The sequence below is a fragment of the Haemaphysalis longicornis genome, unplaced genomic scaffold (genome assembly GCF_048455015.1).
Source record: "Haemaphysalis longicornis isolate Haplotype H1 unplaced genomic scaffold, Haemaphysalis longicornis Haplotype H1 scaffold_1, whole genome shotgun sequence".
NCBI classification, from domain to species: domain Eukaryota; kingdom Metazoa; phylum Arthropoda; class Arachnida; order Ixodida; family Ixodidae; genus Haemaphysalis; species Haemaphysalis longicornis.
Window position 1 is genome coordinate 155,417,638 of NW_027526203.1, and position 71,153 is coordinate 155,488,790.

General features: G+C 48.0%; 1 protein-coding gene and 2 long non-coding RNA genes across 4 annotated transcripts in view; 2 read left to right on the top strand and 1 right to left on the bottom strand.

Annotated features, from left to right (window-relative positions):
- LOC144166698 (uncharacterized) overlaps positions 1-217 on the top strand; it is a 2,484-nt gene extending 2,267 nt beyond the window's left edge. Inside the window, exon 4 of the long non-coding RNA XR_013321731.1 lies at positions 1-217. This exon is cut by the window's left edge and continues 351 nt beyond it. This is a non-coding gene — a long non-coding RNA (uncharacterized LOC144166698).
- Positions 218-5,747: 5,530 nt separating this feature from the next.
- Positions 5,748-7,748, bottom strand: LOC144138268 (uncharacterized). The gene is made up of 2 exons (XR_013315860.1): positions 7,629-7,748; positions 5,748-6,413 (listed from the first exon to the last, which is right to left on the bottom strand). It is a non-coding gene; the product is annotated as an uncharacterized LOC144138268 (long non-coding RNA).
- A 4,137-nt stretch (positions 7,749-11,885) lies between these two features.
- Positions 11,886-51,897, top strand: LOC144138273 (protein Dr1-like). 2 transcript variants are annotated; one of them, XM_077670465.1, is made up of 6 exons: positions 11,886-12,032; positions 12,592-12,686; positions 19,137-19,223; positions 24,804-25,040; positions 31,151-31,314; positions 48,945-51,897. In XM_077670465.1, the coding sequence occupies exons 2-6, from the start codon at positions 12,599-12,601 to the stop codon at positions 49,062-49,064; spliced, it is 696 nt and encodes a 231-aa protein (XP_077526591.1). In that variant the 5' UTR covers positions 11,886-12,032; positions 12,592-12,598; the 3' UTR covers positions 49,065-51,897. The 2 variants fall into 2 exon arrangements, with proteins under 2 accessions (XP_077526591.1, XP_077526599.1); XM_077670473.1 differs by lacking the exon at positions 19,137-19,223.
- The last annotated feature ends 19,256 nt before the right edge of the window (positions 51,898-71,153 follow it).

Sequence of the window (71,153 nt, forward strand, 5' to 3'; positions counted from 1 at the left end):
GCGTGTGTGCGCTCTTGTTAACTAAACAAATCCTTAGGCGGTAACTACTTTTTCGCGCAAAAATAGCCTACTGCTGCAGCGTACTGCAGTAGAAATTGTTTACTTTTTCCACAGAGACGCAGCCAGCCCCTGGATGGAGCCTCTTCCTAAGTGTGCTATCCATAGCCTCTCCTGCACAGCAGCAGCAATGGAATGTAAATAAAAAAAATATATGTAACCTTGCAAAATGAAATAAAATTTTATTTGAACTTTCACTTTTCCTGGTTATTTTGAAAATTCTTTAAAATACATCGTATCCGGTATACGGGGATAACAGAAACAATGCTAACGTTTGCAAAACGTCACTGTAACGTTCCTGGTCCACATTCTGAAAAGGTTTCGCAATGTTAAAAGATCGTTTCAAGCGTGTTTTCTGCAACGTTAGGTAAATGTAAACCCAACATAATTAATATGTTGTCGAAATGCTTCCTCACAGTTGCAATAATGTTTGACGAAACGTTACTGTAACGTTTTTAGTTGTTCTTAAAATGTTTTCTAGCTTGTTTCTGCAACGTTAGGTAAACGTAACTCCAAAAGTATTTATTTGTTGTAGAAATGCTTTCTTACTGTTCGCATGACGTTTGGCGGAAATTGATGTAACGTTTTCCGTTGTTTTTAAACGTTTTTTGAACGTTATTAGATTGTTCGCTGCAACGTTAGGGAAATGTAACGCTAACATTAATAATATGCTGTAAAAATGTTTTGTACACGTTTAAATAATGTTTTCCAAAACATTATTGTAACGTTTTTGACAACATTAGTTAAACATTTCAAAAAAATGACATTAAGAACATTGCTCTAACGTTAACACTTAACAAAAAAATTACGTTCTTCTAATGTTTTGGTGCTACTTGGGTAATTCGCTCTAAGCGGGTCAAGCTCTTCTGGCGCTTCGAGTAATGCGGCCTAAAATGCATCCATTTGGGTTGGGACCAGAATAAATTTCGAATGAAGCGATATTTCGAATAAAGCGATTTCGTTATAACGAGTGACTACTGTATTTGTATTTATTGGACGTAGTTTTTCGATGATTATAATAATTACGCCTGCGTGACTAATAATAGAAGTTCGATTTCTTACACGTGGAGGAAATCGCCGCGGGCCCATGTGCAACACAAAGAAATGCCACTGCCAACACGATCATTGCGGGGGAATTTGCGGATGACGCGAGCTCACGCACGACACTGATAACTTAGTGAGGCTAGAAAGTATTGGCTATGATCTGGAATCTGCCTGCCTGACCTGTTAAAATTCTGTTCTCCAACGTAAACGAAGCCTGTTAGTGTATTTTTTTAGCTTTACAAAATGATACAGCAATAAATGAGTGTTTTTGTAAGTTTTTCCTCAACAAAAAAATATTTTGTTCGCGCTCAACCTTCACTCGAAGGTGCCATATTTGTGGTATATTTTCATTAACACCAAGAACGGCGATGAGATTTACCCGCTTACTAAAAAAATGAAATAAAAACGAATTTCATTCATGGAACAGCCGGCGGCCATCTTGAAAAAAATGACCGTCTTAGAACGGTGCAGCACCTGGCTTGTAACGCACGATATGCGGAATGGCGGTATTATTTTATTCGAGGCTGCATCCACTCTAAGATAATATTGTGTGATCATCCAACAAATGAGGGACTAAAATAAACGGATCTGCCGCCGAGTTTGGCTACGCCATCCGTCGGACCGGCACCACGCGTTTCTTTCGTTTTGAGAAACGTTCAAACGTTCACGGTTCCTTTAAGATTTCATGGGGGAATCTACACGCTCAGCGTGACACTTCTCCACATGCATTTCTGCAGTTTTTCGAGAGCTGTGTTTCTAAATGATCACACATCGATGTAGAGTTTTTGCGGTCTGCCTCTGAACCCAGCGAACCACGAAAGTCCATATAGGATATCCACAAATGGTCACAATATCCAGTCATTTCAGGACATTCATGTGATGTCCATACAATATGTTTCACCCAAGATCATCTGCTTGTGGACATCCATGCGATATCACTGCAAGTGTGTTATAACATCATTACGCGATATCACTATAGGACGTCCACAAATTTACATTTTTCCTTACACTGAGAATTCGCATTCATAGCGTGGTGTACATATAGGGGCCCCAGCCACACAAAGTGTGTCTTAGTTCAAATCTCCCCTCATCCCCGTCTTTCCAGCTCCAAAATATTTTCTGGCCTGTTTGTAACTCATATTTTAAATGAAGAGCGGGTAGTTATTTGATTTGGAATTTGAGCGAAATCTGTATTGCCTTTATGTTTGATTTGCGAATTGGATTCTATATTTTAGGCTGCTTGATTTATGTGGATGAAGAACAAGTGGGACTGTTGATTTTCTCATTCAGTTGTAGGTGAGCACTGGTACGGAGGCTGCAGTACGGAGCCAGTTACGGAGCCTGCTGAGTAGGCAGGATTCTTGTCACCCAAATTTGATGCTTGGGATGCGAGCGGGTGCATTGCATGATGCAACCCACGCGTATGGGTATTGCTTGTTTGGTTCTTGCGCGATGGAGTCGCGGGCCTCGTCCAGTCTTGTAACGTCGGGGGAGATGAGGGTGACGGCCGAGTAATTTTGCAGCGTTTTACTGCATCGTGAATAGCCTCCTGGCGTAAGCGGTCGAAGGCTTTGCGAATGTTCAAAAGGACGACAAAGGCCACGGTTTTTGGTAGCCTTCGCGTTTTCTAGTGCAGAGACAAGGTCGGCAATTGAATCCAATGGCACTGCGCTGGCGAGGAAAACCCGCCTGCGGCCCAGGGTTCAAGTTGCAGATTCGTGCATACTTGTAATTCGAGGCGTGCGAGCGCCATGGATTCGAGAATTTTGGAGCCAACGCTCGTGAATGAAATAGGACGAAAAGAGGAGAAAAGTTTGGGAGATTTGTTCTTTTTTAGGATGGGAGGGACAAGTTGGAGGCCAAATTGAGCAGGGAGGGTGCCGGAAGACAAGTGGAAGTTGCAAAGTCAAGAAGGCGCGAGTGCTGCCTCTCGGCTACGGGCGCACTTTTCCTTTTTGCATTTTGAATGACCCGCAGGAGCTCGGCCGTCATGAAAGGAGTTTCAAAAGCCGTGCTCAGGGCGAAGGAGGGAGCCGGCGCAGGGGCGTCAGATTCTTCGTTTTGGGCTGCGGCAGGGTTTGCGCGAGAAGAGAAAGCTCGGCCACGTTTTTTCCCCTTGCGATGAAGCGGGCGAGGAGGGAGGGGGGGGGGAGGGGGGGGAGGTTGTATGTCGGGGCAGGTCGGGGTCGCGGAGATGGCGCGAAGCAAGTGCCGTGCAAGGAGGAAAGAATGCTTTTCTTTCCTGCATGGGTGGGGCCCTCGTCCTGCAGTAGACAGGCTGACGATGGGGATTTCATTTATGTGCGTGCGTGTGCGTGTAAGTGCCGTATTATATGCAGCTAAAGTACAGTAATTAAAGAACACGAGGCGATGGTACATTGAACCAACATTTTCTAAACCAACCTAATCTAAAAACGTTGCAGTGAACTGTGGCTAAGACGTCCATTGGGCATAACCATTTGAACTTTTATAGGCGACGTAATTTCTCCAAAACATGGGTTAGTGTGGTGTTTCACATAATAAATAAATGGAAAGCTGCTATACATTCAACATTCCTCAATATTGCGGTAACCTAGATAAACATGTACACAGACAATGTTAATTTGAAGGTTTTTCGTGAGCATTGCTAAATATGTAAAAACTGTACGTACGCGTTGATCACTTTTAACCACACTCCCGAAATTAACGTATCCTGTAACTATATCGCAAACATTCAAGTGTGCTGTACGGGATCATTTGAATTTTTAGGCAGCTTATGTAACTCCACATGAAATCGTTTATCATCATAAATATGACATTTGCCAACATTCGGCAACATTGCTGCAACGCGAAAAAAACGTGTAAATGGCAGTTTCTCATGCGTTGTTTTTAAACGTTACATGAATGTATCCAACGTTGGCCCACATTTGGCAACATTGCTGCAACGCAAGAAAATGTGCATGTGGGCAACATTGCCTATGCGTTAAACGTTGCGTGAATGTTGTTGGATGCGTCCAACACTGATTTTACGTTGGCCCACATTTGGCAACATTGCTGGAACGTGAAAAAACGTGCATACGGGCAACGTTGCCCATCCGTTGTTTGTAAACGTTGCATGAATGTTTTTGAATGGGTCCAACGTTGGCCCACATTTGGCAACATTGCTGAAACGTGAAAAAATGTGCATACGGGCAACGTTGCGCATCCGTTGTTTGTAAACGTTGCGTGCATGTTGTTGTTGAAGGCAAAAGTTAAGGGCTAAGACTTCAGAATTCTGCAGTAGTTTTATTGAAATCCCCCACCGGCGGGGCAGGATAGGGCTGAGTACGAAAGCTGTGTTATAGACAAGCCTTTTACCGGCTGTACTGGTGAAGCCATATGAGGCGATCACCGGCATGCATGCTTGCTATTCAATGAAGTCGCTGTGATTCTACATTGGTCACTGTGTTCCCCATCCAGTGGCAGGTGTTGCTGTAGCAACTGTTTGCGTTAGTGGAACCCTGGCTCAGCGCCTGGAGACAGGCATATTGAGCACAGAGAAAAAGTTGGCGACTGCACTAAGCGAGTACTGTGTGAATTTATTGTGCCAACAGCAAAGTGCAGAATTCCGTTTCACTCATTTATAAAAAAGCCCTCACCACAGTCATACTTTGTAACACTAATAAAAAAAGCACAGCATTGCTTAATACATCAAAAGCAAGAGTGCAAGCTTACCTTGAGGAAGTTGTTTTGAACTTTTGAAAGCTGGTAAACAGCAAACATGCAAACTATGCAGCGAAAATGAGTGAAGGCATAAGCATGTCGCATCAATGTATTTATTGTCCCATCCAAGAGCCAGCATTGCTTAATACAACAAAAGCAAGAGTGCAAGCTTACCTTGAGGAAGTTGTTTTGAAATTTTGAAGGCTGGTGAACAGCAAACATGCAAACTATGCAGTGAAAATGAGTGAAGGCATAAGCATGTCGCAGCAATGTATTTATTGTCCCATCCAAGAGCCACTGTGAACATATTGGTACCAGGATTTAGTTTGTAGCTACCTACCAGCATTGCCATTTTCGCAACCAGCATACTGATGTACGCACGCTGCTTTATGCAGGAATCAACAAAATGGTTACTGTAAGTGGTGAACAAATGCGACGTTAGGTTACGGTAAAAAGATTGCATGAAAGGAACCCTAGAAAAGCTTAGCTAGAAAAAAAAAAAAACCCTAGAGCAGAAGTGTTTCGATCAGCATCTGCCAGCACAGTAGAAGCAGGGCAACAATATCTGATCAACGAACAAAACAAGGGTCTTAAAACAGCGTACACTCGGCATGACAATATACAGCCACAGTGAACAGCAGTGGGTGGATACAATCTGCAACTTGATAACAGCCAGAAGTAGGTGAGGCAGCCTTCTACCCCACTGATCAGAACCTTTTGAGCCATACTGACAGTGCAAGATGGGAAAGAGCAGCTTAACATTTTTCAATCCATTGTTTGGGCAGACATCAATGGTGCATAAACAAAAAACTGCAGCCACAACGTATAATGTAAGTTTTAACTGACATTCACGTGGTGAAAGCTGATCCCCTACGTCACACCTTCATGAATATGTTGCTGGAGGAGGTGGCGGCGTCACAAAAAAGTTTGTGAAAGGTGCACAATAGAACCTGGCTTCAATAGAGGTTTACATGGGCAGTGAGGACGTGCCAGCTCTCTCACAGTCATTGGCACCACACACAGTCCTCCTCAGCAGGGTCCCTCAAGTGAATACCACTTTGGAACACAGTGGGCTAAAATACCACGCAGAATACTTCCACTTCATTTTTTCAGTTCAATAAGCACGTACACAAGTCTTCAAATGGCTGCTCATGGTAGTTAAATGAAGTTGGTTTCATGCTGTGCCAAGGCTATCGCAAATGAAGCCACTGCTATAAGTCACATTTATGCATACAATGGATGGTTTTGAACAACTAATTTTTTTGCACCCGAGAAAAATAGTTCGAATCTTGAGTGCCTAACAAGCAAGATTCAAAGAACATCTTCCATGCACTACAAGGCACTTTCCTCACCACTTGTTTTTCTCTTTATTGTGCAGCTGAATGTACAGGATTGTTTTTACTATTTACATATCGTAGGCTGCAATCAACCTCTCCCGAAGCCCTTTTGCTTTTTCAACAGTGGCCCTTGCTAGAATTTTTGTGTTTTTGGCAGCTTGGCGGCATGCCTGCCTTGTCTTGTGCTGCTGATGATCCATCCAATGACCCTGACTTGGAAACTGGTTGCATGCCTGGTGCAGCTTCTTGTGTTGCCTGCTGGTCTGCTCCTTGCACTGCTGACACAGCTGGGACCTGTATCGAAATGGATGGCATCACTGAAGGTTTTGCAAGGCTTTTGTACAGATATTTAGAGCACAAGTATGTACTCTTAAAATCCAGCACACCAGCATGCTTATTTACAAAAAGGGTTCCAGCAACATAACATATTCAATGACTCTGGCTTTCTCATAAAAACACACAGTTACGATCAGCTGCGCGCTGCCGTGTTGACACTGAAGTCATTACTTAAACCAAAGAGAAGGCACATACAATAAACTCACAGGACGCCAACAATGTTTTCAGAGGTCGTGCTTTAACAAGACATGACTTTAGCAGTTGGATTATTCAAGACTGAACAACCACACAAAATGAGTAAATGTTTTGAACTTATTGTGGAACAGCTACGGAACAACGAATGCATGAAGGCAGCTTGTGTATTATGGAAATGGTACCCCAGAGGCACTATTTAGTTGCTATTTAGGCAAGCACCGTCTGATCAGCAACATTTACGCTGTTTGACACCTTCGCACGTAATTTCAAACTGTTCCTGCGCTTCGGCACGCTTGTATAGAGGCACTGGAAAAAATAGAGAGCCTTCAATTTCACACGCGTACCTGGTTATATCTGGGCGTGAGACCTCGGTTAGACAGGTGATGATTGGTACTTGTGGGCGTGTAATGTACACACACGGTGCTTAGATATATCAGTGCGCGTTATTGGTCATCTAATAGAAACATTCTACACGGGAATTTTCACAAAATTAGGAACTCCCGTAAAATGCAGCCCACTGCTCCAGAACGCCCTGCATGCCTGCCGCTCTTAGCAAGACAAGGCCGTCTTCTGGAAGGTTAACACGAATGAAGTACGAGAATTTTTTCGCTGTGTGGCCTGATAAGATACCCTGTTTCCTACGTTTGTCGCTCTCAACATATAAAATTAACATTTGCTCACAGAAACAGCTCTACAGTGCGTCAAGACATCAAGAATACACGAAAAGTACAACAAAGAAAGAACCCGATTAACCATCCGGTCAATAAAACATCGTCTGCGTGTTAGCGACGAACAGAGGTGATATGGTCGAGTTCCGTGGTCGAGTTGGCCGTTATGGCTTGTTTAAGGCACCAAAGCAAACGATCAGCTGTTACTCAGCGTCCTTTCACGATTTTGTCAGCATGCCGACCGCACGTCGGGTAAGGCGACAACAATTAGACTTATGAGTGGAAATGAACAACAACCGTGTATACTTACTTGGGGTTATATGACGCATCGCTCCGCTACTCGTAGACTTCCAGAACGAAATTTAACGCTGTGCAGCGGCCCTTCAGCAGACACATGCCACCGATGGCACCGCTGACCATGACCGCCGACTCGCAAGCAAAAAAAAAAAAAAACGAGAAAAAATACGCTTCGCCGCCGAATCCCCGGCTCCGCTAAACTCAGCCGCGTATGCCGTTCACAAATCACTTTCCCTCTTATAAAAGAGTACTTCTAAACCTTAATTAAAACTTAACGTATAGTACAAGTTGTTTATGCGACTAATAATTTATACTGTAATAAACAGTAGTTGTAGCTTTTCAATTTAAAAAAGATATTTCGAGTCAAGTCAAGATGTTGGCATAGTCAAGCCAAGTTCGAAAATCACATGTCTATCTGGCATGGCCGCCCTCATGGGGGTTGAAGCCAACGTTTTCAGATTAGGTCAGTTGGCAAAGAGCGCGGCCTTCCAAGCACCGCGGCGCGGGCCGGTGCTGTCGCCGACCAGGCGGTGGCGCTGCGGTAGCGTTGAGATCGGTCTCGGCGCGTCGTCTGCTACTCCTTGCTTGGAAAGGCGCCGGTGAACGACCACTGCACACCGTTAATGTTCTTGTTTGACATGTGAAATAAAAATTCGCTCTACTCTAACGCTTAAGTGACTGAGGGTTTACAATTTTATCGACTATATAACGAGAAACAAGCTGTACTTCAGAAAAAAAAAAGACAAGGCAAACACTGCACAGTCCACTTGTCTTCGGCTGCTTCCCGTTCCATTTATTTATTTTTTCATTTATTTTTCCCCAGTACGGGATCCCTTATAGCTCAATAATGTTTAAAGTATACCCGAACACGTCTTACACTTCTGAAACTGCGGGAAAGCCTACAATAGTCAGCCATCTACTTGGAATCAAGGAAAGGCGCCTCGACATTTTTATTTATGCTGTGGAAGCAAATGCAGTACGTACGTTTTCACAAGAACATATTTACAACCCCAACAAAATTGATCAAGTGAGCCGATTGGAAACCAAGTGCTTACGTGCGCGCTCACGTGCACGCGCTCAGCAAATTCTTGGTATTTTAACTGCGGACACGAAAAATTATGATTTGTTAAACAGCTTCGCTGTTAACAAAGAAAACTGAACCAATTATTAAATCAATGTTTATTTTTATTTCCCTGACAGGTATAAATGTGGTTTCTTAAAAGAAATAAACGTTTTTTCTCGGATGAGAATGTTTGTCGTACTGCTATTCTTTTTTGTTGGTTCGTAAATCTGATGGACTATCTGTTAGGGTCACAGAAATTTTCATTTATCTTCTTGTAGTCCTGATATGCCGATTTTTTAAAGCGTTAGCCTTCACTTATCTTCTTGTGGCCCTGCTTATGCCGATTTTTTAAAGCGTTTAGCCTGGTAGTTTTTCCGCTGAGCCATCGCTTATGCTGTCTTCTGCGTTGATTTTTCCTGCTCGTTTCTTTTTGCAATCTACAGATAGGCAACACTTCTCAGTTTTGACTAGTCAGATTAATTTATTTATAAGAGGTTTAACGCGCCGACGCTTCACAGGTGATGAGGCGTGCCGTAGTGGAAGGCTCCGGAATAATTTTGACCACGTAGGGGATCTTTAACATGCGCTGAAATCTCGAACGCACGGGTGTTTTCGCTTTCCGCCTCTATCAGAATAGCGGCCGCCGTGGCCGGGAATCGAACCCGAGTCCTTGCGCCCAGCAGCACGGCGCCTTAGCTACCGCGCCGGGTAGGGATCTGATCTGACAGCACCGTGAATATGTTGTGCCACACACACTGCATGCCCTTTCACGGCAGTTGTTGCGGATGAAACGTCTGGAAACAGGTAACATTTGTTCCAAGGGCTGATCTTTAAGGCAACAATGTAGCGAATAAATGTTGCTATATTCTCCTGCCTTGACAGCTGAGGGTGAATATTCCCATTTTTATCGCTGTAGCTACACGGCGGTACAAGTAAACCTCTTGAATTAACTTCATCCGACAATTTTTGCCCGACTACTGCACCCTTCTCAATCAGCACAATTGCACCCAGAATGTTCGAGCTTGTAGAAGATAACCTGGCTAGACGAAGCCTTCACATTCTACGATTGAAATGTCGGACATTTGCTGAATTCCTGCATAACTGCGAACCACAACTCATGCAGTTCCCAACGTACGTGCTGACATCGGCGCTTTCTACACCACTCGCGCCACTTACGCCAGTTTCCTCGCGCAAAGGCCCATCATTTTGGCAGGACGCAACATAGGTGGGAACCACTGTCATCCATTTGGATGGTTTTCGGCATGACTTTGACGTCTTTGGTGGCGAAAGATGCTCAGGTATGTCAGGGAAAATGCGGGGCGCCGCGCGGTCTCTCAGAGTCCACCTGCCTTACGGTATCCTTACAGTTTGACGGTTCACGACGTGTTCGTAACAGTTGACGACGTCTGAAGGCTCACAATGAATGTCACAAACGTATGTTTATGGCGTAACCTTGAATTTTTTCCGCGGAATCGCGATTTCCCACACCTTCAATCCGTCAGGACCCTTTGGCGCTTTGAAGAAATGCCGCTGCACGGACTTGGCCGCTTCCGAAGCATACCCCGAACGGTAGCCTGGCGCGCAGGACGTCAACAAACCGCACCGACACTTCAGAGATCCACTAAAATATGTATGCACGATGACAGCACAGAGCTAATACGTTAATACAGACGTGACGAGCAGGCGAGCGCCAACAGCACAGCGAAAACACATGGCCGGGGCGAGCCTCGCTCCTCAAACTAGATCTCAACGCAACGCCAGCGCCACCTGTCGGAATGGCGACAAAATGGTACCGCCTCTCGAGGCGCAGTTTGCAAACTGACCTAATCTAAAAACGTTGGTTGAAGCAGACGATCAACGGCTCGCATAGACACTAGCGCCAGTGTCCCCTCTAGTGCATAGAGTTTCTTACAATATAACTAGAGGGGAAACTGGCGCTGCGATCGTACGCCTCAATGGGCGTGATGGGTAGTTGTGGATTCGGATTTGCGGTTGATGGCTCGCGGAACTTACTATGGATTGCAGGCAGTTTCGTTTTCGTTTTTGATTTACATGAACGCATTTGCCTAGGCGGGGTGTTGGGAGGAGTGATCAAAATACGTTTCTCCTTGAACATGCATGCCTCGCGTGCACTGACGCCGCCCTGAGTGAAATGTTTTATAACCAGAGTTGCGAATTGGGTGGGTTATCAATGCATTGCCGCAGAGCGAGCATGTAAACACAAATGACGGCGCTCTGTGCGGCGAAGTTGTCTGCTAATTAGGAGTTGCGGCGCTGCTCATTCGGCAGAGCAATGCATTGTCAAAGCTGGTCAAAGCTGACGACGGTTGCGAATCACTTGGAACAGCCACACCTTTCGTGCGAACGCTGGCTCCTACGGCGTAAAACAGCAGCACCGGCGGCTGATAGGAACGCAGCTTGATGTATGTCACTATATAACTTCTCCAAAGGTAATCGGTTTCTTTTTTCTTATGAGCATAAAAATTTTCTTACTATTACAAACCACCAGCGCCGAAATTTTTACAAGTAGTTTTTAAAGAAGTCCGCGTCCTGCTGTAATTGGCAGAAAATGGCAAACCTGCTCCACAAACCCCCTCGACTCCGCGTCTGCTTTTTATTTTAACGAGCGGTTTTATTTCGTACAAACTCGGTTTTTCGTCACTAACTTTCTTGTTTGCCATGTAATTTGTAAACGGAGAGTCGGGCAATGAGAGCTTTTTTGTCAAAAAACACAATTTGCGCAGCCATAAGCCAGTTTCGATCCTACGCAATCCGGTTCCACAAATACCCATCATTCCCATTGAAGCGTAAGCGCCGCTGCCATCTTCGCGTTGACACTAGCGCCAGTTTCCCCTCTAGTTATTTGTATGAAACTCTATGCTCTAGTGTATATTAGTATGAAACTCTATGGGGCGAACTGCTTTGTGTTACTGCGCCAAAATAGTTCCTAGTAAACTAGTTTCGGTTTTGGTTTAGGTTTCAGAGTGACGCATACGCATTTGCCCGGGTCTCAAAGAGCAACGCACTACCGACACTACCACATCTTGCTCCGTGGACACTACCTTTATTTTTGCAATTAAAGGTATTTTCTTTTTGACACGCAGTATGCCCCTCTAGCCATAGCTAGCCACCATACACGCAGTGTCATCTGTCGTCAGTATATGTAAACACAGTTTCTGGTCTTCAGCTCCAGATGGCGCCACTTAATGGCAATGTCGCGCACGACTGTCAGAGAATAAATGGCGGACATTGCGGATAGCGCAGCGGACCACGGATTGACCCCCTCATACGGGTTATTTTGTCGTCTCCCTATGACGTTGATAATCGGGTACCATTTAGTTTGGAAGTACAGCGGTGAGTTTCCTGACTCGATCTGTTCGCTTTCAGAACCTCTGCAATGAATGTAACGGCAACGAAACGCCGCCGAATATTGCCAAGCGTTAGGCTTACGCCGTACAGTATGCCAGCGCATTCGCGCTTCTGCAATACAGTTTCTCGCGCTGTTCCTTCGTGCTACGATTGCGTGCAGCATTTGCATGCGTCAAATTAGTCATTGGTGCGGAGTTGAGGCGACGGCGTGGCCCTTACGGCCCAGAGTGAGGCTCGGTGCGTATCGCAAATTCAAGCGGCTTTTTCGCCATGGTTGCAACAAATCCTGTTTTAAATAGGTTAACAGATCGGAATGCTCTTGGCGGGCTCAGCGGAGGATAAGTACCAGGTAATTCGGCATGCAGGCCCCACGGGTGCACGTGCGAGAAGCGGAATGAAATGCACGAACGCTGATGCCGCGCCTCTTGTTCCGCGGTTTTCCCACTGATTTAAAATTCTCGCTTCGTCCGTTCAAGCAACGCATTTTCATCGCGGCTGTTGTGTGACATATTTGTTTGGCGGCTTTTCGCCTTAAAATGCGCAGATAGTTGATGCCAGCCGGCAAGGACAAGTCGTCATCGCTTCCGACTGCTGACGCTACGATGAACTCCAGACACAACGACATGGCACTTAAAAAAGGTGCGTGGTGTTCGCTGTATGAATAGCTTGCAAAGCACTCCTCTTTTTATATATGTATGTATATATATATCTCGCTTTTGCTTGGAATTATCGTACTTGCGGGTTGTATCGCTGTTCGAAGCGCACTGCCGCTTTCCATGCTGTGTGCAGAATTCTACGTCGTGTCCTTTTTCCACGCAAAGGTACGCGCATTCGTATGGGGGCGTGTTTTGCTGTTTTCTGTTCGGGTTGGAATAGTATAGCTTTTTTTTTTCAGTGTAGCGTACTTTCGACGAACAAGCGTGTTTTCTTCGAAATGTTTTGCAGCGGAGGGCATTGTTGTGTAGCGACGTGATGAATCAGCGCTGCCCATGTGTGCATGAGGCCAATACAAGTTATCCCACGTGCACGGTTTTTTTTTTTTATTGCGCGATGGGCGTCTTGCAAATGATCAGTGTTTTAACTCGTCGCTAGCTATTGCGTTATAGACAATTTACGAAGCATAGGCGTCAAATTAATTGACCCTGGGCACCTCGCAACAAGTGCGGAAGCTGTGCTGTTTTTTTTTTTTTCTTTGGTGGGGGGGAGCTTTGTAAACTTGCGGGTTTCGCTGGATGCTGGTGCAGAATGAGTCTTTCTAGCATACAGCAAATAAAGGTCGATTCAAAACCGCGGCTCGGAGATTGTTCTGCCAAACGTTGTGTGCAAAAAGCCTCGTCGATGTTTTTCCTGTTCCAAGTTTGAATGCTCAAGAGAGCTCACTCAATCAGTAAGGGCGTTTTATTTATGCATATCACATTGCACCAATGCCTTGAAGGGGCCATGAAGGCGGAATGCAAGTTTGGTTCATTCGGAAGATTCCCTCCCTCGTGGGAATAACACTAACACCACTTTTAACGCAAACTGCTATCAAGTCAAGTAAGCTGCATAATTAGGAAAAAAGGGAATGGGAATGTGACACGCCAGCTACTTTTCCGCACTGAGCCTATGACATATCATGGGCAGTTCGTTGCGATTGGCTGAGGCCGACAAAATCCAATGCAAATTATACCCGTGCTACACGAGCGTTTCGAAGGCCTTCAAGTCGAATGTCATTTGACTCAAATGACACCTTTGAGCTGCTACACGACGTTTTCCACAGGCATTTGGTTAAAATGGCATTTGAGTCAAAGGGGCACGACAACTTACCTTTGCGAGTCTCAAAGGCCTTTGAAACACGAACAGTCGTACCCTCGGGCTCAGTTTCTGCAAGCTGTGATAACAAAAACAATTATTTACGAGTAAAACTGTGTGTTTGAAGTGCGCGATCTTCATAATTTTTCACTTGTTCACTTGTTTTCGTTCTCTGTCACTTGCTCTACGATTACGAGGTAACTTGGTACTCTCAACGCAGGCACTGCGAAAAAACACAAAAAGAAACTGGCTGCCTTGTGCATGTTTTGTGCGCGCTTGTAGATAATTATCAATTTGATCTCTAATAATTGCTTTCTGCCCATTTTAACTCTACATTTTCGCCAAGAACGAAACATGGCAGCAGTGGCGACAACAAAACATGGCGGGCGAACGCAGCAACTTTCAACTGCCTTTGAGAATGGTCGTGTAGATCGACCGAACTCCTTCCAGTTCGAATGATATTTGAATTTGAAATTTTGAAGGTCATTCGACTGAAATGTCCTTCCAAACGCTCGTGTAGCACAGGTATTACACAGGTTAAACGGATTACAAGCTTGCACAATGAGCTGTTGGCACTTCAATTTAGTGTGCATTCTGTTTTAGTAGTAAGGTTGGGCTAAGCAATGGAATCAATGAATGAACGCTTAAACATAAAAATGTACTAATGCAAATGGCGCGTGTTATGCGGGCCAATGCTGCAGTCTTAAAGTGCGTTGGGTTTGTCTGACTTGACACTGCCACTTATGTGACCCTTCCTGTCGAATTGTACACAATATTTCACGACACGATTACCATCGAGTGTTACAATAAGTGAGGTACAAAGTCCAATCAGAAAACAAACCTTGTGCGGACAGTGGTTCTTCGGTGGTATCGTTTTGCCATCTATGAAGGGAGATGGTAAAGGATAACAAGAAATGTTTTCGCCGTGGGCGGCAGCGTTACTCTACTAACTTGTCTTTTATAAACCTGCCCTGGGTAGGTTAATGTCGACGTCGTGGAACACTGTATTCTCGGGAGAATGGAAATTTCGGCTTAAATTGTTTAGTGTCTGAGTGAATAAAGCATTGTTTGCTGCTGGAGAAGCGCTGAGGGCGCTGTAAAATACCAAATCTTTCGAATAAGAGAAACTTGTGTTTTGTCTTCATAGCCCATTTAAGCATGTCCCTTTAACAGATCTGTGTGAATACATCGGACGAGTGTAACAGTGATGGAACTAATTGTGTGCTGATGAATGCAGAAACTGACAATGCTATAATGAAATTTTGATGTTGGAATTTGTAAGACTGTACCGAAATCAAGTGTGTGCATTTGCATGATAGAACCAACTCTAGTGTACCGTCACCACATGTTTTTGATATAAGTGACTCCGGCATTCTGCAGAAACTTAGTTTACCACCTGGCCCCATCCAATTACAGCAGTAGAGGTGGTCTCTTTCCATTTCCCCCGAGATTCAGCTGTAGTTTTCTTGCCTACAGTCGTTATTCAGAGAAAAAGGGTGTTGGTGGATTTCTTCGCCCAGGTTGGGGTGTGTGTAATTTTGTTGTTGTACCCCTTAACTCTTTCGGGACCGCTCCTATAGGCCATCGGTCACATATGATCGATGGTTTCGCGAGCCTGCAGAATAAAAATTTTCGCTCGATGGAACACCTAGCGACATCTAGGAGATAGTTTGAAAACTAGAGTTTTCTCTTTTGTGAAGTTTCTTTTTTTATCGCCAGGCGGCAACGCATCAGATATTTTATTCTGACGGGCGGTGGTTCCAAATGTAAACATACTCACGCGCGAGCGCGATAAGAGATCCGCGTCGTCTCGTCTCGCATATCTTCGCCTTCTACTGTGGATTTTGACGATGAGAGTGGCAGTGAAGAGTCGAAATGTGACTTTAGAGATCGCATTTCAGCTCAAGTGAGGATTCGGGTGTCGATCAGCCTGGAACATGAATCGCGCTCAAAGGTGGGTGTTGGTTTCGGTTTCAATTGGCTCTGGAGTAGGTATGTGCGCTCGAAATATGTTCTGGCTAGTTTATATCTGTTCGCTAGGGTGTTAACTACCTATTGTGGTCATCTCCTGCCACCAGCGCAGAAACGGATCAAGTTTTCGCCGAGCCGAGAGCCCGGCGTGTACCTGGGCGACGACGTAGCCATGGCTCTAGTGCCAAAGAAATCACACACAAAACAAAAAACCAGTTACACCTAGCCGCATCAAACTTTCGTGATGAATAAACAAAGCATTGTGTTAGATTTTGTATATCCTGAAATAATTTTATTCTTTTTAATTATTCTTAGATTTACGCTTTTTTCTATCTTTTTCAGTAGTTTTTTTGCGAAGTTCTTACTTTCTGATTTTTTCATGGTGCTATCGTCAGTGTTGAAGTAAAACACGATATTGTATGTCAAAGAACATATAATTAGCTGCATTTTGGTATATGCTAAAGCAGGATGGTATCTTTGCTTCATGTAATAAAAATTTTTTACCGAGACCTCCCTTTTTCATCACTTTTTCCGGCGGTCCCGAAAGAGTTAAAGGTGTTTGCGTTGCGGGAAAAGGACCCAATAGATGAATGAGGAATTCACCGGTTAGCTTGCCAAAAGCACTTACTGGGTCATGTTGTTTGTTGTAGGTTTCAAGGACAATTTGGGCACCAGAGTGCCAATTGGACAGTTGCGAATTTTGGTCCTTAAAGAAGCCATGAAGAGAAAATACAACTTCATTTAGTTTCAAAGAACTAGGATTCAGTATCTCACTCAGCTCCATTACAGCCACAAAAGATGTTTTTTAACGAAAAAAAAGCAAGAAGTATTTAAACTTTCAAATTTTGCGCCACAGTGACGTGTTTGAGCAAGAATGACGTCATACGGGCCAACAATAAAACATAATTTTCAGTGCGTTAAGTGCACGTTAGCGTTCAAGTGATGCGGTCAAATGGAACTAGAGGCCCCATTACAAACGCCCAGTCATGTATCGTCGCGACAGGCGAGTTAGGCGGCCGCCAATCGCACAAACAAGGTTCCGTGACGTCATAGACAAGGTGTGGAAAATTGGCTAGGGGGTCACAACTGCTTCACACATTTTGTTTAATATCTCCGTTATTTGTTCGAAGATTGCGATGATATTGGTATCATTGTTACCGGGACTAGGCAGTCTTTTCGAGTAAACCCAACTTGTATTTTGTCTTCATGGCTCCTTTAAGTGTAACTTTTTTTTTGATACCTCGTGGACTGCAAACATGGGGGAGAAAGCTTTTTTTTTTTCCTCACTAGCAAGCAATAACAGGGAGGGAAAAAACAGCTGGTGTGTCGCTCTATCGTAGTCACCGCTTGAAATATTTTGTGAAAGTGAGGCAGAACAGAACATGCTGAGAAGCTGAAGTTTGGTCTTGGTCAGCTCTCAGAAATGGGAAGGAGTTGCCGTGCATGCGCTCATTCCGATCTCCACCGCATGGACCTTTGATGTGCATTCCCAATCGACCTTGCTTTCTGATGCAAGAGTGAACCCGCCGCGGTGGCTTAGTGGCTAAGGCGTTGCGTTGCGCTGCTGAGCACGAGGACGTGGGTTTGATTGGCCGCAGCGGCCGCTTTTCTGATGGAGGCGAAAAGCAAAAACGCCTGTGTGTACGAGATTTCGGCGCACGTTAAAGATCCCCGGGTGGTCAAAATTAATCCGGAGCCCACCACTACGGTGCGCCACATCACCTGCGTTGCGTCGGCGCGTTAAACCCTACAATCAATCAATCTGATGCAAGTGAGAACTATGCCGTTAATGTGCTGCGCAAAGTTCTTCCCTGGCTAGCAGTCTGCTTGGGCATCACATGCTCCCTGGCCTGAGTGAGGGATGCCACAAGCTCATCACAGGTTTACTTTGGCTGGCAGACGACGAAGGGCCACCGTTGCAAAGAAATGAGCCGTTAGCTAGCTGTGCCCAGGCCAGAGCGTTGTGGTCAACCTGATTGGGCGGGTGCAAAGTCTGGCTTGCACCGTACGCAACATTGGACATTTGGGCACGACAGCCACTGTGTGGATGCCCCAAGACGCTGCACGTTGGCTACAAAGGGCCGGCAGTGGGCACCTTTCTTTCCATTGATGGTCGCAACTCTGTGTGTCACGTTCGACCAAGCCCTAGGTCCAAGTGTTGCTGTGCCGTTCTTAACCTTACCGAAACCATGGATGGCCAGCGGTTCCCTGTGTAGGATCTTCAGGCTGGCCAGCATGGGGGGAAGGGGGAGCAGCTTCGTCACACATAAGGGGGGAAACAAAAGCGGTTCCTGGATTTTTCATTCTATGCTGGGACACTGAAGGCTTTAGTGGTAGGTTTAAGATTAGTTCCCCAGGATTAGTGGCCTTGTAGACAACGGCTTGCTCTCACAGCCGGTGCCTACAGGAGCCCGTGTGGCAGGAGAATGCTGGCTAGGGGTGGCATGCTCCGTCACGTGGGGCTGAATATAGTGCTCAGGTTCTCTTTACATGCTGTGCTACTGGCGTCTTGTGGCATGAAGTGTAGCGATCACACTAATCGGCACAGGCGATTACTGATTGGTACCTAGAACGTACTGGTCAGTTTGGACCCGGCTATTGCCTATAATAAAACAACAATTGCGTATAGCTGATGAATAGTGGATGAGAAAGCTACTCGGTTTGTTTGCCCGTTTTAGTTCTAGCGCTGTGTAGCCCTTATTGAACAAGCAAATGTGGCTCACTGGGCAGGTCATAACGCAAAAAACCAGTTGTGGTCAGCAGCATCCACTGTGGGTGATAGGGGATGCCATATGGGTTGCCAAGTCCTGTGGGTTCTCTTCTCGGCACAGCTTGGTTACCCGAAACCATGGCGTGCACAGGGCAAAGTGTCTCGCTTCCTTTCCATAATGCAAGCCACATTTTTGCATCCACATTGCATCCACATTTTGCATCCACATTTTGCATCCACCATTAATAGAATACGTGTGGCCTGATTTTATTATAGAATGACTTTCTTGAAAAATCGCTGAGAGGTTGCTGGCTAAGCGCATCTCTCCAACCAGTAACTCCAACCTGGCACCTGTACAGAGCGCTTTAAATATGGCCCATGTAACAGAAAAAAAAAAAAAGCCACCCTATTCTTTGAAATGCTGAGTAGCCTGCTGTGGTGTTCTTTACTTTAGTTAGTGAGTAGCTTCAAACTGTTGAAATAATGCAAAGTTTGTGCTATTCATTGCAAAAAAAAAATCCTTGCAAGGTTAAAAAGGAAAAGTTTCCTCTAACTTTTTATCCAGCTGTTGCGTTTTCATTTTTTGTTTTTTTTTTTTCCCCCACCCCAATGGTTAGATGTCATGGCAGTAGACAGTGAGCAAAGTGCTGCCAAGAGGGGGGTTGCGGGCGGGCGTCACATTCCGAAGCGGAGTTCCGAGAGTGGTATGTATTGAAGAAGGGTGCGTGTGGGCACGCCTGTTGGGCAGGCTTTGGGGGAGAGAGACAGGGGGTTGTGGTGACCTAGTCATGGGAGGGTGCATGCGGTGCCGTGGTGGTTCCAGTGAGTGCCTTGGTGGGCTGCAGTGGTCACGTCGTGTGTGGGTTTGTTGCACCTGGATTTGTGGGGGAGAAGGGGTGGGTGTATTGGTTACCTGAAGTCCTCGTACTTCCTCCTCTTGCCAACAAGGTTACCCTGGGATAGGTTGCGAAGTGAATGGGTCGTTTCAAGAAGGGGAAGTTGCCATCAGTGCCTGTGGCACTAACAAGTTGGCAAAATGTGAAGGCAAAATAAATGACACTCGCATGGTGGGGTCAAACAAACAGGACAGGTCCGTTAGCTTGGTGCAGTGTTAGGAGGAAAACAGTGTTGCGGGTTATTGTGCAGAGGAAAAAAAGCTGGCAGAAGTGGGTAAAATGTGGAAAAGAGTCTGTCTGGTATGGTGAGTGGCTTTTTCTTTTAGTTTTTTTTAAAGGTGTAATGCAAATTTTTAACACTTGTAGCGGCAAAGTGATGTGAGGGCGTTCTCTTATTTTTGGTAGTAGTGCAGGGTGGCATTTTAAGAACAGATTTCAACAGCGGCTTGGCCTGGTCAAAGAAACCTTTTGGATGGTAAGCAGTGCAAACATGGCTGTAGATAGCCAGCCTATGGTGACATCAGTGAAGGTCTGCTCTGTCTCGGGTTATATCTGGGGGCTTTTATTTTTTCTAGTACTGTAAAGTGGTGGCAGACACCATCGAGCAGATGTGCCCTGCTGCATTTCTGTTTAATTCTGACAGATTGTGTTGCATGATTTCTTGTAGCTTTGGATTCGTTGTCTTGTACCATATATGGGTGCCACTCAGAGAGCCGTGGTTGGGGGCTAAATCCAGGCCTTGTACAGGTGTGTTGATGTGTGTGAATTATAGTGCGTGAAATGGCCTCTGGGAAATGGCAGCTTGCAACATTCCAGCCTGAGAGCTGGCCTCCATGTTTAGCCGACGGTCGTGCTGCAGATTTGGCCAGCAGTGTGCAGCTTGCAAGGCTCGTTTATCCTTTCATGCCAAAGGGCTCAGCTTTGAAGCTGCAAAGCGCCAGGCGCCAGGTTTGACGCTTGGGAACTGTCCTTTGGGTATAGGCTGCGAAGTAAGCTTGATACAGGTGGCTAGAGAAGCCCTGTGGGGCTTCTCATGGGCAGATGTTTGGAAGGAAAAGTGGGGGGGGGGGGGGGGGCGGCTGAGAAGATGCATTTGGATTCGCTTGCACCACAGGATGGGGCTGTGTGTTGCACACACACAGCCCCATCCCTTGGGGCAGCGAGTTTTGGAATGGGTGCACCTGAATACATCGCACAATTACTGTTCATTCTGCACACGCTTTGATTCTTTTGTTGTTGCAAGATTTTTTTTTTTTTTCGCGACTTTTTTTTTTTTTTGGCAGTGCTGCGATAGGTTAAAAATACAACAGGGTCCTGGGCCTTCCTCAGGGTTTGCAGAGGCAAAAGTTGGGGGAGGGGGGGCAGGGGAAGGAAAAGGTCTTGCAGGCTTAAAGGAGCACTGACACGGAAAGTTTGTTACTTTTATTGCTTTTATCGATGCTTATTGGTCTGGCGAACCTGAAACAGCACTTCAAATACTTCAGCGCGCAATAGTTAATTACATTGAACGGCCTGAAAATCGTTTGTTTCAAATTCCCGCGCTTTCATCCCGAACGGCGCATATGACAGAATCCCGGTCTGACCTCACCGCTTTGTGCGGACGTCACCGGCGCCCACTTGAGAGGGTGTTGTGCCCGCTCGCCACTCGTGGGGCCGTCCGCGTGAAGTGACGTCACGAGTTTTCGATGAGCGCTGTCGCGTCATTTCTTTTGGCTTCACGAGGTGATGTCACGCTGATGTCCATTTGCTGAATGCCGCTCCGCGTGCTGCTCTGTCGGCGCAATAAATGAAATCCAATTGAACTATGTTCTTCGCGTCACAGGCCGCTCATATTTCAGCCAGGGTATTCTGTTGAGTGAAGGAAGTGAACTGTGCAATAATATTAACGCCGAAAATTAGTGTAAGTGCGCCTTTAAACGTGCAAGAGGGCTGGCCTTGTCACTGCTGGCAAGGGCCAGCAGTGATACTTGCAAAAAAAAAAAAAAAAAACACAGCTTCGTACACTATGACAGTGCAACTGTTCATTCCTTCTGTGATCAAGCATTCTGTAAGTCTGCTGTAAAGCTTGGTTTCGCCATTTTGAACCTGTCTGTGTCGTGCACTTTTTTTTTTAAGCTTTGGTGTTTAGTGGGGTGAAAGTACACTCGAGTTTGGTATGAACCAGGCCGCTGTGCGCAGTTGATGTTAATATAGTATAATGAACAAGCTGCGGAGGGTAGAAAGCAGCCATTTTAACCTGCGAGAGAGGGCAAAACAGTGCTTCTTAACTGCACAACTGGGAACAGAGAACGACTACTGGGAGCTCCGCGTGGGACGGTTAAGTTGATGGGTGCTCCCTTGGTGCTTATGAGTAGGGACAAATGCACGGCCTTCATGTTTCTCGGACCGCTGCGCAATGCGATGGCCCGGCTCGCTGCTCACCCCTTGCAATTTTCCCTTGGGGAGAGGAAAATAGGCCTCTCTCTGTGTCCGGTGCCTGCAGCTGGCGGCAGTTCTTCCCCTTTTCTGGTTGTCGCCAATGGAGAACGGCGACAGGATTTGGATCAGTTGGGCTGCAGAGGGTCCTTCCATTGTTGGGGGGCTAGGGTGTCCTTGCATGCGTAGGAAATCCATTGGTGAAGCCGTTTGATGATGTGCGTGGAAAGTGTTTGTGGCAGCTTATCCGAGGAGCTGGCCATGTCATCCAGGTGCCGGCCATGGCATTCAGTGGGTGGTCAGAGCATTGATTCTTCCCTCCTGTGAAAGTGTCTTTCCTCAGTAGTGAGTGGCAGGGGTGAGGAGGTGGCGGGATTTCGGCAGGACCAATGGGGAGGAGAAATAGCCGGTGCAAGGGGAGTGTACTAGTGTTTTTGGCTGTGATTTGGCAGCATGTTGTGTGTGATTTGGGCACACTGTGTATGTTGGTTATCTCGGGGATGATTTTGGGGGTGACAGCGGAGGGACTTCACGTTATCCAAAAATTTAATTTGTTTATCGCTCGTCATAGTTGGAAGCACCTATATATGGGCCGGACAGGGCCCTGCTCGAACGTTCACCTGTTGGTGCACAGTAGCAGCTCTAAACAAGAGGCGGCGCGCACACACCTTTCTCTGCACTGCCCAAGCTGTGGGTGCTGCAGATGCTTGGTTTGAGAGAAACGAAAGTGGTATTTATGCATATAAACAGGACGACACAGGAAGTGGTGGCGGCATCGCGTGTCGCGAAGTCTGTTAAAATGTGTGTAAGCCAGCCCTCAATTGCGCTGAGTGGTGAAAAAATTTAATTTCCGGGTAACACGCAAAGTCCCACTCTGGGCTTCCGGTCGTCGCCTATTCTGGTGGTGCACAGTTGAAATGCAGTGTGTCGCCCTCTTTTGCTGGTTCAAATGGGTGTAGTCAGCTCGCCACAGCTTGTTCAATGTTTGTATGCATCCAGTGCTTCCTTCAAGAGGAATGTCAGCTGAGTCAGTGCGCTTTTAGGAAGTTATTAACCATTACCACCTCGCCCCCTTGTCCATCCTGTTGCACCCCAATGCAGTAGGCCGTGCGCAAGATCCTCTGTTGTGCTTAGAAAGTCTCTTCAAACTAAGCACTCAGACTGCAAGACGGCCAGAAATGTGCATTGTACCATACTGTCATTCACTTGAGGGTGGCCGTTTCCTCGCTAGGACAGTGTCCCTAGACTAGGGACACTGTCCATGAAGGAGGGTCTCCCAGGTAGCGGCAACTTGACCTGGGTCGTACTGGGCACAGTTTAAAGCTCACAGGTTAAAGCTTACCGTCATGCGTACGAGCGCGACTGTGCATGCGTCCTTCTGCGCAAGCCAAGACCACCACAATTTTTCAAAAAACCATCCAGCCTTGCTGCTCCCTAATTGTGTTCGCTTGGTAGCAGTCGAGCATTGTCCCTCCTTTTTGCTCTTGGGTGACGTGCTCTTCGTTCTTCTGTTCCGGGAAGTGCACTGAACGGCCACCAGATGTTGAGCACGTTTGTCAACAGGCAGTTTGGGGAAATGGCACTACACGAAGGTTGCACAGGTGTTGGAATAGGCTTCGAATGTTCCCTTGTGAGGCAACATTTGGGGCTTTTGGCTGAATTCGAGTTTACCCAAGAAGGGGATGTGCCTGTCTGGGTGGTCTCTTGAGGTACTGATATAGTTCACTTTTGTGAGTGATGTGCAGGTTACATTTTGACCTGTGTAGCAGGGCGAACTATATATAGATGCCGTACACAATGAACTGGTAACAAGCCTGCGAAAGAAAAAAGAAAAGACCCGCCGCAGTGGCTTAGTGGCTAAGGCGTTGCGCTGCTGAGCACGAGGTCGCGGGTTCGATTCCTGGCCGCGGCGGTCGCTGATGGGGTGAAAAGCAAAAATGCCTGTGTGTACGAGATTTCGGCGCACGTTAAAGATCCCCAGGTGGTCAAAATTAATCCGGAGCCCTCCACTACGGCGCGCCTCATCGCCTGCGTTACGTCGGCGCGTTAAACCCTGCAATCAATCACAAAAAAGAAAAGACTTGTTTTTCATGCTTTGGGGCTTAACTTCATTGATTGCCTCTCTGATAATAGTTCTGATAATAGCTAGTAGGCGTGAGTGCAGAATACAGACTTAATTTCAGCAGAAACAACCTTAGTTTCGTTCTTCAATGTGAGCTCATCTTAACCTGCATTGTATTCAAGAGGAACAAAGTGCCGGAAGGCAGTGAGTCTCCTAATTGTCCTTTTATTTGCCACATGGACGCTCTTTTTCTGCTCTTTTTCTTTTTTTTTTTTTCCACCAGCCTTCATGGGCATTCTGTTGCGAAGGCGCCACTTCTCCTGCAGCTTTAGTTTACTAATACTAATGTTTAGGTTTTGTTAACTGCTAATGTTGACGTTGAAGGGCCTGCTGCCACTCTGGCATTTTTAAAGGCTCAAATGCACCTCCTCGTTGCACAGTGTGTAAGAAATACACGAGGTGTAATACACGAAGTGTGTAAAAAATAACTTCAGCGAAGCTGCAGCTGTTCAGTCTGCTCCGATGGTCCTGAACTACAGTTCATACCACAAACTGCATGCAGCACTGTGAAGGCTACATTGCTGTCATTAGACCGCCCACTGAGGGTGCCTAACTCACCGTGAAGGGGGTTTTGAAAGGACCTTTCAGTCTCCCCTCTCGGCAGGTGGAACCGCAAGGCCCCAGTGCCTATTCTCCCTTTCCTTCGTGGTGAGTTAGGCGCCCTCAGTGGGCGCTACAATGTAGCCTCCACAGTGCTGCGTGCAGCTTGGGGTATGAACTATAGGAGGGAGCCTAGTTCACCGTTGTCATTCTGATCCAAGTCTTAGCTCCTGCGTAACGGCTTGTGAATCTTTGGGTGTGGTTAACGGTGCCTGCAAGCGGACCGAGAGATGAGCAAGGTGTTTGCGCAGAGTCGGCGGCAGCCGGCGGTGGCGCTGCGGGCGCCGAGGACGAGGAGCTGACCGTGCCCCGGGCGGCCATGAACAAGATGATCAAGGAGCTACTGCCCAACGTGCGCATTGCCAACGAGGCGCGCGAGCTCATCCTGGCCTGCTGCACCGAGTTCATCCACCACCTGTCCACCGAGGCCAACGACATCTGCAACCGGCAGCAGAAGAAGACCATCTCTGCTGACCACGTGCTCGGAGGTGGGCTGGGCTTTGCACTGCTGCGTACCTCCGGTGGAGGCAGAGGCAGAGCCAGGGTTCTTCAGTGTGCACCAGTTGCGGAACTCCGCTTCAGAATCAGGGCCGTGCGAGCACCCCTGCTTCGTTGGCGCTGAGGGCCGAGGCTATTGGCACATACCACCGAGGGGACAACAGCTGGACTTAATTGATAAACATTTGCTTTTAATAACACAACAGCTGGATAAGATAAAGCTTGCTTTTCAAATTTGGAAGCACTAGATTAGGTAATGCTTAATGTTTTTACAGTTTTGTTTTATTTTCGTTTGACTTGCAGCAGCAGGCGCATGTGCTTGAGTACTACTACAACTTCGTCACCAGATGGCTATTCAAGTTGCCCCGTGCTTGCCCTTGTTTGCCCCCAGTGCAGGGGACCAACTGTGGACGGGGAGTTTCACAGCTGCGTACATTGAGTAACTCTGAGACAGCTGCACGCATGAGGCAGGGGTAGCAGCACTTGCACAACTCTCCTCCCCCCACCCTTTTTCTGACGCCTGAAAACTGCAGCATGGCCATGGGTTTTGAAGGTTTCATCTCTGGTTGACTACTGGGGATGTGGCAGCAGTGGTTGCTGTTCATGCGAAGGGGCAGGCATTGCTGCCACTGTCCGAACAATAAGCACTGCCACTCATTGGCTTGCGTGGGGTCTCTTTGTAGCTGTAAGTGCCCATTTCTCCTAGTGCAAGGCTAGCTGTCCCACAAGGTCCCTAGAATGAGGAAGGCTCTATTCCATGGATTGGAGGAAATGTCTGCTTGAACCCCGAAGGTTTCAATTTAGTTTTAGATGGGCATTGCTAGTACACAACAGGCACCCATTTCCCTTGGGAAGTTTAAAAATTGGGCACGAGGGACAGGCAGTCTTGGCAAGTAAGGCACTCGGATAAAAATACATCGGGAAACCATCTTGCAACTGCTTAACATGCCCCTGGTTGTGACCAGGCTATGCGCCCTCCAAAATTTGGGGTGCATGTAAGATTCTGTTCTAAGATTTCGTGCATTGGCCTATTGCAAAATAATAGGGGCGCCATCGCTGTGATGCAGAGGTACTGCTTCTGCATTTCCCCTAGAGAGACAGCAGCAGACAGGTTGGTGCATTTTTGTAAATTGGGTTAGGGAACTTGGCACTTTAGGACAAAGGATTCATGGAAAAATAAACTTTTTCAAACTTACACTTGATAAGGTGTGGTCTTTTTCTTTCAGCTTGGATAATTTTAGGTTTGGGGAATAGGCTCTTGATCCATAATATCCATTAATTATAGTTAGACCTAGCCCAGCTGAAGTCTGCAAGATATTGATGGTCGAATGGCACTTGTGACACACCCGTTCTACGAGTGCAGTTGCAGCATTTTAGCCTCATTGAAAAGAGAATCTTTTCGTCTTGAACTTAGCGCTGTATGTGCATCTACTTTTGGTTGGTTCTGTTCAAAACAAGCATATCGAAAAGCCAAAGGGGCCAGTCCTATTGCGTGTCACACACTATTCATGGTTGAATGGTGGTTGAAGGCCTTCCCCTTGGATTGGGGTAATGGCATATGCCATTTCGCTTGCTTAAGTTGTTTGTTCACCGCCCTTTATCTCTCTTCTACTACTACTCATTTTCAGTTTTAGGTTGTGCCCTGACGCTAACTACTTGTGGGACAGTGCTTCATTGGCCTCTTTCCTGCTTTTTCTCCACCAGTACCTTAAAACTCGCCACGGACCAGTTTGTTTCCTTGCATTAATTGTCTCTCAAGCCTGCATTTCTTGCTCCAGTAACATGCTTCAAAATGACGACCGCCACTTGACAGAATTTCACCCTAGCGAAGAAACGGAAGCTGCGGCCGCTAAGCAATGCAAACAGGCTGGCGGTGTAGTTTTATGCTAATGGATACTACAGCGAGTTCTTGGGCGTTGTCTAGGCGAGCCGCTCTCCAGCGACTGTGTTGTCATGTTCTGGGCAGCAACACTCCATCATTATTAGGAATGGCTCGCCAACCAGCTCAAAAGTTCCCTGTGGCTGCAAAAAAGCACGCTGTTGTTGCAAAAGGATCACTTAAAGTTGTTTTATCGATGGAAAAGTGGTGCTTGGAAAGATTTATTTGTCGTGGATTGTTTAGAAGCTTCATGCAAGCTGAAGAAAAAGCTGCTACCCTTTTTTTTGTTGATTTTGGTTTGAAGAGTGAAAAGAAGCCATGTCGCTAGCCAAGCCTGGAGGAACGTTGCTAGCTGCGGTGGCAGCGGCCACAACAGCACGGGATTTCAGTGACAGATTTCCCTCTAGTATATGTTTGTAGGAAACTTGTCTGGCGGAGAACAATTTAGGCCACAAAAAGGGCCACGGAGGAAATCCTCTTAGTGGAACTGCAAAAAAAAAAAAAAAATATGGGGGAGGCTTTTTAGGTGTTTTCCCTCCCCTGCAGAGGAGTGAATTCCACGCTTCCCAAAGGCTTGTCTACGTTGGTTACAAACGTCCCTTACGCTGACAATGCTTCCCTCTGCTGTCAATGTGACGGCGAAATTGTCCTTCTGCGTGAGTTTTTGTTCCAGCGACTTGGTTGTTATGAAATTACAGCAACACTTTCCTCGCTTTGCCGAGACTGATCATACACGGTTTCCAATAGGCTTTAGGTTACTTACACCTTGTGACTTAGTTATATGGAGGATCTCGTGGTATGGCAGTTCGTTGTATCAAGGCTTTACTCCCATGGCACTCCGTGGTTCTTGTTAAGCACAAAGGGATATGCAGTACGGGTGTGTGAATATTGGAAACTTGGAATATTCGATTAGAATTATTTGGTATTCGAATGACATTGTTATAATTTGCAATATCCCTTCCCCTCACCCCAATTTTCAGAAAGCATTGAGAACATTTCGCAACCTCAAAGTCTCAAAGCATGTACGCTGCAAACGGTTGGTGCTTTCGCAAAGGCTGCACAGGCCGTGATAATGTAATCCCACGGCTAAGAAATTCCTTCAGCGATGAAATATTTTCGAAACTTCAGCAAATTTCCATACAAGCCTATGTATTATACCTCTCAGCAAAGAAATGTTTTTGGACAGCGATTCCACATTAACGAAATTCACTGCAGGTGTGGTCGTCATGTTATCTGCCCATTTGAGGCTAACGACAGTGTGCAAAAAGTGCTCAATGAATTTTTTTTTGTGTGTTTTAAGTTCTGCCACAGCACACGTGCATGGCTGCAGCCATATTTGTTTACAAAAAAGACCGTGCAGCAGGTGGCCGTGGAGGCAGCCTCGCAGCATTATCACCAGGGGGTGACACGGCTTATCCTCTATGCCTCTCAGTCGTCAGGTCATAGGTGGTCAGGTTGGTGACTCATGGCACAGCTTGGGGGTGGTAGGCTAGCCATGTACCGCTGAACAGCACGCGTGCGTTCGTTGTGCAGGTAGTGATCAGCTTCTTTGCGCTCGAAAAGATGCATCCGCCAGCCCAAAAGCAAATGTGTTTATCCCTACAAGACAAGGCAGCCATCACTGCCCAAGTCAGTGGCCCGAGTGGAGGAAGGGAGAATAGCACCGACGAGTTATAAAGTGCGTGCAGCTCGCTCCCTACCATTGTGAAAAACCAAGGCCACTACTCTTTCACGGCACACGTGCGCAAAACAAAACAGTGGTGGCTGCGGCCTTTGCAGACATTGACAAAGCGATGCTCACTTGGTTTTGTGAACAGCATTAGAAGAACGAGGTGCCAATGTTTGGCAGAGTTCATCAACAGAAGTTGGGCTTTGCTTGCATGCTTAGGCGTTGCTCAGTACTGAGCGCCAAAGACAAAAACGTGCAGTTGGACATGATTCGGTCGTTCTCAGGTGTGCGCGATGAAGACGAGCGATGAACCACTTCTTATAGTGTGTGAGTTGGGCTGTGAAGTTGATGCAAGGTAAGGCTTTCCAAGTATTATAACTGACTTTCGGAAATAAATATTCGGGTTGCGGGCAATTTTGTTGTTGTTTATGTTTCATTCTTGTGCTAACCCGCTGTCACTGATGGCGATGCATTGAGGAACCAATGAGGGCAGCAAAAAAAAACGCTGTGTTCCGCAAGTTTTAAGGCAGATGTTGTGTGACCCGGGAAGCTCATTTACACACTTATTGTCGGCATTGTTCAGTGGCACCTCAACAACCGAATCGGTGTAGGGGTCGAAAAGTACCTGTAAAAAAAACGTCGCGGGGGGTCCTGCAAAGGGACATAGAAAAAAATTTTTCAAGCTTCTTTTTTTGCTTGCATTGCGTTGACTGGCTCAAATAAACACACTTTTCATCTTTTATCTGTTCAATAAGGCGATATTTATTTTATAATGCCCGAAAGAAGAAAACTACCATGCATTGTCTGTGGCGGCCGCGCCAATTGAAGCGGCGATGTCCATATGAGGTATTCTGTCATTGGACGATCTCCAAGATTTGAATTCAAACCAGTCTCGGTTTCGGTTTTGTGAAAAAACATGCTTGCCATTTGACGTTATCGTTGGCTAGGCATTCTCGCTAGGCCAGTAGTCTAAATACCGCACTTCTGCCATGTTGTCAGCTGTAAAATCTTAACGATCACTAGCCGAGACGTGCACAGGGGATGAACGCCCTGCGCATCACCAGAGGCGTGATGTGCTTTTCCCCCACCTTTGTAGCTTGCTTGGCTCATGCCGGTATCACAAGAGGCGTGTTCGCACCTCTGCTCGTATCACAAGAGGCATGTTCGCAAGGGTCTGCCGATTCTGGCCTGTGCCCGCAAGCAGTGGCTCAAGGAGGTTCAAACACGCAGCACCGAGTGCCTCCGGCTAGTTTCCCCTCCCCCTTGACTGCCTATCGCACCCTGTCACTCCCTGTGTTCTCGTTATCATGTGAGCAGGTGTTGAAGGTCCCTCAACTTATGCGGCAGCGCCTCCCTCTTGCCAAGTGTGGGAGAGCAGGGGGGAATTTATTGCCAGAACCACATGAGGAGAAGCGCACTTGCAGGGGCACTTTCGGTGTGGCATTCGATATATCAAATCTGCCTGTGACCAAATTCAAAATATGAGTAAAACAGTGCTATACTTTTGCACGGGATTTCCGAGGGGATGGTCACGCTGTCCGATATTACAATACAGTTGAACCTCGTTATGAGAGGCATGGATGTAAGAGACAGTCCCGTATAAGAGGCACTATTCACCCACATGGATGGCTGCCCTATCTTTCCCGTCATATATAGCAGACATCGGATGAAGATAGTTGGTTGTAAAGGACAAGTTGTCCTCCAGTTTTGGTCGATAAGCTCACTTGTAACAGAGATTTCAACTTGGGATGCAGCGCTACCAGTCACTAACTGCAGTTGCCTCCATTTTGGAATCAAAGGGGATGACAGGTGCCTGCAGTCACTCTTTATTATATCTTCAGCAAACACCATGGATCAGTCAGCTATGAAACAATGATGAGGAGCCTTGCCAATGCAGAAGTGGTTAAAGCTTACCGTCATGCGTACGAGCGTGACTCTGCATGCGGACTTCTGCGCAAGCCAAGAATACTGGGAGTGTGCAGTGGGCGCTCCCAATTGTGTAGCCCCTCATCAGGAAGCATCGCAGATGTTGAGTCCTACAAGCGTAATGAATAGTCGGAGCACACAGCAGGGGAAGCTGTGCGCTCTGGCTAGTCATCAGGCTTGTGAACTCAACATCTACAATTTATCTTCCGCAAACAGTGAAAGAAGAGAGAGCTTGTAGAAGCTGTTGTAAAATACAGTCGTGAAGCAAACAGTGATTTAGAACTATTTCGTAAGTTGTGGGGGCAAAACATAAATTAGAAGAAACCTTTCGCTACATGCTGTAGTGCTCTTTTGTGCTTATTTTAGTCTCAGGGTGCCCACATTGAACTACGGGTTGATCAGTAAGTGAAAACATGGTTCCCTGCTTATAAGAGACCTCTCATATAAGAGACAGAAGCTGCTCCCCAGTACGTGTCTCTTGTAAAGGTGTTCAACTGTAGTTCGATATATCTGGGCTCCATATATCTGGGATCGACTGTGCTACCGTATTTTTGTCCCCCATCAGTAAACTGATTTCAGGGTCGTGGGGAAGTTCCTTATTATCCACCTTCTCTCTAACTACGCAGCGCTGGACAGCCTGGGCTTCGGCGCGTACCGGCAGGATGCAGAGGCGGTGCTCAAGGACTGCAAGGCGGTGGCGGCCAAGCGGCGCCGCCAGAGCACCCGCCTCGAGAACCTCGGCATTCCCGAGGAGGAACTGCTGCGGCAGCAGCAGGAGCTCTTTGCACAGGTACTCTAGTGAGAGGGGGACAAGACAACTGGCTGGCTAGGGAATTTCAGGGATTCGGGGGAGTCTTTCCGGTGAAAGTGGGGGGCAGAAGTCCCTCCTGGTAGAAGGCAATTACAGGGTCCGCCACAGCTTGGGAACGTCTTTACCCTTCCGTGCAGAACAAGAATAGTAGCTGCCTAGCTGCTCCCACACTTTCCCCCTGTGCTCGCAAGCGATTTGGTGTGGACATGTTATCTGCAGGGGCACAGAGCCTGCCCGAGCGGCCCCACTGTGCTAAGCTTGGTATGTTTTGAATACTTGTGGCAAAACCAGGGCACTCGCTATCTGCCAAACGTGGGAGCAGGAGTGCTAAAAGGAATACAATGCAGCTTGCCCTTTCTGGGCAAGCAGGTCTGTTCCGTGATAGCCTAAGAGAGCATTGATTTTTCTTCTGAATTCTTGCAAGTCGAGTTCAGGGGTAGTACTCGTACACGCGCATGTGTAGAGTAAGCTTCCATTCGAGAGTGGCAGAGAGCTGTTTTAGCACAGTCAGTGTGCTTCCAGTGTTCAGGAACAGCTTTCTTTGTGGTACAAAGTTGTGTGCTTCTCTTTCTTGCAGTCGTCAGTTACATGCCCATTAGGTTCGAGTAAATATGGTATTGAATTTATTGGTGCCAATTGACATCAAATGCGTACTTGTAATCTCCCGCACATGAAACTTGGTAGATGACAAACTGCCTTGTTTTTAGCCAACACGAGGAGAGAAAAAAGTTTCCATAAGGGGAGACGCGGGTCTTGAAATGGTGAAAGAGCAATTTGGCATTTTTTGAACATGACATATTCAGGTTATATATACTCTGAAGTACCTGCCTGAAAAGTTTCATCACCAAATTCAAAGACTGAGTATAAAAAAACTATAAATACGATGCCTGCGCAGCGCTAAAAATGAGTTCAGAGCGCCCCGCTCTGCCTGCAACCGCTCTCTCGATGGCGGCCATTTTGGTCTTGTTTGAAAGCTGCTTCTCTTCTCTATCTTCCCATGTCCTTCTCTTTCATGAGGACCTCGTGGAATGTCTGTTTTCTTCGTATGTTCAAAAAAGCAGATAACAATCACTGATTGGTTGAACCTCCGCCCGGTGGCTACATCAGAGGGCACGGCCTTCTGCCATTGGCCTAGACGCGCCTCTCCGCCTTTTAGGTGCGGAGTACCTTTGGACCGCACAATGCCCGTCCGCATCCGTGCGCATAGCATTTGCAATCGTAAAAAATCGCACAGGCACCGGCAGGATTCGAGCCTGTGTCTGGTAGACCAGACAGAGTTAGTGTCAGTCGTCTTACCTATTGGGCTACGACCGTAAGCTAGTACCCGAGGGTCAAGCGGCTTGCTCCCTCGCTTGTAACAGTGCGGAGTACCTTAGGACCTCCCAATGTCCGTCCACGTCCATCCGTGCGCACACCACCATCAAGCGAAAATCAAGCGAAGTTCGATTTGAGCCACGAGTTGCAGTTTCATTTAGGGAATACAGTGGAAACTCGTTACAACAGATCTGCTTACAACAGATATTTGGATACAACATACTGATTTGCAATGCTTGGTTGGTCTTCCTATCTGTGCCATTGATTAAACTTCCTTTACTGCAGATTCTGTTACAACATACATTCGGATATAACAGACCAGTTTGAAATGCTAACAAGTCCACCTTTGCATCTCTACAGTGGACTTTTCAAGTGCAGGAAACCATTAATTTGTTAGGTACATTTCCAGAGTTTGTGTTTCTGCGTCACAGTTGTGATCAAACGAAAACAGTTTGGAACAATTAAAAACAATTGTGAATTAATAGAAGTTTCTTGCATCCACTTGCAGTATGCATAGGTGTGATGTCCTGGGAATCAAGTACCGTATTTACTCGCATAATCCTCGCACTTTTTTTTCAGAAAAGTCAATGCAAAGTTAGGGGTGCGAGAATTATGCAGAGAAAAAAAATCCGGTGCACAGTGTTGCCAAATTGCTTTATGCCAATCCCGCTAAATGTAGCGGTCGTTTTTTGTATATGTAAGCTCAGTGTTGCCAACAGCAGCTATTTCTTTTTTTATTATTTACAATGTAAACAGTCTCCCGTCGATCAGCGATCATGAAATTGCCGCCTTTGTTTCCTGGCGCGCGCCCTATCTCGTCGTCGTATGTGCGTGCCCTACTCCAGTAATGCACAAGTCGGTGACGCCGAAGTGCCTGCCTGCGGCGCGGTTGCGCGGTTGCCGTGTTCGATCGCGTATCTATCACTTTCAATTTGAAAGTGGCATTGTAGCTGGCGTTCTTCCCCATGGCGAAGCGGCACCAAGCACAAAACAAAGAGATCAAAAAGTTCTCAAAACGGCAGCGAGCTATCCACCACTGACGCGAGTGACTCACTGACTGCTGCTGCTCAACGACGGGACCACGACGGCGACACGACGACACGACGACACGACAGCGGGCTGCGCGAACACCGTCTAGTTGTGCGCACGCGAAAAATGCGCGAAACCGGCTCAAGTACAGTGCGAGTAGCGTGTTGGGGCGCCTGTTAGGGAGTAGCCATGCAGGTAGTTGGGGCGCCTGGATGGCCTTGGATACACAGCGCTCTCGGGCGAACGGAGAGGCGGCGGGGGAGGGCGCGCGTTGGAGAGCGCGTGCACCATGCGGGTTTCGCGAGCAGGCAACTTTCGCCGCTGCAAAGTTGGGGGTGCGAGGATTATGCGAGGAACCAAAAAATCCAAGTTTTGGTGGCTCACATTAGGGGTGCGAGGATTACGCGAGTGCGAGGATTACGCGAGTAAATACGGTAATATGATTTATAATTTCAGTGCTATAGTGCAACAGATAAGATCATTATATGAAAGTTACCTTCATTAAAACAAGAAAATGTATGCCCTCATACATTATAGATGGCTAAATCTCCAAGCTTAGCAATGAGATCTTTACTTGCATTTCATTTATATTCATGTGAAGACAATGGAAATGCAAGTGTAGGTTGAAGACGTGAAAGAGAGAAATAATAGTATGAGTGAATCAAAAGTTTGACGGGGTGCCATACAACAGGAGCCCAGCAAATGTAAGAGTCATGCACGTCATTTTGTGACGTGCTTCATAGTGTCACAAGAGGATGAAACTGCTGAAAAACCCAGTTCACCCTGAAGGTTTGTTGGCCTAAAATACCAACCTGTTTAATTTGTAACTGAATCTCGAGAAATGACCAGCTTAGTTTTTTTTATTTGTTTTTAACAGTTGAAAAGTCTAAACTCTTGTTAGTATAACAGACTTCATCCATAATTCTGTAAAAGTCTGTAGTAACAGTATTTGGATTGTTCATACTTCTTTTATAGCATACTGAAATCATGATCACTATCATGGTCTGTTGTAACGAGGTTGTACTGTACGGTATTTATTTGAATACCGTATTTACTCGCATAATCCTCGCACTTTTTTTTTTCGGAAAAGTCGATGCAAAGTTAGGGGTGCGAGAATTATGCGGGGGGGAAAAAAAATCCGGTGCACAGTGTTGCCAATTTGCCTTATGCCAATCCCGCTAAATGTAGCGGTCATTTTTTGTATAGATAAGCTCAGTGTTGCCAACAGCAGCTATTTCTTTTTATTTTATTATTTACAACGTAAACAGTCTCCCGTCGATCAGCGATCATGAAATTGCCGCCTTTGCTTTCTGGCGCGCGCCTTATCTCGTCGTCGTATGTGCGTGCCCTACTCCAGTAACGCACGTTGAAGTCGGTGACGCCGAAGCGCCTGCCTGCGGCACGGTTGCCGTGTTCGATTGCGTACTCTTTCGCTTTCAATTTGAAAGCGGCAGTGTAGCTGGCGTTCCTCCCCATGGCGAAGCGGCACCAAGCACAAAACAATTAGATCAAAAAGTTCTCAAAACGGCAGCGAGCTATTCACCAGTGTTGCGGAATGGGCATCCCCATTCCATTCCAATTCCATTCCGAGGAATTAGAACTTGTCGTGATTCCATTCCTTTCAATTCCTCGGAATTACAGAATTTAGCCCATTCCCATTCCTGGAATGGACGGGCAGGTCAATTCCATTCCTTTAATTCCTCAACGTAAAAACTGCCTCAGGCATTGAGCTATCGAGGAACGCAACATGAATCTGACGTTATCATACGCGTCCAAGACTGCAAAAGTATGCAAAATGTTCCACTTGTCACCGATATGGGAAATGGTAGCAGCTTGGTTGCATATCTCGTGCAGAACAACTACCCTTCTAATGCAAACATTTACATCCCTTCCTAACGAAAGTAGAGAAAAGTGCGAAAGCTAAAAGTTCTTCCGAATTTCACTGAAAGTGCATTCAAACTATCTCCAAACATTCAAACTCCCAAATCGCAAGCGAACAACGAACGCATGCGACGATTTCTCGCGTACAAGTAACGCATCCACGAACGATCTAAATGTACACGGTTACGTGGTTTATGAGATAAAGATATACTATTGCACTTCGTCTTCAGGGTCGACGCGTGTGAAGTCTTATTTAGAAATGTTCTTTTTTCGCTATTTTCAAGTAACCTTTTTGACACAATGGAAGCCCCAGTTCAGAGAGAGAGAGAGAGAGAGAGATAGGAAGGCTTTTTTGCAGTCCCCGGTTTCACGCACGCACAGTGCGTCCATAGATGTCAGTCAGCAGAGCTTTACGGTATAGAAACCGGTATATGTGGAAATGTAATTTTTTTTTTTTGACAGAGTGCCACTGGTCCAACTAAGAAAGCTTTCGTTTTAAAAGGGAGCAGTGTCACACGGCCAATTTTTACATAATAAGTAGCTGGATCGCACTACTGATTTTGGTGTGTGCATGTTAGCTTGTTTTAACGGTTTGTTCCTGCGCGACGCGAGGTGAAGCACCTGTTACGTTGATGTCCGTTTCGTTCCACAGTCTATCGCGTTCTGTCGTGCTATCTGCTTTGCGTACCGTGATACTAGCGTAATCAGTACGCTGTGGATAACTCACACAAATGTAGTGCGGAGCTTTCTCACATGTATACGCGTTCTAAATGCTTACTTGAATGATTTCAAGTGAATTTACAGCGTTGAGCACTAATGCTACTGTACCAACGCGAGAGACTGGAAGGCAGCGTCACGGAACACCGTTAACAGTTTTGCATTCACCGTAGGAAAGTCACCACCACTTCTACGTTGACCTCCATTTCACTTGTTTATTGCCCTGGAACTACCTCAGCCCAATCCGTTCAATACAGGGAAATATTTATGACCCCCTAATTTAAAGTGACAGAACCATATCGTGACGAGAGCCCTGGCAAAATAAAGAAGTATGATCACGCAGTTTGTTTTGGTGAACGCGCCTCCAATATGCACGAGGACCTGAAGAAAATTTTGAAATGAGGCCTCCCTACCTGAATAGTGGCGATGCTGCAACTTTCACGCCGACGACAAAGGCTTCAGTAATCAGGTACGTTTGTACTCCGGGTGCAAAGGCCCCATGCACAGAAACACAGCAACCAAACCATGAACCAGTTTGGAGCAACTGGAGGGGAAGGCCGCCCTTTTGGATCGAAGCAACGCACGGTGTCACACTGCAGAGAGCGCTCAAAGCACTCGCAAACAAGGGCGGTGCTGGAGCCGGAACTGTTAGAAACAAACGCCTTTTGGCAGCTAAGCCTTCTTAATTGTCGTATTTAATATCTCATGCAATTGTATATCACAGCTTCCCACTACCGTACCCCAGTGTGGAGGTAGAAATCTCGGTAACACATCCGAAGCTCGCATCTTATGCCTTTGGCGGGTGCCGGGCACGCAAATCCCACACCAAACATTTTATGATTACTGCCTTGGTTTTGATTTGCTGAAGCCCTGGGGTCCCGCTGCAACAGATGGACATGTGGGTTCATAGGTTGGCGCCGCATTCCCGGGAAATGCCTACCAGGTCGGATTACAAACTACAACGCTATTCATTCTGCGCCGGGCACGGAGGGTGGGAGGAGAACGCCAAGCAGACTTTTTGTTTCATGTTTCATGAATGCTTTATGTTGCTAGTTCCAAGGTTTCGCAGCATCAGCTTGATGTGAAAGCCACCGCGGCTTCGGATGCGTGCCGTTCATATTCCCCCTCCTGCTTCTCGATGATAATCCCCGCCTGCTGGCCTGGACACATGGCGCCCGCAACTGACACGCCGGTCTGCCATCGGCGCCACGGACAGTCTATGCCTCAAAAAGCCTGCCACAGCACGAAGAGCCGACCTAACATCATCACCGGCCCGCCGGCCAAACGCGCTTGCGCTGCTCGAAGTTCAGTTGCACCAGCGCTGCCGCAGGCTAGGCGGATTAGGGTACTCGAGATGCCGGGTATACGTTCTCGTTTTTGTCGCCGGTGCTCCATTTGAGGTATGACGACGCAGTCGTCGCCACAGACTAATTAAGCAGCCGGACGGCACCATGGACGTTGACGTCGTCGTCTAAAAATTACTATTCCATTCCCATTCCATTCCGGGAAAAATGTGCTTAATTCCATTCCCATTCCATTCCTCCAGCCATTATCCTCATTCCATTCCCATTCCATTCCGGCACCTCAAAAAGGTGGAATGAATCCGGAATGATTCCAATTCCGGAGTGGTAACTCCGCAACACTGCTATCCACCACTGACGCGAGTGACTCACTGACTGCTGCCGCTCAACGGCGGGACCACGACGGCGACACGACGACACGACAGCGGGCTGCGCGAACACCGTCTAGTTGCGCGCAAGCGAAAAATGCGCGAAACCGGCTCAAGGACAGTGTGAGTAGCGTGTTAGGGCGCCTGTTAGGGAGTAGCCATGCAGGTTGTTAGGGCGCCTGGATGGCCTTGGATACACAGCGCTTTCCGCCGAACGGAGAGGCGGCGGGGGAGGGCACGCGTTGGAGAGCGCGTGCACCATGCGGGTTTCACGAGCAGGCAACTTTCGCCGCTGCAAAGTTGGGGGTGCGAGGATTATGCGAGGAAACAAAAAATTCAAGTTTTGGTGGCTCACATTAGGGGTGCGAGGATTACGCGAGTGTGAGGATTACGCGAGTAAATACGGTATAAGGCGAGGTTTTTTCCCAAAATCCATAGTCTCAAAGTCATACTCCGCCTTATATTCGAAGCTCAGAAATATACCTTTTTTTCTTTTTCGACTCTCCAAACTGCACCCTCGCCTTATAATCTGACCGCCTTATAATCTAATAAATGTGGTAATCAAGGTGCAACTCGCGGTTCAAATCGGGTGTCACTTGGGGCGCAACTTGGATGTCATTTCGAGTCCCCGTAGTCCACACCCTCGTCCATCATCCACGGAGTGGAGAAGCTGCCATTTTTTGCTCCTTTCCCCCTCTCGGCTCGCCCGCTCTCTGCGTCATCTGCTCGGCGGCGGCGGCGCCTCGTGGGATTCCCTGGCAGCGTCTATTGCAGTGATCTACGCGCATTGTTGTTTGTTGTTTTTTTTTCTGCGGTCGACTGTTCGTGTTTTCTCCGACGAGTGGTTGTTTTGCGCTTGTGTTGAACGTTGTTTCTCTGTGCAAAAAGTTGCGGGTCTACGTTGTCGACATGCCGGGCGAGGTTCAGTTGAAAGCAAGCACGTGGAAAGCTTTCGGAAAAATGTCGAAACAAGCCTGGAACAAAAAAACAGTGTGACGTGCTAGCATAGCGTCGCAATCAGCCCCGCCAGATTCAGTGGATCAACGAAACTCTCTGGATCTGCCGGGAACGTCAGCCGAGTTGCCTGCCGATGGCATCGTGGGCCCGAGTTGTAGCGACGGCCATTCGTCAAGTGTTAGCAGAGCGGAGCGCGTCGACACTGCGTTCTACTCCGCGGCAGAGCAGCAGCAGCGTGTCAAACGATCACAACAGTGCAAGCAAGCTCTGTCAGGAAAGTCGGCGACCCAGCGGAAGTTCGACCTTCTCGGCGTCAACGAGGGGAGCCAGGCAAGCGATGCTGGAAGTTATTTTGTTATTGTGGACATGAATGCCCTGAACGACGACTTGTTCGCGCAGGCGAAGTGCGGTAGCTGCAGTGCGGGACCCCTGACTCTCACTAAGGCCGAGGATAAGGAGTATGGCTTGGCAGTCAAGCTTGTGTTCGTTTGCGCCACGTGCGAATTTGAGAAGAAACACTTCTCCTCAAGGGTTGCTGGGACAGCAGATATCATTCCCTTTGAAATGAATATGAGGGCCATTAAGGGGGGACGCGGGTCTTAGAATGGTAAAAAAATGGCGAAATGATCGATTTTGAGAAAATCCAATTTTTGGAATTATTGTACCTTCAAGCACCTGCCTTCAAAATATCAACGCGAAATTCCATCGGGAAATACTCTAAAATCATGTTTTGAAACGCCTCGGGGGCCACGAAATGCCCCGAATTGGGCAAAAGTTGCTTCAAATTCCCGCGCGCCCCACGGGCGAAGCACCAGTCCGATCGCCGCCATCTTGGTCTTGTTTTGAAGCTTGTTTCTTTGTGCGCATTTTGCGATATCTCAAAATGGCGTCGCTTGAGTAGAACGACCGCCTTTGCCAGTTTTCCGAAGGCACCTTCTCGGCCGCCGATTGGCTAGAGCGGACGCGCGTGGTTTGAGTTCGCCATACGACCCCTCCCATTGGTTGGCGCCAACTGCTGTCATGGCGGTCGCCATCATGGCGTCTGCTACGCGTGTCTGACGGAGTCCGCTCTTCTGGCGTAGCGCTCGCTTAGAGCAGTTTTTTTTTTTTTACAGTTTCTTCTAATTCTTCCATCGCGTACTTACGTGACTGATGCCAGGAGACGTACATTTGAAGAAGACGACCCGTCATGCGCACGGGAAGCGAAAGCGTCGTCTGCCTATCCCAAAGTCGCGTGGTGCGACTTCGGGCCGCTCGACTCTGCCGGATGAGAATCGTTCGCCGCCTCGTATTGCCTCGCCTGCACCATCGCCTGACCAACCACCTCCGGAATCCATACCGGGTCCAAGCACGGCTTGCCGGCTTGACATGAAGTATTACACGGCGGAGGAGATCGCCGCGCGTACGGAACACGCGGGCGAGGTCAAGCGCGGATGGAGACCAAGTCAGCAACGCAGCGGAAATTTGACCTCCTTGAAGTGGATTTGGCGCACTCAGAGGAAGAATCCGGCACAGATTTTGTCTTAGTGGATTTTGCAATGCTGAAGGACCTTTTTGCGCACTTCAGGTGCGGCAAGTGCGGGCTGGCGGCGCCGGATTTGAGGAAGGCTGACCGGCAGTACGGCCTCGCCGTGAAGCTCGAGGTGACGTGCTCGGTTTGTGAACACCGTGTGGAACGTTTTTCTTCACCAAGGACCGAAGGATCCGGCAATATCACTCCTTTTGAAGTGAATATGAGGGCTTTGAAAAGTATTCAGAGCATCGGGAAGGGGGTGACTGCTCTGTCAGATTTTTGTGCTGGTATGAACTTGTCCCACAGAGGCCTGCACCACAAGACATTCCAAGCGCACTTGAGGAAAGTGGTTCAGGTTTGCGAGGACACTGCAGCAGCCTCTGAAGCTGATAGTGTGCATGCCGTCAAGGACTTGTACTCGGACCTTGGTCAGCCGCCAAACAACATAGATGTGATGTTTGATGGCACGTGGATGACAAGGGGACGGTCGTCACACATTTGAGTGGGCTGCATCATTGAAGTGACACCGGCTTTGTGATTGATCATGTAGTCCTCTCTAACTTTTGCTTAGGTTGCACCATCGGACCCAGAGCTTCAGATGAGGGCTACGAAGATTGGCTGGCAGACCATGAGTGTCAGCGAAACATTGACTGTGGTGCAGGACGCATGGAGGTAGAGGCAGCCCTGATAATGTTCAAGCGCTCGCTCTCCAAGAATGGGCTGTGGTACACAACCGTGATGTCCGATGGAGATAGACCATGCACGGCTTGAAGGAAGAAGGCGTCTATGGGTTTATCCTCATAGGCCAAGAAAGTTTGCCTTTCGGCTACATTTATTTTCCCCAAAAGGCTCTTTTGAGGGCCAACAACACGATGCATTTGCGGAAAACGCACTGCGCAGTGTCCCACCCCGGTATCCTCTCAAACTTCCAGCATAAAAACCGTGAATGAAATAGCCTCACCAAAGAACAAAAAAAGGGGGGCACCTAAAGCAAGTTTCACCCTCACACTTTTGCCGTATCCAATATTCTGGGTACCACAGTGCACTGTAATAGATGATGGCACTTTACGAAGGACTGTTGCAGTTTTCACGACACCAGCAAGACACCACCAGATTTCACAACGCTAGCAAAATGCCAACCGATTCGAAGTCGATAAATTTTGCTAAATTCCTGATGGGGTCCGTTACTTGGCCTTTTGTATCTCCAGTTCTAGTTGACATTTTTGGAATCCAAAGACAGATTTGAAAATGGGAAGAACATGTCTTTGTTACTGGGAAATTTTGAAGCTACACTACTGACGATTCATCTCATAACACATGGCCAAACTTCAAATGCAGTTTTCTCAGTTTCTTTTTTTCGGTCACTTCCCTCAGCCTTACGCAGCTTTTTGGAAACTTCTTTTTGCTTCATAAGGTCAATCTTGGTACCATTTTTTTCAGTACAGCCTGAGGCAGCCGATGACATTCTTAGTTTTTCTGTTTAGGCTACGCATAAATAATGACTTGCAGTTATTTTGATGAGCCAAAATATCGAATACTGCCATCTTTTGTACTTGACATATTTTTTCAGGATGCCGTGACTTTAGAGAAAAACGAAGAATGTCATCGGGTATGGGAACACTCTGGCTATCCATTCATGTAATTAAAAGCGACAAAATGCAATGCGAAAGTTCATTAAAGCTGCGTAAGAAATTACCTAATTGCGGTTTAGAATTTGTATGATAACTTTCGAACTAACAGCACCAGCTCAAATATAATTGCATATTTGAAATCTACAGAGAAAAGCACATCCGTGTGCAAATATTCATAAGTTTCTACCCATAAATAAAAAAGTTAGTTTTAAGACCCTCGTCCCCCCTTAAGGGAATACAGTCGATTGGCAAAGGTGTGACAGCCCTTGCAGACTTCTGCGTGTGCATGAACCTGTCCCACCGTGGCCTGCATCATAAGGCTTTCCAGGGGCATTTGAAAACAAAGCTTGTTCAAGCCTCTGAAGCCTGTGCAACTGCAAGTGAAGCTGCCAGTGCAGCAGTTGTCAAGACTATCTTCGCAGATCTCTTGAACCCAGTTGGCAATATTGATGTCATCTTTGGCAGGTCTTGGTTGACCCGAGGGCAAAGCTCCCACATCAGTGTGGGGTGCATCATAGAGCTCTACTCGGGATTGGTCTTGGACCACGTGGTGTTCTCGGAACACTGCGGTGTTCTCGAGAAGACCAAGGCTCAGGAGGAGTCACTCAGAGGTAGAGGCCGACTGACTCAAGACCGAATCGAGAAGATTCAGAGCTGCTACGGCTATGCCCTTAGGAGCAACCGCAACGACGTGCCAGGGATGAAGAGGGCAGTGGAAGCCACACTCTTGCACATGACGTCCACAGCCAGTGCACCAAACCACAGCAAGGGCCCTAACGGGGACGAGTCATGGTGAAAGTACAACCGAGCCCTTGCTAACGGCGAGTATCCACCTGCACACAAGAACCCCCTTCCCGACTGCGTTCGGGTTGCCCTGGAGCCAGTGTTCGCCAGGCTGAGCAACGAAGACCTGCTGGCACTGTGCAGTGGTGGGATGAGCCAGAATGCCAGTGACAGCCTCCACTCTGTCATCTGGACCTAGGCCTCGAAGAACTCCAACACCTCTCTGAACAGTGTGAAGAGGGCTGTTGCAGAGGCCGTTGCAGTGTACAACCAGGGTAGGCGAGCAACAATGGAGTCCGTCACTGCAAGCCTGGGCTATACCGCCAGCAGCTGCCTTGTGCTCCGCAGCATAGAAAAAGACAGCCTGCGCTTGCACCAGGCAAACGCAGCCCACGAGAGCCGCAGCAGCGTGAAGGAGAGGTTCTCCAGGCGGCACAGGAACTACACGTCTGGCGACTACAGCCCGGGACAGCTGTGAAAGGACCCATCCGGAGCCGCACAAACAAAAGGCCCTTCTTATAGCCATAAAAATTCTGCTTTGGGAGATGGCTCATGCTGCTGACGCCTCCTGTAGCCTTTCCAAAGGTCTTCTCATTACATTGTGAATTTTTTTTTTTTTACACTCCGGTCGTTCTTTCGATTTTTTTTTTTTTTTTTGTTGCTCTAATCGGTACGAAACTTAATCTCAGTTTGTTCAGGAAGAACTACATTTCATGTTTGCAAACATTATTACACAGAATCCCTCAGAATTTTGTGCAATCAGTGTCAAAACTTCAATTGTAATTTAGTCAGCTTCACGTTGTTTGCGGATGTGCCTAGCCGATGTGCCTAGCCTTACGGGGTTTTCAGGGGTTTCTTTTTTGACGATTTCAACCAAACTTACACCGTTGAATTCAGAATGAAATGCCCTGCATGCTGATGCTATTTTTAATGGTGCAATATGCACCAAATAATTGTAATAAGCAATAATGTGACCTCTTTAGGCTGTGTGAACAGCATACTGAGCATGATTAGCCTAATTTTATTTAATAAACCGTTTTTACAGAAATATAAATAGCATTAGCATGCATGGCACGTCTTAAGCTAAATTTTCATACCACGAATTTTTAAAAATTCAATTAGAAAGTTCCTTAATGGCCCGTAAGAAATGACCTAATTAGGCTCCGGTATTTCCTTTGTAACTCAAAAACTAAATATGCTACCTCGAAACTAATTGCATATTTAAAATCTGGAAAACAAGACACATATGCATAGTAATTTTCATGGCCCTAGCTCAAATAATAAAGTTCATTTCAAGACCCACGTCTCCCCTTAAAGGGACACTAAAGGGTAGCATTTCGGCTGGCATACCCGCTAATTTTCCCGCCATTTTTGCGCGGGGCTACCTTGGTAGCCAGACCAGGACTGCCCTCTGTTGATTAGCTTGCATCATACATTTGCAGGTACTACAAACGTATTGGGGCCCGTAAAGGCCGCAGATCTGGCAGCCCGCTCTGGTTACAAACCCCTGTGCGCTCGTGCCGCGGGCTCGGGCTTGAGCCCAGGTTCGTTTTTTTAGATGCGACGCTGAGGAGCATCTCTTGCTGGCGGCCCTGTCCTGCGTCCGTCGGCAGCAGCGTCCGCGTCCGCACAGCTGCGTCTCTCCTCCGCTCACCCCCTCTCCTCTCGCCGTGATAGCGCGCCCTCTCCCCCAACATCTGTGGCGCATGCAGTGCGGCGCGCTCTCACTCCACCCGTGGGCGGCGCTGCGCGGCTCAAGTGCGCTGTGCGCATGTGCAGCGCCCTCTCACTCTGCGGTCTCCTCTCCTTCGGGTGGGCTGCGCATTAAGCGGAGTGCCGCACTTCGGCCGGTCTCTCAGTCTACGGTCGTCCGCGCTACGCTTGCGCTCTCTCTCTCGCATTACCCGATGATTGCTCACGCAATTCGAGTAATCGACCCAACGGAAATGCACAATGGAACCCCCTTCAGGGTCACATCACACCAGGGTTCCCGCAAAATAAAATGGGCGTTTTTTTTTTTTTTTTTTTTTTTTTTCTTTGTCTCTTTTGGAGGTACTACAAATGTATTGGGGCCCTTAAAGGCCGCAGATCTGTCACTGCGTGCTCGTGCCCCGGATCGTGCTCGGGCCCTGTTCGGTTTTTTGCTTCGTCCTTAGGGGAGGTACTACGAACGTATGGGGCCCATAAAGGCATTCCATAAGGGGGGGGGGGGAGGCATCCTGGTCTGGCAACCATGGTAGCCCCGCGAAAAAAAAAAAAAAAAGAGAACGAACCCGAGCACGAGCCAAGACGTGAGCGCGCAGGGGTTTGTAACCAGAGCGGGCTGACAGATCGGCGGCCTTTACGATGTCGGTAGTCTACAACAATGAACGCAAGCAATACGAAAGCGGCAAAAGGAAGAAGATCCACTGCAGGTAGTTAAGGAAGCTCAGGTGGGTTGCCTGAGTTTCCTATCTTGTGTTCTCCACACGTGGATGTTGCTTTGCTATCGGTAAAGCATAACCTCGCCCGGTTCGAACCTTATCGGCCGTGAAAGGTCCAAGGTACTTACTGCAGTGGTTATCCGACCGATCCGACCTTGTGCAGTTCCCTTGGCGGTGAGTTGCTGTTGATAATCCCTAAATGGTGTATCTTGTAGTTCTACCCTTGTTATGTTTGAGCCCAGGCGACCGGGTGAGGGTGCTGTAAAGAGTGTTTATTTCACACTATGTTCGCGTGAGAAAACAATACGAGACAGTCGGGATCGCCAGACGAAGACGCACGCACGCCTGACCGAGGCCTTGCCGGCGGCCCTGCTGGCATGATATTTGAAGCGGCGCTTCTCGCATCTCAAGGGGCTTTCCTGATCACAACCATCTCGTGTTCTCTTCATTCACGCGAACCTAGCGTGAAATACACACTCACTTCCCGGCACCTGTGTGGAGTAGCCTTCATGGCCAAGGCTCTCCCCTTGGCCCAAACCTAACAAGAGTAGAACTACGCGACACACTATTTACAAATTGTTTATGAAGAGCAACTTGGCGGTGAATGGAAGGGTACAAGGTCGGATCAGTCGGCTTTCATGGGCGATGAAGTTCAGCTTGCCAGATTGGGGAGGCGTTCTGACACCAGCCGCTGGTCGAAACTTCACCACATTTCACCAGCAGTACTGTTGTAATGTATTCCTGGCTCCTGCATCTCTTCTGTGCATAGTCTCTAAGATTGTGTTCTTGTTGCTTTTGTCCATTCCATGCGGAGGGGGACGTTGATTTAGCAAAATAGGTTTGAGTGTTGTAAAATAAAATTTTTCATTGATATCTGTCGCAGTGGTAGCTAAAAGAACTCTTACTCCATTTTCTATCGGCGTTATCGCACTGAAAGTTACCCCGAGTCCAAAGTTACCCCGCTGTACTTTTTGCCTATCTCTATTTTCAAACGTAAAACATAATGCAAACAAGGTATATTTCTCTCAAATTACTATGTGAGCGTCATACAAAACAAGTTAGCGATAAATATGTTAGTGACGAAACACCAGTGGGACGTCCTCCATACAGAATTTCAGACAATGTTATTCAGTGTGGTTTGTTGGCTCCAATGTCACATTTGAGTTTTCATTTCTATCGGGGGGCGGAGGTGATGATGAATACACTTTATTTAAGTTGAGGGGCTGGTATTTGGGCACCCACCCGGTTGGAGGCTTCCTTATTCCGGGATGCCTTGCACTGTGCTGCCACCCTTGCCCTCTCCTCCAATTGTCGCTGGTCTGAGTGGTCGGAGCTGGTCAGCAGCTCCTTCCACTGCTCAAAGGTAGGGGTGAGGCTTGGGGATTGCTGGCACTCCCATACCACGTAAAACCAAAAATACTTATCGAGCACACTAAAACGTGCATGCAGTCCAGTAATGTGAGTCGCTCGTCATGTTTAGGAGTGAAAAGCAAAAAAATGCCTGTGTGTACGAGATTTTGGCGCACGTTAAAGATCCCCAGGGGGTCAAAATTAATTTGGAGCCCTCCACTACGGTGCGCCTCATCGCCTGCGTTGCGTCGGCGCATCAAACCCTACAATCAATCAATCTTCATGTTTAGGAGCTTTTTGAAAAAACTTTCATCCAGGGGAAGAAAACCATGGTTCAAAGCAGTAACATAACTTTTTCGCCACTTTTCACCACATGTTCGGGCAATATGGAGGACTTCAGAGTCACGGTCAAAGAAGGCATATCTGACCACAAACTGATTTCGCTTGAGATTCTGTGTGGTACAAAACCTCTCAAACGACCCTTCGTTTGGGTGCCTGTTAGTGGCTACGGCCGGGCAGATGACACGCCAGTTTTGGATTTTTTTGGAAACTGCTTTTGATGATTTCAAGCAAGCCATCGAAAAGTGTCAAAAGCCATAAGTGATAGTTAAAGGGGCCCTAAACAGGGTTCCAAAGGTTGAGATTTTACGTGCGCAATCATTGGAGTACTATCCAAAGAACATCCTGTCGCAAAAATGATTTAAAAGTGTCCAGTATTAGCCGAGCTATCGTTCATTAAAAAGGGCCCGCAACAAGGCCTGGCGCATTCCCTCTTTAACCGCTCCTCCAAAGCACTGTGGAAGCGGAGACGCCACCGACCAGGCACAAGACCTGATCGGTGACACCTAGAGAAACAGGGTTGCGTCGAGAAGCGCGCAGCCATTGGCTCCGCTCGGCGGTACGTCACGCTTGTAGCAGACGACGGCCAAGCTCCGCCTACTACCGCTCAGCGGGGTCGGTCGGTGGCGGGCCCGCATCGAACGGCTCCTCGCGGCGGCCGTGCTCGCGGCGGCGGAAACGAGCGCAAACGAGCGTTTGAAGGCAAGATAGGGGGCTTCCTAACTGAACATGCTCGCCAACGACAATAATTGAAGATTGCCACCGACGACTATAGCGGCTCGCTTGCGGCTCGCTAGCGTTAGCGTTTCGCGGTTAACTCGTCCCACCGAGGTCGGTGAAAAGGCTTAGCCTCGCCGCCGTCATCCAGACACTGCTTTGCGAGGCCGCGACGACGACGACCCCCCGCGCAATCTTTCACTGCACTATCACCCCCTTTCGCGTATTTGCAAACTGATTTTCAGCAATAGTCCCGTACTGGCGGGCGGTGACAAGATTTAGCTGCTGCGGTGTATGCGTTATCGTGCGTACACCGCACAGTGGGCTGCTTGCCGACCGAGCAGGCAGATGCTTGCCGCGGTTGCGTGTGTAGCGGCCGTTTGTGCCCGCAGAGATTTTCCGTGTTTTTCAGCGTTATTAATACCTTGTAAACGACTACAAACTCAGCTACGCTCGTGTAAGGGATGGCGGCGATAAACATTCGTCCATGCCACCCGTGCAGGACGAATACGCCGTGCCGCCGGTGCAGGAGCGCTGCGCGCAACCGCGTTTCTCCCAGAGCCGGGAACGCTGACTGGCTACAGCACTTAACGGGGCCCACCAATAGCGCAGCCGTACTGTTGAGAGCTTCGTGCGTCACACGGGTGCGTCACAACCGCTCTGTTGCACGGCAGAGCGCGCAAGTGTGGCGGCAAGGAAGCGGTAGGTGAGCAAGGAAGAACGAAAGCAACTTGCGTGTTTGCGCGGCCCCTGCTTTACGCAGAGGTGTAATATTTGGTATACATTGTCGTGAAGGGGTACTCTAGCGATTGCGCGATTGAAATGGCGACCTTCAGAAACCTATTTAGGGCCCCTTTAAGTTACCTTTGCGAATACGGGAGTGAGTGACCTTGCTTCTTTGGACTGTCGTGTAGTGCCTAAGCTCGTGGGAAAGCGGCAGGCGCAAATCGCCCAGTTTTTCACGGTGAAATAAATCCTTAAAGGGGAAGTTCACCATCACATATGTCAAGCATTTTGGTTTCTTCTGTGCTTTATTCATGCGAGCCTTAACTCAAAACCTGCATGTAATGAAAACGTGGATGTAGTAAAAAATTGTGAATCTTTGTCAGCTTCGTTATATCCAGGCTTAACTGTACTACAATCACCCAGTCATGCTTCTTGGCAGCAGCTTGCGTTAGGGGCTGGGGAGTGACCACTGCCTCGCATGTTTCCCCCGACATCTCCGCTATATCGGGACAGAGCAGTGCTCTTAGTGCCTTGTCTTGGTGGCCCCTCGCTTGTTGCAGGCTCGGCAGCAGCAGGCGGAGCTGGCGCAGCAGGAGTGGACGCAGATGCAGCAGGCGGCCCAGCTGCAGCTGCAGCAGCAGATGAGCCGCACCCACGCGGCCGACGAGGACGACTACTGAGCGGGAGGGGGCAAGGGGCTGCTCCGCTTCAATGCGCACAATGTGAGGGGGGACAGGCTGGCTGTTGGCCCGGTTTCGCACCGGTGCTGGTGGACAGGCAGCATCGCAAATACAGATACCAAGGCGTGGGAGTGATGCTCTTTGTTTGTGCAGGGGGGTTTGTGGAAGCCGGGGGAACGCTCTGGTGTGTTCAAATCAGGTGTCCGCCACAAAGGCAGGAAACTGTGACAGCCTTGTTAGGGCACTGTACTGTTGGCCGCCTCGGCACAGAAATCCTGCAGGGTGGCGCGCTGCTGCCATTGCTGTTCACAGGCATTGGCATGCCGCTGGGAAAAAGGGGGGTAACATTTCGTTGCGGTTTTTCCAAGATGTAGCTAGTCGGGTTGGAGGTCCTCACCTTGAACAGTGGTACCACACCAGAAGCTTGCACTCGGGGTACCCGGGAGTACTCTGTTATGATAATGCGCTTACTAGTTGGGCATGCAAGCAGGCCTGTCACCGATTCGGAGCTTATCACATCGTGCATTGATTGTGGTTGTTTGAGGAAAGTGTGTGCAGGAGTGCGTGTGTACGGTAGTTGACCCCGTTGTTGCAGCGGGTGTCCGTTGTTCTAGAACAATGGTTCACGCGTGCACCATGTGCACAGTAGGGCTTTCCTTTTCTTTTTTGTCGCCCACGCTGGCATTTGTTGGTCTCCTTCACCAGTGCCGAAGTAGTGCACGGCCGCACAGCCAAGCGCACACTCACGCTATCGACGGAAGTCTCGCTACCCTGCACGGAATTTGCACTAGTGCAGGTTGAGAAAAGTAGTTCCACTATATGTATGTGTGTGTGTGTGTTGGTGTTGCATCGTGTGTTTGTCCCTTGTAGTTCTGACGAGGTCCTTTAAAGCCATGCTGGCATTGCATGGTCAGCGTTGGGTTTGTTCTTTTGGTCATCATTGCGTGCATTTGTGGGCAGTCGCCGGTCTTCTGCCTAGACTGTTTTTGGACACTCGCTAAACCGTGTTTGTCAGAACTAATGCACAAGTCCGCTGCGTTCTTTTGATAGCTGTAAAAGGGGGGGAACTGTTGTCCCCCCAGACATTGCTTGCAGGGCAAAGCTGCAGTCTTTTTCACTGCCGAGAGGAGCCGTATCGATTCTTGCATCGTTTCATTCCCAGTGGTGGTTTTACTGCAAATTTGCAGTAGTCGAACCGAGACGAAAAAAACTTGTACCTTCAGTGTCTCGGGCCGTCGATTGAGTGATCTTGACTCTTTGTTCGTGGCTGAATCGTTAACCAGGCCTGGTTCAATCCTGGGCTGTTTCTTGTCGCTGCCTCGTGCAACCGGACCCGGTTCACCACATGGCACCTTCGCTCTCTGTTTGTTATTGAATAATGTAAACAGGTGAGCTGAACAAGTGATGCCTTTGCTCTTTTTTTCGTTCTTGGGTCATTAAATGAGGCAAGTGGGCCCCATAAAAAGAACCTCAAAACAGCTGCACTCCCCAGTATAGAGATTCAGGATTCTACCGAGTGGAAGGAACACGAAGAGTGTCTTAACAAAATGGAAACGCGCAGTTCTTGTCGTTCCCAGTGTCGCACCATTACTAATGTGCACCTATCAGCCTGCAATTCCAATTGGTTGTTTCGTATTCAGTTAAACCATAATGTGGCACATTTCACTGTAACAAATTACTCGGCATAAGGAAGTAACTAATTTCATTACTTTCATGTGCATCGAACGTCTCCGTGTATTTTGAGCCTCTATACATGGAAACAGTTATTTTGCAATTGCAGTTTCAGCACAAGGACCCATTCACAGTGCGGTGGTCAAGGCCAAATTATTGCTAAAAGGTCAGTGTGGCGCCTATTTTAGCTGTGAATCAAGAGGGAAAAGTCTCGGCTTCCATCTCCTCTGTTGTGAATCAACTCGTAATGTTTTCAAGGAGGCCAGTATAGTTTGTGTGGGCTGTGGCAAGGTTCAACTGTTCACCACTGAAGGTTAAATCAATGGGCTGTTTTTTGTTTTGCACGTTCATTGATAATGTAAGTTTTAGTCTGCATTTCACTGCAGGTGTGTGAATAATCGAATACATTGCAAATAGCATTTGCTGTTCGATTCAATTAGCAGTGTGCTAGTACAAACTGTTTTTTTATTGTTTGTATTTTTAAATCAAATAAAAAAAATCTGGCTTTGCCACCATACAAGAAGGCTGCTCGTGTTGGCTTTCCCGCATATCACTTAAGTTGTAGGGAAGTGTGACCTATATGTGGGTGTGCGAGTGAATTGAGGACTAATTTTGCGGGCGTATTTGCAGGCATTCAAGCGGAACAACCCTGCACATTGTGTGGAACAAGAGGTTTGCAGATTTGGCCTTTTAGCCCTGCATTCCCTTTTGAAACTTGCATTGAAGAATGTTGGCTATGACTTGGGGCCTGTAACTTTACTTCCACGGTGGTGAAACTTGTTGAGGGGGTTTTACAGAGACGCATTAATAGCCGTCGTTAACAGCTGCTTGTTCAGGAAACTGTCTAGGCCTGTCTAGATAATAAGCTGCATTGATTTCAAAGCAGATATGCTCAGCCCATGCCAAAATGGCTTCAGCCCTGGTTGTGCTATCTTTTCCACGTGGTTGGTGGATGCCCCTCCCACCCTCTCCCCAAACGAAATCCGTACAGCTCTCCCGAGCTCTGGAGGCGCGCCCTGTCCAGCTCATGCCTGTCCGACCAGCTTCCACTGGTGGAGCGGGCTGTAGCGGCTGGCAAAGCATGTGGGGTCTTGGACTTCGGACTCCACCTCCTGAAGACTCCATACAGATTTGCTACACAATAAAGATGTTTATCCTCCTCCTCCTCCTCCTCCTCCCACATAAGCGCCTCACTACACTTGCACGTCCCTGTGACCAGGTTGTTTGTCTAGTGACTCTGGACATTGCAAATTCTTAGAATAGCTTTTACGGGGGTGAGACAGCTGCGCATATTGCGCAGATTTGATACAAATTTGTTTTCCTGCGCCAGGCTGCTCCAAAAGCTTGAAAATAGCAAAAATTGCACCAAACTGCTCCTAAACAGTCCGAGGGCCAAGGAATTTAACGCTCCCGTCAGTTCCAGTGCGGAAGAATGCTTACTGACGGCATAATTTTCCAGCACCCCCAAGGTGATGCTGTTTGTAAAGGTTTAATTGATTGATCATTCCATAAAAAACCTGCTTAAAATTGTCCCCGAGGTAGTTTTTTTCGAAAGTCACAATGTCGGGTTGCACATGTTATATTCTGTGCGTTTTTAAAATTTTCCCATTGAAAACCATTGCAAAGTCCTGTAGAAAAAATGGTTAGGTGTACTGAGGCGTCAAACCACTTGTGCAAGTTGATAAAAAAACGGCAATTTTTGGAGCGCCGTATCTCCTGAACGACATTACTGGGCACCGCCACCTTCGTGTGATGAAGATATGAAAACATGGCCGCCGGGCGAAGCAGTTCCTTGTGGTTCAGGCAGAGCGCTCTTCGCCAATTTCTACCTTGGTTTTAGTTATGGGGGTGGCTGGGTCTACATTTAGTCGTTTGATCGGTTGCGGGAAGGGGTGCGACTCAAAAGACAGGAGCTCATCAAAAACAGGGCGCCCGCGAATTCGCCGTGTTTCGGCCTTGAGTGTGAGGCCGGTACGTGCTTGAAGTGAAATTTCGGACTCATTGCGGTGTTATAAAACACTGAGTTGAGTTATGATGCCTTTCCCAGCGGACTTGCGGGCGACGGGAATGGGACAATCGATGCTGCAAAAGTGGCGGCGCAGGCTACATCGCCGCGAAATGTTCAAGCAGTCTTTGATAGCGGGATGGGCTATTATTGCACGCTAGTAATAATTGTTCATTTATCTGAAGTGAAATTTATTGCCAAAAGAAGGGAGGTGGATAAACATACCAACGTTACTCAGATTACGATCGTAGTAAACATGCACCTTGGGGATTGAAATGGGAGGGCTGGTGGGGTGCGACGACTGTGACCTCGCTTTGCTCAGCTTTGGCCGTGGCTCTACACGTGTTCGTAAAGACGAGTCTGCATGGGATTACAAAAATAATTTTGACATTCACATGATAATAAAAATGCCTTACGACCGCTTAGTTTTTCAGTTCCATATTATCAATGGAACTCCACGCTATCTATGCATAGAGCCTAAGAATTCAAAAATGGTTAGTAAAAAGGTAGTGCAGCTCGTACCTTGTGATACTCTGGTAGAAAAAACTTTATTGAAAGGCTGTTGCAGTGTTATGTGCGTTCAAAACCAATTAAAAAGTGCACATTTCACCTGTGAGTTGCCAAAAATTTGATTTTTTTTGGCTCCTAAGGTGATATAATGAATGTCGTTCTTCTGCTCCAAATCAAGGTTCTTCTGCTCCCAAATCTGATTCAGCTGTCTCACCCCTGCTTTTAGTATCCAATGTTGCTGCCCGATTGCAGAACCTTAAGCTTCCGAAGCTACACTTTGGCATGGACTTCAAGAGTTTCTGGGGAACAGACAGTTCAATTTCGGCAGCGTTAATATTAACAATGTGGGCCATTTAGCTGCTGGAGAAGTGGAACAGCGAAGTAAGGACAAAACCTAAGTGAGGGGGCACACCACAGGAATAACACCCGAATACCATTTCTTAGCAGTGGCCATAGAGCTTCTGCAAGGGGTGGTTCTTGCACGAGTTCTTTTTAGTGCCCTGTTATGTGGTTTTTAGTGTTTGCATCTACATTATGCCGATGATACTACGTTCTGCTATTCAGATTTTTTTTATGTGTCTGAGTTAATATTCTTGACTCCTTGTCTTTGTTTCAATGCCATCTCCCGCTGGTCTCTAGCTCTGTGTACATCACTGCCTGCTACGACCAAAGGAGAATCAACATTTGCATGAGTTGGTATCAGTTGAACATTTTGGGGGGCAGGGCAGAAAATAAATACGCAAAAAAGGAGGAAGACGGAAAGTGCCGTCCTGGCTCCGTCCTTTCATGTTGGGCTGCGCCGACTGTTTACATACGACGAAGAAAAACCATGGGACATTCACAAGACAAGCTGGAACGATCGACTGATTCGCTTACTCAAAATTCAGGCGATTAGGTGAAGGTGGAGGTGAGGGCGAAAAGACAAGAACAAAGTAAAATTTGTGTTCGCATGTGTGATTGGTTAAGCCATGCCATTTTCAGTGAGCTTTGATGTCTCCGTGGGATAATGGAGGTAAATTCCAAGCCTTTATGTGTGCTGTGAAATGTGTGAAGAACATACCATATAATGCGGAAAGAACTAACCATATAATGCGGAATATAGGTCGACCCCCTTACCTTGTAGCTGAAAAATAAAGAAAAAAATTCTCTACACAACATCGTTTTATTGAGGCCATAACTTGTTTCGTCTCGGATTACTTGTTAGGGTTGTCTAAAACATCGTCAAACAACTGCTTCTCGCCGGCTGTTGCCCACCCAGCAAGTCATCCTCGGTGCAGGTGGTGCAAGCGGCATCTGACCACCTTGCGGATATCGCCCGAGGAACTGCTCCACTGGAGAGGGTCCAGAATGCCAAGTGCTGCGAGGCTAGCATCGGAGATCGGAAACAGCAAGAGCCAGCCATTCTGCTCGCTAAGTCGACTTACTGTAAAGTTCCGAAAGAACGGCTGCCCAGAGTACGGAGCGAAAAATACGGGATGGGCGATCTTTCGGGTCAGGTGCAAAAAACTTAGTGGCCGCACCGCCAACCAAAACTGCGCAGATATCAAAAAAATACCGAATGGGCGAACTTTCACCTCTAGTGCGGAAAGGACAAATAAGTGACCCCATCAGCACAGAAATGATTATTCGCGTTTATTTTGTTCGCTCATCAGTGCTAAAGCCATCAACTTTAGGGTGTGCGCGATCTTTGGGGTCGTTTAGTAAATTTTATATTTCACTCGTAAGGGAGTGGGCGATGTTTCGGGGGTGGGCATTCACTCGGAACTTTACGCGTCCAGGCTAGCTAAGACAAGCTTTTGCTTTGCATATGCAGGGTTAGCTGAGGCAGCCATTTCTTTTTTTTTTTTTCATTTGGACATTCTGGAAGAAAAAAATAATTTAGCCAGCACACATGCTTGTACATTCAATAGACAACCTTCAGTCCAGTTCAGTCAGTTTAGTTTTTATTGTTCGTTTCCAGTTAACTTTGCGTTTATATACCTCTGATTTTTAGGGTACAGTGTAAATGGCTGTCGTGAATATAGCCAGCCACGTTTGCTGGAAAATTTGTCGGATTTTTGTTTCGTCTGAAGGCTAAGGAAAACAAAATTGGTGGACAACACCACCAGCACTGTGGTCACGCACTCTTCTGCCTGCTGCACCCCAGCGTCTTACATTTTAAAGCTGTTTTTTTTTATTATTGGCATTTTTTCTCTTGAACAAGTTGGCTTTTCTCCTTCCCTTTTCTTAATACACGTGTTCAATCAATCAGTCAATTTGCCGAACATTTTCCGCTTTACGGTTGCAAGGTTGCAGCTTTGACCACCTCATTTCTGGATGTACTGCTGCCAAACTATAGCTCTGGGAGCAATCACTGCGTTTTGGGGAGCTTCAAGATCTGTCAAGTGCTTCCAACAAAAGAAACAAAAGTGACTGTGGAGCAAGTAAAGCGGTATCTGGGTTTGGTTAGTGCAACGAGCGGGCCTTGTCAATAATGGGCGTAAGAATTCAAGGCTGTTTATGCAAAGGTGCAGTGAAAATGGGGATAATGGGACACTGGGAAGCTTTTGATGCTTATAAGTACTAAGTCCGTTGCATAATTTGGAGGGCACACGAGAGTTTGACCTGTACTTTTAATTAATAAAGGCAAATTTGCGTTACTGCCATGACTGATTTGTTGTCACTCGGCCTGAAACACTGTGCTTGGAGACTAGTATGGATAGTACGTTCTTTCTCTGACTGAGAAACATTTAATGAAAGTACAGTTAAATGGTGTTCACACATCCTGTATGTTTCCAAAGGCCATAATCTTATCAATAAGTTTCAGCGCATGATGAATTTGTACGAACCCCCACAAAATAATTTCGCAATTTTTTGCCCCCAACGAAGTGAAGTGAACAGCTGGTGAGGAGAAGAGTACGCGAGATATCAGGCCACGAACGCTGGGCAGAGTCTTCTCTAAGGTCCAGCCGTACGACGCCAGGCGCTCCTCACAAGACGCACGCTCACGTGCGCTCGGTATTCTTCGTTAATTTTTGGGAGCTCCTCGCCTAACACAAGCACGTATAGGCGAAAGCCTGGACGACGCCGGACACTCCGCACGCTTGGTATTTTTTCTTGGTATTTTTTTGCGAACGCCACCGGACCATAACAGCTCTGCTGTTAAAACGACGTAGCACTAAACAAGTTGCTGAGCATCACCATGCTGTTGCCTTCAAAGCACATACTTGGGTGTCCGAGCAGTTTTTTTCGCATTAAAACTGTAGGTTTCAAACTTTCAAAGACATGCGTTATGACGAAGTTATCGGAAGAACTCAGCGACTTATGGAAAAGACAAAACGGGTCGACCTTTATTCACAACACATCAAAGAGGCTCAGTGTTCCTACGGGTAAAACAGAGAAGTCACTCCTTTAAAAGTACATGATTCACTTTGGCTCGCTCTTTTGGGCTTCTTGGAGGCAGCGGTAGGCACGGCGCAGCTTGTCGCCGTTCTCCATGGAAAACAGCCGCACATGCAGCAGTCCCTGCACGATACACACGATTTTGACCGAAAGGTCCTTCCCATACACGCAGTTCTTGAAGGCGTAGCTGTGGTGCTCGTTCCAGACGGGCTCGTTTCCAAGCCGTTCTCGGCCTTGTCAGTCACAAGGCATGCTTGAAGTGCCTGCTGGGGCAGACCGGTGCACCGTGCATGAAGCGCTCCTCAAGAGACCTCACGTGCTCGACATGCACAGATCTCGGAGAATCCAAAGTTGTTGAAGAACACGTTGAGCTTGTCCGCCTAAACCCGTGCCCGATACCAGAGCCCGTCGAGGTTGCTCTTGGCAGCCGCCATCTCTCCGCGCCAGTTCTCCGTGAAGCTCTCCTTGTTTCAGGCGTCTTGTAAATCTCTCGTCAGGGATTCCAAAGTATCTCCTGAGTTTCTGCCCATTCCCTCCACCCTGAGCCGATCAATCGACCGCCGGCCATAAGGGAAGACGAGGAAGAAGCAGCTGGGGCTGAGAACTGCGGACACCTGGCCGAGCACAGAAGTGCCCACTTCTGGTGACCTCAATGGCCTCACGGGGTCTATCACCGATTTGCTTGGCTGAGCTTGACCTCTTAAAACAGTAGCGCAGGAGCAGCGATCTCCCTGCCTGGGGATGGCTTGGTTGGTGTAGACCTCAGAAACGCGGCGGTTCCTCCTCGTACCACAGTTGGAGGCCGCCTCCTTTGAGTCTCCTGTGTTCACGCTGCGGCTGCACAATGGGCCGCTGCGGTCCTTGCTCGTGTGGTCAACTGGCCTGGCAGGATAGAGGAATCGAATAATGGCACTCCTGTCTGGCGCCTTTGGGTGGCCTTCTCGGATCATGCACTCGGCCACATCACCGTGCCTCGGGCAGCAGAGCTTCAGTGCATGGACTTTGTTGCCAAGCTCGCCATGGCTGCTCTCTGTACACTCAAGCACCGCTGCCAGCGGAGTGCCCGCGTGTGCTAGTTCTTTGAAGCGCTTGAAAGCCGTCTCCGACCAGTTTCTCTATTGGCGTATGCCAGACAGCCGGAACTTCATAGCCATTGGTGCTATGGCATAGAGCCTTGGATGAGCAAAGAACAGAGAGGAGAAGTTCACAGTTTCTCTGTGATCATAATCGATAAAGAAAACATGGCACGTTCCGGACTCTTGGACATCTTCAACCCGGACTCTACTACCACACTGCGACGTAGCTCGCGGTGAATGTAGGAGGTTCCTGTTTTCACATCGGTCGCCGAAAATAACTTTTTTGTCCTCTGAAGTAAAAGGTTCTCCAGTAGCGAGCGTTCTTCAATTTTGGAAACATCCTGTCCATAAAATTGATCATTTGAGCATACATAGGTGACCGAGATTTTCAGCGAAATATCCTTGGGTACGGCAGATGATTCCGCCCCACGCAAAGAGCGAACGTGTCCTGTCGGCTCGGTGCACGTGGGCATGACAGACGACGATGGCCGTACAGGAGAGGCGTCCTCTTTGCCTTCACCACTGTCATGGTGCACACCGACGGCACCTTGGGCATACCTTTCAACTGCGTTGGGCACACTCCAGACAACTTGCGTTGCAGGAATATATGTGCCGGGCTGCACTAGCGTGTCAAGCGGATGGGAACTCGCACTCCATTGAGTATGTTCGCAGGTTCCCTTATAACTGGGGATCCCCCCCGGCATCTGCAGCTCGGCGCACGATGCCATTTCCAGGCCGCGCTAGGCCCTTTGCTGGAACACTGACGGGAGGCAGGGTGACACAGCGGATTCCGTGCAGTTGCGAGAAGGCGGACCAGACTTACAGCGAACGATGCCGGCAGGCAGGCGCGAGGGCTGCTCGAAGTGCAGCCGCTCGATGAGGATGGTTCACATGCATTGGCTGCTTCATACCCGCCCTAGAAGAGCCACTTTCACTGATTTTGTAAAATAAGTTTCCATAATAACCCTTCCTAACAGCTAAGAGATAAAAAGGAAATGTATACGCACAATGGAATCCACTAATATAAAATACGGAAGGGAAATACAGAAGAAAAAAAAATGACCGGCGGTTTTAACCGCTTTGACACGGTTCATCGTACTAAAGATCATGTCTTTCATTCGTGATTACGCTAGTTTATATTATATGTGTTCACTTTTAGGCCTTATTATAGCTCATGGTTTTGCTTCAATTGCCTCTAATTTTTCTTTTCTCGCTCCTCAAGCTCCACTCCCCGTCTCTTATATACCATTTCTTTCTCTTTAAATCCCTCCTTTCCCACTTCCCATGTGTAGTGTAGCCAACCGGCCTCTTACCCGGTTAATCTGCCTGCCTTTCACATACTGTCTTATCCTTCCTACCTTTCTTCCTCATGTTCTTGGACCAAATTACACATTTTCTTGCACCAGTTGTACATTAAAATTCATTTTGTCGGATTGCTAATAAATGTCTTGCAGTACCAACACCGTTTGAGCGTTCGCATTAGCCATATTTGCTCATGTGGGTATGGATGTCAGTGCAGCTTTTTTACCGACAGATATCGGATGCGCCCTTTTCGGTCCCTGTCCAATGTGGATATGTGGCATATGGTGAAGATGATGCCCTCAAAAGTTTTGGCGTAGCCACAAGGGGGGATTGCCCAGGGCTAACTTGCTTGTTGAAATTCGTGAAGACCTCAAAATAGGGATTTATTTCCGGAAAGACAGAGGCCGTAAAATGAGGCTTCGTTAGGATTAAAACCCGAATTACCCATTAATTAGCAGCCTTCAGCAATTCAAACGACCTGAAGCAGAAAGAAAATCTTGAATAAATTTATATATATTCCTTTTTGCATACGCCACATTTGTTGCGCGAATAGATAATATAAGTGGAATCGATAAAGACAACCCCAAACGCTCAATTGGGTCCTTCAAAAGCAGTTGTCTAGCTGCCGAGAAGCGGCGACAGGCGAGAAAAAAAAAAGGTCAATTGTTTCAGGGACCTGGCACCGCACACATAGTTCCATGGACTGTAGGTGAAAGCGCCGATCTAAAGAGATAGAAATTTAGTCTTGGAATCTTGCAGCGCAGCTCGGTAAAGGTCACTTCGCATTGCCGAGAACCACAAAAATGAACGTCCCACGCGAACTTTAAATGTTGATACTCTTCAAACGATAGTAGTGAATCTGAACGAGTAGTGTCTAAAAAACTCCTTCCCTTCAGCTGCAAAACTTCTCCCACGCTCTCTATGAAGCACTATTTTAAATGAGTATTTGTCCTAGTATACTGCTTCTTCTGTGATTTATACTGATGCACCTCAAGATGGCGAGAAAGCTGGAATTGGTATTTTTTCACAATCTCTAGATCGGAGTTATTCGATGCAAAAAGAGCCAGATTAGGTATGTCGAATTAAACGGGAGCTGCGACAGCGAGATTAGCTAAATGGTCCGCTAGCTCATTGCCCCTGATGTCGGTATGGCCAGGAACCCAAGCCAAACGTACCTCCTTCACGTGCCTTGGGACAAAAAACAATAGTGTGCGGTACAACGGAGAGTCGGGAGAGGAAGTTAATGCCAATATAACTGATATCGAATACCTAGGATAATATGATGACTTCTGATACATGCTGCGGTACTCATAGAGCGAGAGCTATTGCTAAAAATTCTGCCATAAAAATGGGTGTGCAGTCCGGAATTCATAGCGAATAACTCCGATCTAGAGATTGTGAAAAAATACCAATTCCAGCTTTCTCGCCATTTTGAAATGCATCAGTATAAATCACAGAAGAAGCAGTATACTAGGACAAATACTCATTTAAAATAGTGCTTAATAGAGAGCGTGGGAGAAGTTTTACAGCTTAAGGGAGGGAGTTTTTATACAAAAACTCAGTTTCTCGCTCAATAGTGGATACCGGAATAACTTCATATTGTCATTGCCGTCATCGTTCCGTCTTTGGCATCGTGACATCTGGTGAGGTGCGGGGTAGCAGGGTGACATGATCACCGGCGATCCTTACAGCAGCACGGTGTTCGAGGTTTGGTTCCGGTGTCATGGAGTGATCGGAGGAAAAAAAAATTGCCGTGTTTTAGTTTTGCTTAGCTCTAGTTAATAGCGGTAGCGTCACTGCCCTGGCTAGGCCCATTGTCGAGGTGTGGTTTCGCAATGATATACAGGCATGGTTGCAATGAATACACTGTTTATTCATCATCTTTTTTTGCCTAACGGCGTTTAAGCCTCACCATTGTACGAGCGACCCCAGCTGGATGTTCGTCTTCATCCACCGCACATGGCTTCGCGGCACACGTGGCCTCCTGGCCTTCCTTCGTGGCGCGTGCTTATCACTGTAGTGGCGGCCTCCTCGCCTCCCTCCGCCAGGTGGCGACACGGGTCCCGCGCACGTCTCCGTTCCCTCCTCGCCTATCTCTCCCCTACCACCTGTCTCTCGCCGCCATCGAGCCGCTGCTCCGAGCGGGGCGCTTGCGGAAGGGACTATGGTTTGACTTGTCGCTCTCAAGGTCAATGCTGGCCACCCCGCGAAGACTGCCCGAGGTAGCGTAGTGTAGCTTTCGCCACAAAAGTTATCGACAGGGTTTTTAGATCAATTATTGCACCGTTGTCCGTCAAAAAGTTAATTCCAAGAATAACGTCGTGGGAGCAGTTAGGCAAAATGACGAACGCGGAAGGGTAGGTGGTGCCGTCTATGGTGACGCGTGATGTGCACGTTCTACTTGGCGTTACGAGATGGCCTCCTGCTGTGCGGATGTGCGCACCGTCCCATCCGGTCATAACTTTCTTCAGGTTAGACGCAAATGATCCGCTCATTACTGAGTAGTCGGCTCCCGTGTCTATGAGGGCGACTACATCGAGCCGTCGTATGGACAACATGACGTCGAACGCCGCCTTCCTCGAGTTCCGGGTGCGCCGGGGCGCCATATCTCCGTGTTGACTGTATGGAACTATGCGTCATCGTTGTCGTCGTCTTCTCAACAGCAGGCCTCGTCTGGCGTCACTAAATAAGCATTTATTTAGTGACGCTAGCCCGGGCCCGGCCATGTCGGGTACGCGTTGCACCGTGTGGCTATCGTCGTGTTCGGGAGTCACGTCAGGGTTAGATCGGATGGTTGGGCTGAGGGCATGTCGTGAATCACGGTGTTCGGTGCGTCCTTGCGTCGTTGGAGGGTTTTCATTTTTCCGCCGTTGTGCAACTTTACCTCCCGAAGTTGCTGCTTTTAGTTTCCCCTGCGCGGGCTGGGGGACCTTCCACGTGCGATGTCAGCATTGCTATGGAGGTTCGGCGACTGGTATGGGTAGGGCGACGGCGAACGGTTGAAACGGGCTGGTCCACGGCTGGTGTTGGACAGGTACTCTTCGATCTCAAATAGGCGCTGGCCGGCTCGGGGGCGTGGTGCGTCGACGGAGAAGCCTCGCAAACCGAGCCTCTTGTAGGGGCAGCGACGGTATATGTGGTCGGCCTCTCCGCAGTGGCAGCACAGCGGACGATTATCGGCGATTCGCCATTCGTCCGTCTTCCTCGGCGTCTGGTTTTGGGCTGCAGGGGGTCGGGCGGGCAACAGTGGACGGCGGTACGGCGGGACTTCTTGACGACGGGTTGGAGCAGGGCGGGGTCGACGAACAACCGCGGAGTAGGACATAGCTTGTGGTTCGTGGGGTACTCCAAATGGCGCAGAAGTCCATAACGCGACTTGAATTTCTTCCCGGATCACGTCGCTCAAGAGGTAACTTCGGGTTGCGGCGTCGTTGGGAATAGTTTCCGCAGTTCCTCCCTGACGACTGCGCGGATTGTCTCGCGTAGTGTACCAGACCTAATAGCCCCGGCATCGGCCGTCTCCGCAACTAGCGCATTGATGGGACGGCCGTACTGCCTCGTACGAATTTCCAACGTCTTCTCAATGACGGCCGCCTCAGACGCGAATTTGGCCACCGTTTTAGGGGGGTTGTGGACAAGGCAAGCAAAAAGTTCTTGCTTTACTCCTGGCATCAGAAACCTCAGTTTCTTTTCTTCCGTCATTTCCGGGTCCGCGCGAGGAAATAGTCGCTTCATTTCATCAACGAAGATCACGACTCCTTCGTTGCGGTGTTGCGTTCGAGTTTCAAGCAAAGGCGCAGCTCGTTCTTCTCCCACCACGGTCGTGAAGGTCTTCAGGAACTCGCTTTTGAAGTGAGCCCAGTTGGTCAAGGAGCTCTCGTGGTTCTCGAACCAACTTCGAGCTGCATCTTCCAAGTAACAGAAAACATGCCGGAAAGTTTCTTCATCGTCCCACCTGTCGAAGATCCGGACGCGCTCCAGCTTCTACAACCATTCCTCTGGGTCTTCCGCGGGGGCTCCCCGGAACGATGGTGGTTCCCGGGGCTGCTGCAGCACGATTGGCGACGTTGCTTCTTGCACCATGGTGGTGGTGGCAGTTGTCGTTCTCTTGGGTCTTTCTGGCAGGAGGCCGAACTCGGGCGGCAAACCTTGTAGTCGGCGGCTGGCTCTAGTTGGACTGGCTTGCCAAGGCTTCCAGAGGTCGCAGGGAGCATAAAGGGTGCGTACCCAGCACCTGCACCAGATGTCACGATGGCAAAGACGACGAGCTGGCTTAAAGGAATGAATGAATGAATGACCTTTATTCGGGAAGAGGCCTGAGGCCCTGGGGGGGGGGTTGGGGGGAAAAGGAAAAGGGAAGACCCGTATTACAAATAATGATCACATGACGTTGTAATCGTTTAGAGTTCCTCTTCCGGTTAGCTGCAGGCCCGGTTTGAGTGTTCACATAGGCACTAGTCGTTGGTATGTGGAGCACTGTCAGGAAGGTTCACACGAGTACAGTCGCGTGCACGAACACTTGAAAAAAGGGTGGGAGTCAGTCAGCCACTATACAACTCTGTACAGACCACTTTGTACAGCAAAGTTTGCTACCCTTTCAAGGGTGCGTGAATCGCCTCTAATAAGCTGCAAGTGCTCAGATAGTGATTGTGGGGCCGCCTGGGACTCTAGGAGTTGCTCTCTGCCACTTGAGAATGCTGAACAAGACCAAATTAAATGAAAGAGGTTGGGGATAGTATGGCCCGCACAGAAGGTACATTTAGATGCCGAAGCCTGATTTCTTGTCCATTTAGAAATGACGTCCGGTGTGTAAGCCGCATCCGCATACACCTTCTGGGCGAATACTTCTTCTCGTCTCGATAGCGTCTTTAAAGGTGTCAAAAAACCAGGTGGGGAAGCTTCAGCTAATCGTTGTCTGCTGAGTAGTTTGAATAGTCGGTACTCTTGTTGTCAGTTGGTAGTGGGTACGTCTGCTTGGGCGGACGCAGCGCACTCAGTGACGACAGGGGGGACCAAGGGAGGATTTTGTACACACTCCCGGGCAGAATTATGTGCCAGTTGGTTGCCCTGCGCTCCTGGTGTATGTGCTGGGGTCCAAGCCATGCGGACTTTGATTCCTTCAAAACTGAGTTTTGGTACCGTTTTTAGTATGGAATTAGCTGTAAAATTTTGCGTGAAGGCTTTGTTAAGCTCCCTGAGTGCCACGTAAGAGTCTGTTACGACTCTGAATTTCCTTGTTTGTAGCTGTTCTGAATGATTCTGAATTCTTTGTAGAGCACCTAATATTCCAAAGAGCTCCGCTTCGTCGGTCAGTCCACACGTGTTAGTAATAGTGCGAGACCCATCCAGCTGAGGAAGTTCTGGGCACTTCCATGCGATGGCTGCAGCAGTGTCAGTAACGGCAGCATCGGTAAAAAGATCAACTTCGTTTTCTTCTTTGTCGACAGTTTTTGCACATATCTTTCCCTGGCCTCCGGGTGACGCCGAGAAATGGGGCGCCGACGAATGATACCAAGAAAGGGTCTTTCCCATGGTGGAAGCGTTTTCTGGGCAGTTGTGGGGTCAAATTCACTTTTTAGAAGGTCCCACCTTTGTATGGCACGTCCCTGAGGAGTATGCTCGAGATGGTTTTGAAATCGTAGTTGAGTTTCTTCGACCAAGTTAATAACAGGTTGTAGAGAGACAGATTGCTCAAGGATGTCCGTTCTTATATGCCTTGGAAGTCCAGTAACCGTCCTGATTAGTGTCTGGTTCAGAATGCTGAGTGCTTGGATTTGTCTTGACTTGAACTCATACACGGGGAAACCATATGTCATCCTGCCGTGGGCTACAGCACGGGCTAACATGAGGCAAGAGTTTTGCTGAGAACCGCCATACTTGTTAGAAATTCTTGATATTAGATGCATAGTGGATCTCCATGAGGTACGTAGATGTCGTATCCACGCATTAGGGCTATACAACTGCTCACTTGTAGGCCCAGGAGTCTAATGGTACCATTCTTGGAGTCGATACTTGCCTGGCCAATTTGGAGTCGGATGACTTGCGCTGGATTTGTGGAGCGTTTGCCATCAATGCTAAGAAACTCAGTCTTGTTTGGGGAAATGTTCAAATTGAAGTTCAAAAGGGACGTTTCAAGGCTAAAGACTGCACCTTGTAGTTCGGTTTGCATAAGGTCTTTGTTGTCATAATCCGCCGCTTCAGTCCATACGACGATATCGTCGGCATAGAATGCAAAGCGAGCGGCTGAGTCCTCTTCCAGTTTGCGGGCGACTCTACTCATAGCTAAGTTGAAGAGGAGTGGACCAAGAATAGACCCCTGCGGAACTCCTCTGTCAAGATAGTACATCGTGGGTGATTCATCTCGGGGATTTAGTCTGATTGGCCGATGCTCAAGAAAATTGCGGATCCATACTTGAGCCTTCTTACTTGGGAAAGCCACGGCGAGTTCGTGTAGGATCCACTCTTGGCTGACGTTATCAAATGCTTTCTGCATATCAAGCGCCAGAATGTAATCCGGGAGTTGTTTTCGAGATGTACGTACGATGGAAAAAAATTACGCCCACCTCCCCTCGCGGGAACCCTGGTGTGATGCGACGCTGTAGGGGGTTCCATTGTGCGTTTCGGTTGGGTCGATTACTCGAATTGCGTGAGCAATCGTCGAGTAATGAGAGAGAGAGAGAGAGAGCAAGCGTAGCGCGGACGAACGTCGACTGGGAGACCGGACGGAGCGCGGCACTCCGCTTAATGCGCAGCGCCCCCGAAGGAGAGGAGACCGCGGAGAGAGAGGGAGCTGCACATGCGCACAGCGCGCTTGCGCCGCGCGCAGCGCCGCCCACCAGCGGAGTGAGAGAGCGCACCGCACTGCGCGCGCCACAGATGTTGGGGGAGAGGGCGCGCTATCACGGCGAGAGGAGGAGGGGCGCAGCGGTGCGGACAACAACGGACGCACGCAGAAAGGACAGGGCCGCCGACAAGAGATGCTCTCAGCGTCGCATCTAAAAAACAAGTTTATTGGAGCGAACTTGGGCTACCCTAACAACTCAAAGAATACACAGGTGACGAAGCAGGAGTCAACAAAGTGACGTGCGCAGGCGAGTGTCGGCGAATCGAATACCGCGGCGTCTGCTCTGCGGGCATTTATCGCTCGGCGCGAGTGTTTCTCGAATCGTCGAAGTACATCCAGAACACTGTAGATCAAAGAAGGTTACTCTAGGCTGGTGACGTTAGTTCAAAACACTCTCCCTATCAAAGGAGATAACTCGTGCGGCATAAAAAATAAAGAACAGGTGCTTCAGTTGGCCAACGGATAACACAGATAAGACAGCCCGGCGCAGCCGGACGGCAAAAACAAAACATGAGTAAACAAACCCAATGCATGGTTCGCGGCAATATAAGCTCCATTCGATTCAGACGCGATTCCCTGCAACGCCTGCACCGTTGCACGGTGCGCTACACCAAAGCGCTCGATTCGCCGCTGCAGGAATGGTGCCGTGCACCGCGTCGCTCGATAGCTCATGGTGCTGCAGCGGTGCCGCCGCGGTGCAGAGAACCGCTGCACCTGCTACGGAGGAGGAAGTGCAGCGATTCGGTGCCGTGAGCGTTGGGGCGTTGCGGGTTGGCAGGCGGCTACCGGCAGTTGCGGCGACCGCATGAAAATGTCCGTCGAGCTCGAAGATACGTGAGACAAACCTAGCGTCGCCGCTGATGCGTACGACGCAACCCAGATGGCCGTAAACATCCAGTTGTAGAGGACGACAGGCGAGGATGATTAGCAGACGACTATGCCTGCACCTCGCTCGATTGCAAACACGCAGGGGCGCTACTGATGGTGCAACCGTGATGCACGGCACAGCGGAACCAGGCTGCTGCACTGCACCGGCACCACAGAACTTCCTCTGCAACGTTGCCGTGCACCCCTTCTGAATAGAATAGAGCTATAGCTTCATAGAAGTACAATCAAGGCATGTTTGAACGAATTGCACTTGGGGGGAAGTACGTTTAGGCCACGGAGATGTTAAAAAAATTGTGGTCGATTCCTCTGTCATAGGAATCGGTAAAACACGAAAGTGAAATTTGCAGCGAAATCTGCAGCTGAGCATGATTTGCGGGTCGGCGGCTGTCTTGTGGGTGAGCTTGGCGAGCGACGCCCTGCTGGCGGGTCGCTTCGGCAGAGGTGTACTGGCGTCATTTCGGTGACGGATATGACGTCAGTGAAATCTTGGTGTATCCCGGCATAAAACACTTTCATGTTAAAATATAAGACCCGAAAACGAACAACCCTAAGTATAATGTACTCTTTAGTACTAAAGGTTGCTTCCCCGCAAGAAGACCCTGAGTACAGGGGTGCACCCTTTACAGGCCGCCTACTTCGTTGTACTGGCGTCATTTCCGTGACGGATATGACGTCACTCACATTTTTGTATATACCGGAATAAAACACTTTCGTGTTAAAATAAACTCGGATCCAAAATAAATACAGGCTTGGCAGCTCCAGAGAAGGCTTCGTACATGCGGAGGTAAGTTTGAACCGTCAGCAAGAGAAATCGGACCCTCAGTTCAGGAATGCGTGCCTCGAGGTAGAAAACCCGGTTTGAGACGAACCGGGGGAGGTTAAGGCAAAGCCGAAAGATGCGCCTCTCCAACAGGTATAACGGTCGCAGTTTCTGTATAGGGCAATTGCAAAACAAGACGCAGCCAAACTCCATGAAATGGCCGCACGTAGGTTCGGTACAACAGCAGAAGTGTGTCCCGGCGCATTCCTGCTCGTTTCTCACATAGCCTTTTCATGCGACCAAGTGCTCTCTCCGCTTTAGTGACTGATGTGTTAATATGTGTATTGCCAATCAAGAGCAGAAGTGTATGTAATACCAAGCTTACTAGGTTTTACTAGTATTTTTAAAATGGCCGCCGTCTCGGTCGACTCCCGCGTGTGGGTGGCTCCGTCTAGATACTTCAGCGAATCCACCTGCGGAATGACTTGATTTCTGTTAGCGAGAGAAACTGAAACTGGTCCTGCCACCGGGAAGACAAGTAGAGTACCCTTCGACACATTTAACGTTAAATGAATGCTGTCAGGCCATGTTTCTAACAGAGATAAATAGGCCTACAAACGTTCAAATAACGAATGCATGTCGACTGCGGCCGCAAAGAACGCTATCATCCACATAAACGTAGGTTGTAACGTCTGGGAGTAGAGGAATGTCACTCATAAGGATGTTGAAAACTAAAGGCAATAAAACCGATCCTTGAGGCACACCTCTAGTTTGTGAAAATTTTCTTGAAAATAGCCTTCCGTTTGTCCAAAAGAATTACCGATCTGCCAGAAAAACTCCCTAATCCAAGCAAAAACTTATGCAGGTAGGTTTATGCGCGCTAGTTTGTTGAGTAAGATACTATGTTCGACACTGTCATAAGCTTTAGCTGCATCTAAGTTCACGAATGCCGACACCATTTTTCCTTTTTGTGCTAAGCGAATCCTCGCCTCCAAGTCTACGTGAGCGTTACAAGTAGAACATCCCCGCCTAAAACCAATCTGAGCAGGACTGAGTACTTGCCCGTCCTGCATGAAAGAAGCTTTCCGTTTAAAAAAGTATTCGCTCTATTAATTTTATCATGTCAGAGGCCAGAACAATCGGCCTTAAGTGGTCTAAATCGAAACCCTGACCTGTTTTTTTGGAGCAAAATCATCTTGGACACTTTCCAGTTGTGTGGATTCCAACAAAGATTAAGGGATGAGTTTATTACATTCAATATAACCGGTTGGAATTCCTCATCCAAAAATTTAATGGCACCAACAGTCACGCCGTCAAGCCCCGGTGCCGCAGATCGTGTGATAGACAAGGCCTCCGTCAAATCAAAAGATGAGACTGACATGAAATCATTCGTTTCTGTAGGACTGATAAGACTATAGTGAAAATGTGATAAGACTATAGTGAAAACGAGAAAAAAATCAAAGCGCAAGTTCTCTAGCAGAGGCCGCAGAGCGCTCCAGAGTCCGGGCCTCTTCAGCAGAAGTCAAGACCTTTTATGACTGTAACTGCTTGAGAGAAAGCGCCCGATTGCTTGCCATGAACTTATATAGCGCTGCTCTATTCTTAGAATTCGAAAGAAAGTCATTACGTTTTATAATGTGATCCATTTTAGCTTTAGAACCATGTACGTTTAAACACGGCTGTCAGTTTATCCAATTTACCGGACAGTGATTGTGCAGGAGAGACCTCAGAGCTACTTTTCTACGGCGATGATCTCGGCTACAATCGCTGTTGCACTAATTAAAGGCCTTTGTCTGTGCGGATCAATTGACTGTGAACTCAGCGCTTTTTGCTGCTGCTTGAAAAGACTCTATCGTCCGCTGTGAATCTACAATGAAATCAGTGGTGTGCATTGATGTAAAGCAATCCCGCAATGCCCCCTGATAAATTCGAACATTAAGAAATTTTTGTTTTCTGTCCTGAATTCGAATTAGGGGGATACCTACTGTAAACTTAAAAATGAAAATGATTACTGCTTGAACCACAGGGTAATGTACCCCAGGACGCGACTTGTACATTGCCTGAGGAGAAGGTTAAGTCCAAGGCCGATCGAGATCCCGCCCGCAAAAATGTAATTTCCCGGGAATTATGACAGCAAAGACCATGCTCCTCCAGTCTGTGCCAGAGCTCTAAACCACGAGAATCCGTTTTGAAGCTCCAAGAAATGTGGCGAGCATTGAAGTCATCGACAATAATAACTCTCGATTTACTGGATATAAAACTGTCTAGTTTATCTACTCTACAGAAGCCTATCGGAAAATACACATTGACGAGGGAGATCGGAGGACTCTCAGGGAGAACCAAGTCTACCGCCAGTACTTCGCCACTAGGTGACATCGGTTCTAACGAGGTAAACGCTCTGTGACTAAGTTTTGAAGAAACCAAGGTTAGTAATCCACCCATTGTATTGTAGTCTAACCTAAAGACCCTATAATTTTCCAAAGCAAAAAATATGGGGTCGGCGGTCTGGTGCGACGAACATCGTATTCTTTAGCCATTTCACATGACAATGCTGATATATTGCCTTATGACTTCAGAAAGTCCCCCAGAAACGGATGAGTTCGTTCCAGTCTCATCCTTGGAACTGGCGGAGGCTTTGTCCATCACACGATCTCCTGCGTCGGGGCTTGAAGGCGTGACTGTTGGAGGGAGAGAGAGATCAAACTATTTAAAGCGGCCCATGTCCGGGCTGCCGAAAATGGGGTTCTGGTGGGCCTGGAATGCGTTCAGGCGGGCATTCCGCAGGTGTCAGGGCCCCGCACGTGGGCAGTGTGCCGGGCGAGGAGGAGGAGGATAAACTTTATTGAAAGCATCGTAATGTGGTGTGGGGCCCTCAGTCCAGGACTCCATTGGAGACCCCTGCCGTCACGGCCCTTTCCACCAGCCTAAGCTGGGAATCGAGACCGGAGCTGGACAGCTCCTCCCACTGCTCACGGCGAGGCCATAGGATGGGGCGAAGATCAGGCGGTGGAGCGGCCCAGCTTTCCCATGTGTATGGAATGTGGGATGGTAAAAGGTGTGGATGAAGAAAGTGAGGTGATCGCCGGGAGCGAGGACAAGTCCAGCAAGTGTGTTTAACGTCAGGGTAGGCACCACACACATGACAGTGGGGCGTGCACCTCGGGTCATTATATAGTAAAGAACTAGGTCACAAAAGAGGGAGAGAGTCTAAGCCTGGCGGATGTAAGTGCCTTCGCGGCGTGTGAGGTCAGAAGTGGGAGGAGGAAGATTTCGGCGAGAACTGCGAAGGTCCTTCAGCTGTTGCCTCCGAGGCTTGCGATGGGCGGCGCGTTCTTCCTTAGGACTGCAGTCCAGGGTTGAGGGTCGCTCGGGTTTCCATTCGCACGAGAAAGGGCATGAGCTCTTTCATTCCCTAGAATTTCCTGGTGTCCGGGGACCCATTCCAGAAATGCGTGCAGGTGACTGTGGGCTGTCATGTAGCATGTCAGCTGGTGATGAATGTGCGCAGGTAAGGAGTTAGTTGCGAATTCTCTGAGGACCCATTGAGTATCCGTGCGGATGGTAATTTGGTCAGTTGAATGGGTTTGCAGCATGATCGAATCGGCAATGGCTTGAATTTTAGCCGCTGTAGAAGAAGGTACATTAGAGTGTT

Excerpts from the sequence above, each read along its gene's own strand:
- LOC144138273 (XM_077670465.1), top strand. The coding sequence starts at position 12,599 with ATGCCAGCCGGCAAGGACAAGTCGTCATCGCTTCCGACTGCTGACGCT. Across the intron at positions 12,687-19,136 it reads CGACATGGCACTTAAAAAAG|ATGTCATGGCAGTAGACAGT; the intron begins GTGCGTGGTGTT and ends CCCAATGGTTAG. Across the intron at positions 25,041-31,150 it reads TGCTGACCACGTGCTCGGAG|CGCTGGACAGCCTGGGCTTC; the intron begins GTGGGCTGGGCT and ends CTAACTACGCAG.